The 58540-nt window shown below is 41.3% G+C and overlaps 2 protein-coding genes across 2 annotated transcripts; one reads left to right on the forward strand and one right to left on the reverse strand.

Moving 5' to 3' along the window:
- Positions 1-1997: 1997 nt before the first annotated feature.
- XPA (XPA, DNA damage recognition and repair factor) lies at positions 1998-14614 on the forward strand. The gene is made up of 7 exons (XM_063128494.1): positions 1998-2070; positions 4573-4733; positions 5973-6086; positions 8660-8765; positions 9801-9966; positions 11933-12050; positions 14264-14614. Exons 2-7 carry the CDS (start codon positions 4595-4597, stop codon positions 14410-14412), a joined length of 792 nt encoding a protein of 263 aa, XP_062984564.1. The 5' UTR covers positions 1998-2070; positions 4573-4594; the 3' UTR covers positions 14413-14614.
- A 3460-nt stretch (positions 14615-18074) lies between these two features.
- Positions 18075-54514, reverse strand: NCBP1 (nuclear cap binding protein subunit 1). Its single transcript, XM_063129059.1, has 23 exons — positions 54415-54514; positions 49305-49393; positions 47371-47471; positions 43725-43881; positions 42965-43072; positions 40585-40706; positions 38926-38995; positions 37935-38150; positions 37212-37309; positions 35861-35924; positions 35061-35171; positions 34268-34332; positions 33010-33072; positions 32499-32573; positions 30007-30110; positions 28948-29070; positions 27277-27379; positions 26132-26225; positions 23197-23300; positions 22317-22431; positions 21313-21444; positions 20270-20383; positions 18075-18742 (listed from the first exon to the last, which is right to left on the reverse strand). Exons 1-23 carry the CDS (start codon positions 54446-54448, stop codon positions 18629-18631), a joined length of 2376 nt encoding a protein of 791 aa, XP_062985129.1. The 5' UTR covers positions 54449-54514; the 3' UTR covers positions 18075-18628.
- Between the last annotated feature and the right edge of the window lie 4026 nt (positions 54515-58540).

Below are 58540 nucleotides of genomic sequence, written 5' to 3' on the forward strand. Positions count from 1 at the left end.
ACATACTTGTAAATTGGAAGACATTAATCCACAATGCTTTTAGCGCACTCTGCTGTCTGTTGTCAAGAGAACCACACATTGACTTTACTTTCCCAGTAGGTTTTAGTATCATGAAATGCTTGTCTATAATAACAAAGGAAGATTGTCTGTCTGTCTGTCTGTCTGCTCCATAGCTGTAGGACTGTGAAACCATGACACCTGAAATTTGGCATGCATACTAAGGGGAACTCAGGCCTATATGCACCTTGGTATTGTTTGTTTGTTTGACATCACATTAATTAATTTTAATGAGTCATAGAATCATAGAACAGCAGAGTTGGAAGGGACCTGAAACACCACCTGCGGTCACTAGATAGCAGGCTTCCCTAATCTGCACATAGCTCTGCAGTATAGTTTGAAGCCAGGTGAGGTATCCAGAGGGACAGAGTTATATGGGGTGCTCTGTGGCAAGGGCCATGCCTAGGGGCGACTCAGCGACCACAAGATGTCCAAGTCTGACAGGTGCATAACTTTGCTTGATGGCTTCGCTGTAGCATTTGAAAGGCTATTTCAACTCGTGTGAAGCTGGATATGTTTGCAAGTAAGAAAAGAAGGAAGGTTTGAGGCTATTAAGAAAAACATTCCAGTGCAGAAGATTTCAGATGGTGTCCTGGAGAATCTGGGATTCCTCAGACAGATATTGAAGTTCCACAATGTGAAGATCAGTGAGGGCGGATAACATGCCCACCACTACCTGTCTTCCCTTATGTGGTGCAGCCACAAGAGAGTGTTGTGCTGATGCACTCTCATGTCATGCAGTGACAATGAGGCCCAACACATCTTGCTTGAAAATGGAGGCTGGTGGCTCCGATGTCAGTGGGGCGGTGAATCTGCTCCAGGTTTCAGTCAGAACCCTAAAGGAGCATATGTGAACAAGAGCATAAACTCCATTGAATTAAATGGGATTATTTAGTTTAATTATTATTATTATTAATTTTAGAATGTTTTTAGGATGTTTTAATCATGTATACTATGTTTTTAATCAGTTTTTATGTGTTTTATATTCACTGTTATTCCCTGCCTCGATTCAAGTGGAGAGGCAAGTAAGAAACAAATTATTATTATTATTATTATTATTATTATTATTATTATTATTAATCATCCCATCTGAAAGAACCATGCTTAGGATCACACAGCAGAGATGTGATCCTTAGCAAATGTGCTTGGATGTAAATCCGATTGGAACCAATAGAATTTTACAGTTTACAGGTTATAAATATTACATTTCTGCATTAGAAGAGCCAAGTCTAACGTATCTATGATTAGCATTGCAAGGCATTTTGAAGAGTTAGCGAGTCTTGAAAAATATTTGATGGGAGTCTAAGCAACTCTTACATGGCCATAAGAACAGAAGAAGAGCCATGTTGGATCAGACCAAGGGTCCAGCAACAAGAGTGACCATTTGAAAAGGAGGACAGGGTACCTGTATCTTTAACAGTTGTATTGAAAAGGGAATTTCAGCAGGTGTCATTTGTATATATGGAGAACTTGGTGAAATTTCCTCTTCATCACAACAGTTAAAGCTGCAGGAGCCCTGCTCTCTTTTAAATCTGGTCACTCTAGTATAGCTCCTGCAGCTTTAACTGTGGTGATGAAGAGGAAATTTCACCACGTTCTCCATATATACAAATGACACCTGCTGAAATTCCCTTTTCTATGCAACTGTTAAAGGATTCCTGCATTGAGCCGGGGGTTGGACTCGATGGCCTTATAAGCCCCTTCCAACTCTACTACGTATTCTATGATTAAACAAAATGTTTACGCGAGCTGGAAAGATTAGGAACTCCTCCGTTCGCCGCAGCTTTCACTTCCGTGGCCGAGTCCATTGAAAAATGGATTCTTAGTGGGAATGTGGCAGGTCGGGAGCTTGTCCTCTCTATGTCGTCATAGCTCTACGGTCATGAGCGTCCTCGAGCGCCTCCATAGGGCGGGCCCGCCCCGCTAGGCGCATGCGTGTACAGCTTAAAGGAGCCGAGTCTCTATCGTCGTGGTCTGGAGGGGCCTCGTTGTGAGCTCCTCTCTCTTTCACAGGTGGGACGTTGTGGGAGGACGGGCTGTGGCGGGCGGAGGGGTCGGGAGGGAGCGGAGGTTGGGGGAGCCTAAGCCGTGGGGCGAGGTAATGCGTGGGCCCAGGAGGAGGCTGTGAGTTTTCGCTGTGGGGCTCAGCAGTTTCTGCCCTGACTTGTCCCTGTCAGGCTGGATTCAATCTAGATGTTCTCGTTTGGCAAGCAGAATTCCAGGATGTTTTAATTTAAATTTGTTGTTATTATTTACTACTACTACTATTGATTATTGCTTTGCACATTGGAGTAGCAGCGTTAATCTTTTGTAGTAAAAACATGATAGAGGTGTACAAAATTATGCGTGGTATGGAGAATGTGGATAGGGAGACATTTTCCTCCCTCTCCCAAAATACTAGAACCCAGGGTCATCCCATGAAGCTGATGGATGGGAGATCCAGGAGAAATAAAAGGAAGTACTTCTTCACACAGCGCATAGTTAAATTATGGAACTCACTGCCACAAGATGTAGTGATGGGCCACCAATCTGGATGGCTTTAAAAGGGGGTTGGATAAATTCCTGGAGGCGAAGGCTATCCATGGCTACTAGCCCTGATGGTTGTGTGCTATCTCCAGTATTCGAGGCAATAAGCCTGTGTGCCCCAGTTGCTGGGGAACATGGGTGGGAGGGTGCTGTTGCACCACGTCCTGCTTGTTCATCCCTGGCCAATGGCTGGTTGGCCACTGGGTGAACAGAGTGCTGGATTAGATGGACCCTTGGTCTGATTCAGCATCAGGGCTCTTCTTGCGTTCTTTTGTAAGAGCCCTGTGGCACTTTTAAAGATTATGCCACAAGCTTTCTTGCAATCTATATTTCTTATTTATTTGCCACAAAACAACCAAAACAAGGACAAAAAACAGATACATAAGGAAAGGGGGGAACCCACAATATACACTATATGATTTACAACACAACACAGACATCTACTAAAATAAACACAGTTGCATAAGGCTATAAATCATTTGAAGCGATCATCAAGCTGGACAGCAGACATCGATTATCTCCAATTTACCAGAAATGAATTTCTTCACCACAAGCTAGTATATATATCATAGGCAAAATTACAAATTATATATAAAACCCACAAACAAATAAATCATCCTTTTGCAGCTCTTGTATGTATTCAATAAAAGGTTTCCAGTCCATTACATATGAGTCTATTGTTCTTTCATTTACTTATGCTGTTAATTTCGCCATCTCTGCCAATTCCAACACCTTGAGTAGCCATTCTTCCATTGTTGGTACTTGCATTTTCTTCCAGTATTGGGCATATAGTAGTCTTGCAGCTGTCACCATGTGTTGAACTAACAATCCTTTTACTTTTAATTGATCATCCATAAGTCCAAGCAAAAACATTTCTGGTTTCATTTCTATATTTGTCTTTAATTTTTTTTGCATTAATGCATGTATTTTAACCCAGTATGCTTTTGCTCTTTTACAAGACCACCACATGTGATAAAACGTACCTTGTTCTTATTATGCCACAAGCTTTCATGGACTAGAGTCCCCTCTCCCCTTGGGTGACCCTATGGAAAGGAGGACAGGGCTCCTATATCTTTAACAGATGTATAGAAAAAGATTTCAGCAGGTGTCATTTGTATGCATGCAGCACCTGGTGAAATTCCCTCTTCATCACAACAGTTAAAGCTGCAGGAGCCCTGCCCTGTTTTGTATCTGGCCACGACAGCTGTGCCCATCTGATAGCAGTGCCATCTCATAACATTCTCCATTTAAACACATTTAAAACAATAGATCAACCTATTGATCTTTTTGAAGTCAGCAATGCTGTGAATTTGAAGCATTTGGGAACACATATCCTGCTAAACAAGGCTTCTGAAGCTATTGTATAGGACAGCCTTCCACAATGCCCAAATGTTTTGAATTCCAACTCCTAGCATACCTGACCATTGGAAAAACCCAGGAGCAGGGCCTTTAATGGGGTGGCTCCCATCCTATGGAATGCCCTTCCAACTGAGATCAGGCGTTCATCAACATGAGTTGACAGCATTTGCTAAAGACTTTTCTTTTCAGACAAGCCTTTCCTGAGTGACGAATAAATTGCAGCCACTGTTTTACGGCTCTATTTGCTTTTATTGTAACTCTTTGTAAAAAAAATTTTAAAATATTGTACACCACTGAGATATATCTTTATGTGGAATGGCTTATAAATTGTGTAAGAAATAAGCATAGACTACTGGGAGGGGTGGAGTGTTTTGTTATTTTGCATTGATTTACACGCTCCCCTCCCTCGTCCACATGCAGTATGCTTTTGCCTGCCCACAGTTAATTTGTTGGTTTTCCGGGAATCCTTGTTGCGTTTGCTGCATGAGACTAACAACAGCTACCCATCTGAAAGATGCCACCCCCACCTCCCTGCACTTCCTGTTTCTGCTACCTGTGGGCCTGGTTTTTAGGTCGCAACCCTTTTGGCTGTCGCTGATCTCCTTCTTCCCCCACCCCTTACATTTCTAGATTTCTGCTTCCGAACCTGATCATGGAAACGACTCCTTCTGAGGGGGAGAAAGCTGCACTCTCTGTAGCGATGCGGGCGAAGATTGAACGGAATCGCCAGCGGGCCCTGATGCTGAGGCAGGCTAGGCTGGCTACAAGGCCCTACCCTTCTCCTGGCGAAGGTTTGCTTTGCAGGATAGGTCGTGGGGCTGCATGACAGACTGAGGTCCAGGTAGTTTGTGCAATTTATCCCACTGCTGGTGTGTAAGGGAAGTGTACGAAGATAGACAAGGAGGTCCTGACATCATGGCCAAGGGGAGAAATTCTCAACTTTCTGTGCTGGGCCTATGTATGATTTATTTATTTATTATTGCTTTTATAGCCCACCTTTTTTCCTCCAGGGAACCCAAGGCAGGCAGCATACATAATCCTCCTCTCCTTTTTATCCTCACAACAACAACCCTATGAGGTAGGTTGGGCTGAGAGTCTGTGACTGGCCCAAAGTCACCCAGTGGGTTTCCATGGCTGAGTGGAGATTAGAACCCGGATCTCCCGGCTCCCAGTCTGACGCTAGCCACTACACCACATGATGCCTCCATAGTTAGAGTCATTTGGGCATATGCTTACGGAATGCATTTTGGGAAGTAAAAGACACAACATGCTAGAAGAGTTGCAGGCTCCCTTTAAGGCAATGTAATGCTAGGGTCGATGAGCACATGATGGGGCTAACACAACTTACCTTAAAATCATAGGTCTTCCAGATTGACATGGAATTCACTCACACACCTAGAGCAACTACTTGACTTAGACCTGGCTTCCCAGAGGGTGTGCCATTCTTTTCAGATCAGAGGGAATAGCTCTCACTCTCTTTTGCTACAGAACAGAAATCTTTGGTTGGTTGCCTTCAGGTTGGCATCCTAGAAAAGAAATACTTGAGTAGATCCTCAACGTAGAAAACCCAGTCTACTTTAAAGAACGTATTCTCAGGCTTTTGACCCTATTTTCCCAGTTGGTTTTAGCAATTAAGCATGCTGCCGCCTTAGAAGTGAAGGGACTGAGACGTTTAAATGTATGTATTTCTAAATTGGAAGTTCTAATTTTGAAGTTGATGCCTCTCTGTTTTTAGAAAAGGTGTCACGACACTTTTTTTTTTTACTTTTACTTTTAAATTGTTCTTGAGTGGTTTTATTGCTGGTTTTAATGTTTTTTATTGTTTTGAGCTGTCAGTCACCACTTTGGTAGTTTTTTATGGAAAGGCAGGCTAAAAATTCTTAAAATAAGAATTGTTAAGTAGCATTTGAGCAAGGTCAAACATGAATGTCTACTTTTTAAAATAGATTTTATTAAATCATTTAAGGCACTAACAGCCAAGTGCCTTTTGCCTATATAGATGGTATTGAAACCATTCTTTGTCTTTTCAGGCAGTTCTAAAGTTAAAGCACCTCCAAAGATAATAGATACAGGGGGAGGATTCTTTCTGGAAGAAGAGGAAGATGAAGAGGAACGCATTGCTGAGAACATCGTGCATCTCCCTGGTAAATGGTGATGAATTCTGAAATAATGACTATGAGTGGTTACTTTTGAGTTAGTAAGGGTGCAATCCTATGCTTGGTTAGACATAAAAAGGTCTATAACTCCCAGCGTGGCTGGCTAGGGAATGCTGGGAGTTACATGATTTTTTTCTGTCTAAGCATGCATAGGATTGTGCCTTAAAGGGAACTGAGCAAAACCAGCAATTATTTTATATCTCTGCAAGAAGGACATCTGAAATATTGATACAAAACAACTATATATTCTTATACTGTAAGGGAGGAAAACTGATCATGTGTCTGTCCATAATGATCCAACAGTATTTAAGTTTAATTTAGTAGGGCTTAGGAAGAGAAAGAATGCTATAGATATTGGGCCCATTCAGAAGACATCTTAAACCATGGCTTTAACCATGGTGGTTAATCCAGAAAGCCAGGCCGTGTTCAGAAGACACCTTGAACCACAGCGAATAAGGCTTTTTGCTTTATTCACCGTGGTTTAAGGTGTCTTCTGAACACAGCCCAGCTTTCTGGCGTAATCACCGTGGTTAAAGCCATGGTTTAAGGTGTCTTCTGAAAAGGGCTATACTGGCCCTAATCTACAGCGTGCGTAATTCTGGATTTTTCACTCTACATGTTTGGTTCTGTGAACTTTGACAGTGCTTGGTCACCTTTTATGGGGAAGGGGTACCTGACAGCCTTCCCAAATCCAAACAGCTGCTTGGCATTGTTTGAACTGACAGTGCCGGCCATCTGTTGAGTGATGCCCACACGCACACAGCCAGAAGTTGTGTGGGAAAGACACCCAGCATATTTTGGCATGAGCAAGATGGCTTCCAGAAAGGGAGTTTGTATGGAGATATCTGTTGGCATGCACTGATTGTTCTCGCCTGATCAAGCTGCCTGTTGTCTACTGTGAACTATGGTCTTCATAGCTTACACTGCTTTTTTTTTAATGCCGTTTGTTAGAAAATCATTTCCATTCAAATGCATAGACTTGACAGGTGTAAGATGTTGTTAGGCTAGGAATTAAAATTAGCTGCATTGCACAGTTAATATCCCTTCTTGTGAGCCACAGAGAAAGGCCCTGACTCTAGAAGGATGGATGGATGGAGGCATCTGGAACTGGCAAAAAGTAGGGTGATGCTGAGTCACCTGACAGAAGGTAGACAAAACTAGAGAGAGAACTAAGGAAATGAGCATCAGGAAAGAAGTAAGGATCTTGAATTTCTTAGGTCTTAAACCCTTTTAAAATGACTTGTCCTGTCCAAGGGAGGGGTAAAGGAGAGGGTGTGGGGGATTAAGACTGATGGTATTGTCTGCCTTTGCTCCCTGGTCATCCTGTAATTATCCCATTTTTATAGTTTTTTACAGAAGGAACTGTTTCATGGCTTCTGTGGTTCCTATACTATCACTGTCCATGATTTCGCCCGAAATTCTTTAAAAAGAGGGGGAATTAAATTGTGCAACAAACACAGATTGTTTACTTGCTGATTCCTCGCAGGTCTTTTACCACTGGCTCTCCTTACACTGCAGCTGAACTGTGTGTTTGGCACCAAATCTATCTATCTATCTATCTATCTATCTATCTATCATTTATTTATTACATTTCTATACCGCCCAATAGCCGGAGCTTTCTGTGCAGTTCACAAAAATTAAAAACATTCAAAGTATAAAAACAACAGTATAAAACCATAATATAAAATTATTTATTAATTACATTATTTATTAATTACATCGGTGAATAAACATGTAAACAAATGGATAACTTTGTTAGTATCCTGATCAAATTGTGTTAAGCTTTATCATGAGATTGATCGTTAGTTTAGTTGGGTATTAGAAGATTGGTTACCGGGAAAGCAAAATTTGATCCCTAGATAAATTTTTCCAGACAATTCTCTTGGGCAAGCCTCATTGAAATGAACTGAAGCTCTTCAAGAGCACTGCTTAGTAGTTCCCATTTGCAGGACAATGCGCTACTGAATTTTATCCCTAGAGACTACTAAGTTACAGACTGGGCTCAGACGAACCCATGATGTGTTGCAGCACCTGTGGACTCCATATTATGTAACCAACCCTCACCCAGGGGTTGCCATGTCATGTGAACCTGTTAAGTATGGGTTATGCAAGGCATAATCAGCCCTCACATAACCCATGGTGTGTTTTAAGGTTATGCAAGGGTTGTTTAACCTCACATAGCCCACACTCGCCAGGTTCACACGAAACATGACACAGCAACCCTTGAGCAGGGGTGCATATTCAAAATGGCGGCTGCACATGCCCCTCATCAAACTAACTCATGGTGGGCTGTCATTTCATGCAAAAACCCCAGTATGTAGTAGTTTAAAGGTAAATATTTTTGCTAGATTAAGTTCAAAACAAAGAATGAAATAAGCATTGTCATTGTCATCAGTGCTGGTAGACGATAAAACAATGTAAAATGAAGATTCCTGTATTGTAAAGCTTCAGATTCCATCTGTCCCACTTGCATTTCCACTCCTTGGTACTGATACTTGCTTACCTTGAGCATATTTAACAGTTTAAATTGTTTTGTTGTGGTTTTATATTTATTTTTATAGGGCCTGTATTAGAATTCGATTACCTTATTTGTGAAGAATGTGGTAAAGAATTCATGGACTCCTACCTTATGAACCACTTTGATCTAGCAACATGTGATAATTGCAGGTATAGCAAATAAAGAAGGAAAATAAGTGTTAAATATATTCAGTATTTACCTGTTTTGTTATTTTATTTTAGTGTTATAAAAATTCTCAGCTTGATGTAAAAATAACTGTTCATTTTAACAAAGTACGATGAAAGTGGCTTAAGAGGGCGGTGGAAACACAAGTATCACGTTTTCACTGAGCAAAAAAGGGATCTAAATTTTCATTTTCGCATCTGTTGTACATTGTAGATGCACGTTATATAACGCTAACCCAAATTATATTTAATGAAATATGTTCTTGAACATCCCACCCAATCCCAAGAAATCTGAAAGTGTTAGAATATAATTAAGTTTAAAAAATAAAAATAAATATATCTCAACTATAAACATAAAGAGCTGAGGCTGCAGTCCTATACTTACTTAACCTTGGAGTAAGCCCCATTGAACTCACTGAGATTTATTTCCGAGCGGACATGTAGAGGATTGCATTGTAAAGCTGCAATCCTAATCGCAGTTACTAGGGAGTTTTCTGTATATTCTGCAGTTCTTGCCAAATATATTGCAGATACACCCAGGTAACATACATCTCCAGCAGCACAGCACAGAGCATGGCCCAGGAAAATGTTAAAAGCATTTGTAAGAAGATCATTGATTTGGGTGGAAGAGCTTTAAGTACATGCTCAGGATTTGCACTGAATTAAACGGGACTTTAACAGCACAATCCTGTGTATTCTTCTCACTTGGAAGGTACATCCACTGTCTTCATTGTGGCCTACTCCCTATTAAATATGTTTAGATTGCGTCCAGTTACTGAATGTTGGCTGGATCACACCCACCCATGTTTCTGCTTCGGTTCTGAGTATGAAAAACTACAGCAAGAAGTTCTGTGGATGGCTTAAGTTACTTGGTGTGTGCACACTTACTTACTTGACAGGAAGCTTCACTGAGCGTAGTAGAATATATTTCTGGGTAATATAGGTGCATAGGATTGGGCTGGTGATGGAATACCCGTAATCTGGATATAGATTAATTCATATACAATATACTTGTTTCAGGGATGTTGGAGACAAGCATAAACTCATAACAAGAACTGAAGCAAAGCAAGAGTATCTTCTGAAAGACTGCGATTTAGACAAGAGAGAGCCCGTGCTGAGATTTATCTTGAAGAAAAACCCGCACAATTCACAGTGGGGTGACATGAAGCTTTACTTAAGGCTACAGGTATTGAAGTTTGTTCAACGTTGTTTTTTCCCCCCAAATGCGTCACCATGGTACTTCCACTATATTTATAGCTTCCTTGTAATTTACAAGTAATGTCTGAATTATATCCAGTGCTGTCCCACTGCTGATGGAAGGTGCTTTCATCCAGCAGTTTTCTGTCTGTGGAATGGGTGTGTGTGTGATTTTCACAGATTCTTTCTCCTGCTTAAACCCCCCCTCCCCATCTGCTCCAGAGGATTGGGGGTCCCTTCAGAACAGCATGGGAGGTGGTTTCAGTAGAGGGACATACTGGATGCAACCCTCTAACTACAAGCATAGTTCAGTAGGTACCCAAAAAGAGATGGACTGAATGTTTGCTTAAAATTTCTCACGTGCATGAAAAGTTCAGCATATGTGGAATTTTTCTCATTATCAAAAACAGGGGGAGAAAAGCACCCAAATCAGGTGAAAAGAAGGGAGAAACAAATTCTCAGGATGCTGAACTTTTTATTTGTAGGTTGAAAAGCCTGCCATATCTTTTCAAGGCCTTCTTCAGGGGTTTTTAGGAAGATGTTTGCAAAGATCTTACCAACAGAATGTCTTTCTCAAATTGTTAATGGCATGAGTTAATGATTTGAGAAAGACGTTCTGTTGATAAGATATTTGCATCACCTTTCTACAACCCTCTGAAGAAGGCCTTGAAAAGATACAGGCCGAAACGCGTCGGTCTTTTCAACCTACAAAAAAAAAAAGTTCAGCATCCTGAGAATTTGTTTCTCGCTTCATTTCACCATCACTTTTCTCATTGCCAGGTCCGTAGAATTTCTGAACTTGCTGAATGATAATTGAGCTTTAATGCAGCAGTGTTAATTTTTAAGGCACTGTTTTGGAAAGGCTAAGGCTTAGAGTGCTTCTTCTTAATGCAGATGATTTATTTTTCAATGAAAGCAAGATTGACTGTATTTACATCTTTTTTTCCCACATTCAGACTGACACCTGACAGGGGGTGGGGGTGGGGTATCCAACAAGGATAGCAAAGTGTTTTAAAGGATTCCCTCATTTGCTTTTGCGAAAACAAAAGAAAAGACGTAAGGCAGGGATCAAACTGACTCATCCTACTCCTGAAAGAAATCCCAAACCCTGGGGTCTGGTAACATGGTGCCATGCCAAGGCAGCGTGCGGGAGCCTGATCCAGCAACAACCTCAGGGGGAAAAAAGTTTGGAAGGGGCCTTGGCGATCATCTAGCCAGCCCCCTGATCAATGTAGGCTCTGCCCTGCTGAGTGCAGCTACAGCATCCCTGAGAGGGCTGTCCAGTCTCTAATATCTCCGGTGAAGGGCCACGCACCACTTCCTGAGACAATCTGTTCTGCTGCTGAACAGCTCTCCCTGTTGAGAAGCTTCTCCTAAAATTTAGCCGAAATCTGCTTCCCTGCAATTTTCACCCACTGGTTCTAGTCCTGCCCTCGGGAGCGACAGACACCAAATCTGCTCCCCTTTTTCTGCATGGCAGACTTCCAGATATTTGACGCCCCCTATTATGTCTCCCCTGGTGCTTAACGTTGAAGTTAACATTGAAATATAACAGTGGTATATATATTCTACTGTAGAGCGTGTGTGCTAATACCGTTTGTTACTCTATTACTTAATTACATTCAGAGGGGTTGCAATGTAGAGTTGGAAGTATCCACTCAGAGCATTGTGCAGGCATCCTGCGGGCAAAAGTGCAATTCATATTGGAATCTACCAGAGTATTTGGTGCCCTATTTATTAAAACAGTTTTTAAAAAATAAGAGTTGAAGAAGCTAGAAGGTTGCCCAGTCCCCTCAGTGGGTCTATTCGGACATGAACCCAACACAGATCAATGCTTTCCATCTAGACCACACTTCACTAAAAGACCCACATGCACAATGGCAGATGTGTTTGTGTAACCAATTCAAAGACCAGTTGTGGGTTTATAGTTTATACAGAGTTGTCATTTTCGACAGGTAATCAAGCGTTCTCTTGAAATCTGGGGTAGTGAAGAAGGGTTGGAAGAAGCTAAGGAAAGCCGCCAAGACAACAGAGAGAAGATGAAACAGAAAAAGTTTGACAAAAAAGTTAAAGGTGAGTGTGTAGCTGGGCACTCCTTCTACAGCCCTCCATCTACCAGTGAAACAACTTGTTCGCACCTTATCCCAATGCCTCATTTTTAAGCCCAGTGAGCTGCTTTATTGGTTCTTGTGCCCATGTTTAAGCTGGAGGAAGTGGGTCCCATCTGTGACATGGATGGAAAAATTTAAAAATACCCAAACGTTGGTAATTAAGTAATATAATTTTGGAACCTATGATGTCTTTTTTCAAACTGTTTCAGCTGATAGCCATCTCCTAAACTTTGGGTTTCTCATATTAATTTTTATTAATGGAGGTTACTGATAAATAGCTGGCTAGCAATCCTGGCCATTTTACTCACACATAACATCTGTAGTGAGTGGAAAGTACATATACAGAAAATGTCTTTCCTCTTATAAGCTGCTAGGAATTAGTGACGCCACTTTAAATGGATTGACAACAGGTGTAGGATAAAGAACAGGAAATATTTTGTTATGCAACTTAACACGATTGCTCCAGAACTATAAGGATTAGACAGGCTAATCCTTTTAACTGAAATCCTATCTGATGCCTCTATAAAAGATGCGGCATAGCTGGAATTGGTTGGGGTGGATGAAACTGTATAGTTGGTGCAATCTTGGACTTTGTGAAATGGCCTGAAGAAAGCACTTTAGGAATGTGTAAATTTTATTTTTTTAAAAGAATGTATTTATATCTTGCCTTTCTGCTGGTTTAGCCAAACATTGAAGTAAGGAATCTGCTGAAATAATCCTGTATTTTGTTACTTTTTGTGCTGATTTTGATTGCTGTTTCTCTAAAATAAAATAAAAACCCCATGCCAAATCTATTTGAACGCTGGTTAGAGCTTTTATGGGGCTTATTCTGTGGCAGTGAAGGTGGCAAAGGATTCATAGTGGTATCCAGTCAGGCTTTCCAGGGCAGTAAGGGACCTGGTGCAGAGACATTCGGTTGTAGCTTCGGTGGCACGCTGTGATAAGTTTGAGTGGTTCACGCTATGAAGGTAAGTTCTGACAGATACTAACAATTTTAAGTCTCCGGAGTTTGTGCAACTCCAGTAGTGGTGTCCAGAACACCACTACTAGAGGAATTTAAGCTGTTGAGGCCTCAGGCTGTGCTTTCGCACTTACCCTTGTGAAATGACCTGTGCTGAGAGAAAGACGAGGGTGGGGGAACTGTGCGTGTCCTCTTGGACCACGTAGTGGCCTTTGCTACATTTGACTGGTATCTTCCTGGATAGGCTATTGGAGTTGAGATGTTGGAGCACTCTGTAGGGCAAGGCTTGGATGGCTGATTCCAGAAGGTGGTGTTGGTGAGGAGTGGTCTGCTCTGCAGCAGTTGTGCTACGAGGCTCCTCAGGGTGCTATTTTATCCCCCATGCTTTTCACCTTCGACATGAACCTACTGACAGAGATTATCTGGAGATGAGGCCTGAAGTATCACCAATATGCAGATGATATCTAGCTGTATCTATCTATTTATTTATTACATTTATATCCCGCCTTTTTTCCTCCAAGGAAACCAAGGTGGCGTACATAATCCTCCTCCTCTCCATGTTATCCTCACAACAACCCTGTGAGGTAGGTTGGGCTGAGAGTCTGTGACTGGCCCAAAGTCACCCAGTGAGCTTCCAGGGCCTAGTGGGGACTAGAACCCGGATCTCCCGACTCCCAGTCCAACACTTTAGCCACTACACCACACTGGCTATCTTTCCTTTTCATCTAACATGGGTGAGTTAGTTAATATTCTGAATCTGTGCTTGGGCAAGGCAATGGACTGGATGAGGGCAATACACCGAGACTCAATCCAGAGAAGATGGAGATACTGTTTGTGGGTGGTTCGTCTGCCTTGTTAAGTGGCATTCTTGCTGGTCTGTAGCAAGAATGGTCAGGTTGGGGCTGCTCCTGGATCTGACTTCGTCACCAGCACAACTGCCCTCAAGTCCTTTTATCAGCTTAGGGCTATGCTGATATGCCAGCTATAACCACACCTGGACAGAGATAGCCTTGGGTCAGCTATTCATGCTCTTGGTAACATCCCATTTGGATTACTGTAATATTCTATGTGGTTTGCCTTTGAGAACAAAAGAGAAACATCAGTTAGTCCAACCCAGGGTGGTTAAAATTGTTACCAGCCAAAAGTAGAATGATTTGGGGGCTGCTTGGCTGCCTTTTGAGTTGTTTTTTTCCCCACTTTCTATTTTATGTTAGAATTGCGGCGAGCTGTAAGGAGCAGTGTTTGGAAAAAAGACACAAGTATCCATCAACATGATTATGGAGCTGAAGAAATGCTAGACGATGACCTCTACAAAAAGACTTGCACCACCTGTGGCCATGAACTGACCTATGAAAAAATGTAGTATGTCCTTGGTTTTACATTAAATACACCTTTTGTAATGTTAAATGTTTGTATTCAATAAAATGAAGCGCATTACTTGCTCCATGATTTTTCGCACACGCCATAACCTTTGGCCACAAATTATATGCTATGCTGAAAATCTGATTTTATGACTAATAACAGATTTTTTTTTAATAAAAATTGCAAGTCTTGAATAATTAAAATACTTAATTTTGCAGTTGTATGTGTCCTTAATGGAGCCTTTCCTGAAGTGACTGTTTTTAGGTACCTGCCTTACAGACAGGTTTTAACGGGGATGTTTGTTGAATGACGGAAGGACAAACACAGTCTTGCACTCAGTTCTGCAACCTGGTGCACAAGTTTCCTTTATTTACCTCGGCTTCCACATTTACTTCAGTAGCATTAGCCAATTGGTGCCTGCAGAATAGTTTATTGAAGTTAATAGATCCCTTATGTTTTAGAGATTATCCTTAAGGACATGTAAAGTTGGGGAAACACCACTCCTACATTATTCTACATGGTACTATCATGAAGTCTAATGCACAGATCATTGTTGGATGCCTTCTCACAACGAACTGAAAAATTTGGCAGGAGAGGGGAATGTGGGCCTTGCAGAGGCTTATGAATATAATAAGGATCGTTGGGTTTTATTTAAGTTCAAATGAACATAGAGAACATATTTACCTATGAAGTCATGCTCGTTATTATGAAAGAAGGGAGACAGATACTCTTTTGATTGGCTGTGGGGGTGGCTGACTTCTATGATTGGGTTTCTTTCCTGAGACAGGATTGGACAGTGGAGCTCTAAGGCAGTTGAATGGAGGATGGAAAGGCTTAACAAAGCCTTTGATGGTTAAATTCACTAAGATGGGGATGGCTCCAGGGAGAGGTTTCATCTCTTTGACTAATGTAATGTGCCAAGGGTTAAAAGATGGCTTCTCTGCCAAAGGGTGGCTACATGCCAGATTTGCATTCCTTAATGGTGGACATCATGTGCTAGCAGACAAAGGGAAAAACTTTCGACCAATAGAGCATCGAATGTAACCTATGACTCATTGAGATTGTGCACCTTAACTTGAAGATTGGATGTAACTTAACATGCTAATCCGGAACTGACCAATAGAAAGGTTAGAAAGAGACTAACACCCTCTTGTAGTCAGGGCTTATATATACTGTGAGATTTCGTTTATTCTGGGTGCCTCCATCTTGTGGAACCGGAGAGCGCCCCCATACTGCAGTATGGGAAGTAAATGGATTAAGTGTATTCTCTAGCCTCGTGTGTTTGATTGGCTATTAACGCGCCGGGGAAGCAGGCCTTTAAATCCCCGGGTTAAGGGACAACAATTACACATTGTTTTAACTGTTTTAATTGTTTTTACTGCTTTTAAATTATATATTGTTTTAACTTGGTTCATGGTTTAATTTGTTTTTAGCTATGTATATTTATTGTTTTATACTGTATGCTTTTATCTGTACGCCGCCCTGAGATATAGGGCGGGATACAAATGTTTCAAATAAATAATAAGGGGGAATTAGGGCAGTTGGAAGCCACAGATGTAAAAATGGAGGTGAGTTAAAGATACTGTTGTATATCCACTGTGACTTGGACAAAGCCAATTCCCACATAGTTAGGGCTAATATGTCCAACCAGTATTACGTGGCCTGTGGGTCCAAGTCTTTACCGCTCCAGCTCTTCTGATTTAAAAACATACCCCTATTTGGAGATTAGGCAGTCACAGAAGCAATTACAAAAGAATTCACAAGACACATGATCACCATGGGTTAAACAAGCCATAGTGACTTCTTTAAACTGCAGTGGATACTGTTTGTCTAATCCTCTAATAACTCAACAACAGCTCATCGGTTTTTAAGGGTTGTTTCCCCCTCCAATAAGCCATGCTGCTCGGGTTCAGATGTCATGACAAGCTGTGCCCAGGCGGTGATTAAAGTAAAGACTTCTCATTAAGTTCGCACTTAATGAGAAGCCACCATGGGGGAATTTCTCTGTGGGTTGTATTTAGGGTGACCGTATGAAAAGGAGGACAGGGCTCCTGTATCTTTAACCGTTGTATTGAAAAGGAAATTTCAGCAGGTGTTATTTGTATCTATGGGGAACCTGGTGAAATTCCCTCTTCATCACACCAGTTAAAGCTGCAGGTGCCCTGCCCTCTTTTAAATCTCGTCACTCTAGTATAGCTCCTGCAGCTTTAACTGCTGTGGTGAAGACAGAATTTCATCAGGTTCTCCATATATAAATGACACCTGCTGAAATTCCCTTTTCTATGCAACTGTTAAAGATACAGGAGCCCTGCCCTCCTTTTCATATGGTCACCCTAGTTGTATTGCCACAGCAGCAGCCATTTTTAATATTCAAGCTGTGGTGGGGTGCATGGTAGTTTATAGTTACATGCGAACCTGGCAAGGATTGATTTTCTGGGATGGTTGACAAGCTACCTGCAACCATAAAACACAGCCCATGGGTTCTGGGTGGCTTGTCAAGCATCCCAACAACCTCCCCTTGCCAGGTTCGCATGTAATGACAAGGTATGGCATGCCTCTGCTGCTGCTGCTTGAATACTTAAAATGGCGGCTGTGGCAGCGACGAGAAGTGCCATGGGAAATTCCTTGCTATGTGCAAACCCACCCAAGTAATTTGCTCACTTGTTCAGAGAATTCTGCCTCTGAACATGTGAGCAGATTATGTCTTTACAACATTTTACAAGGTTGCTGCTGAGACTAGGTAGTACTCGTCTTCCTTTAACACCACCTATGCAAAGATTCATCTTTTCAACTACAACTTTTCATATCTGTGCTGAACTACTTTTTCCTATCTCACTCAGCAAGTCAAACCTCCCCTCCCCACCTTTTCCCCTCAACTGAGTGGGGGGGGACTTAGATCCATCACTTCCCTGAAAAATTACTAAAATGCTCTTTTCAATTAAGAATGAGGGACTGCCTTCCCCAGTGTTTGCCCTTACACCCGTTATGCCTAGCTTTTGAAGCTCTTCATGGCAAGGCTAGAGATTGTGAAATAGGGACCTTATCAGTGAATTATACGTTTAATATAGCCCCAAAACTACCAAGTTAAAAGTTCCACTTCATACACCACACCCTGGAGCCCTTGGGCACAAAAAAGGAACGGCTCTGTTACTCCCCAAAGCAAGAGGGAGCTCCTAATGTATTTGCAAAGCCAGATTTAAACCAGTACCTCATCCTGCCCAAGTTCCTGAGCAGGAGTGAATATTTAGGTGGAAGCAAAACAGTTCCAATTGTCTTCTTTGGCTGGCCTGCTGAAAAGAAAGGACACAGCAGTCCAGGACACTTTCTTTTCTTGTTAAGGTGTGAAGATCTGGAGCTAAAAGGTGATAAGGAGCCCAGCTCGTGGCCAGCCTAGTAGCTGGAGTACAGCACTCCCCAGTAGAGCTGGGCCATGAACCTCTGACAATTCCAGTTCAATTGTTACCTCAGCCATGATGTCACAGATGACCTTATGCAAACTGCTATCACTCAGCAACCCTCCCCCAGATTTGCACCAATAATATATGTGAAGCCCCCGAACTCTCAGGAAGCTCTAAGTAATTGCTATGAATGATCTCTTACAGCATGTTTGAATCAAAGATATTTTCCCTACTCAGTGTGATCCAAAATAAGCACAGAGGCAGATTTAAAAAACATATTTTGATTGTATTTCAACCATGTTTCATACAACCATGAAAATTAATTTTGATAACAAACATATACTCTAGGCTACTCTGTAGGCTTGACCATTTAGCATTTCATATGTCCTATACTTCTGTTCCTTGAGGAGTTGGAAGTTACCCACTGGAAAGCTGCTCTTCAGTAAGATTCACAAGTCTTGAGACTTGCTTCACATTATTATAATGGGGGGAAATCCATTCATATGGAAGAGTCAAAGGTAACGAATTATTATTCCCTATTTTTATACAAACAATAGGAGGGGACAAAACAAATGCTACGACAAAGCCAACATTCAAACCATTTCAAAATTAGAAATCCACACATTATTCCATCCCAATCACCTAGCAGTCATAACTAGCATAAGGCCTCTACTGCCCCCCCCCAAAATTGCCCCATTTTATCTAGGACAGCACAGTACGCTCGTTTTCAAATTAAAAGATTCTTTCCCCTTCCTTGTCAATTTCCCCCAATTTTTTTAAAAAAGATGAAGTCAATTCAGTCCTGTACAAAAAAGTCACTCAGGCTTGCAGTGCACAGAACTGCTGGAATACAGCCAATATGTGATGATCCAATTCTGCTGTGAACAGAAGGTTCTCCAAGGTCACCATGTACTGATGGATGATCTGATGGTGCTGTAGACAGAAAGAAGCATCTCAGTTACTCTTGGGATTGATCTTGGCATGGCGTATGAAAACAAAGCACGTTTCGCTTTGGGTTGGCAATTTCCCCCTTTTAATTCGTCCTCTGCAGCTGAAGCATAGGTGAATTCTATCTAGAATTTTAGTTTGGCTCACTTAAAAAAGTAGAACTAACGGGGAAATAAACAGGGCTGGGCAGACTTAGTTATGAAGGTCTTTGACATGATCAGGCAGTAGATTTAGACAAGCAAGTTGTACTTCTGTACAGAATGAATAAGTGAAACACAATTCTCTACCACAAGATGGTATTCATGACGGCCTCTAATATAAATAAATGGCCTCAGGATAGGATTCGTTCATTCAGTACATACATGGGCTACCTTTTCAGTGTAAGACTTTCCAGGATAAAAAGAGCAATCAAAACACCACATAACGTCAGTACAAATCACAGAAGCAGCATTCAAGAACCAGTAACATTAGCAAATCCTTTAAGAAAAAAACCCACCCACCCCCCACTGACCAGCTATGAAGCAAGTCAGAATGCCTGGGCAAATAAAACAGTATTTGCCTAGCGCCAAAAGACACCAAAGCTGATACCAGGCAAACTCTCCTGGGAAGGGCATTCCATATAAGGGGCACCACAACAGGGGAAGCCCTTTCTTCAGCTACTAAACACCTAACTTTAGATGATGAGGGGGACCCAGAGGAGGGTCCCCCTCAAGGGTTTGGGCAGGCTCATGTAGTAGAAGGTGGTCCTTCCGACAGCCAACTCCCAAGCCATTTAGAGTTGCATTGGTAAAAACCAGTGCTTTGATTTGTGCTCAGAAATGGAACAGCAGCCACTGTAGCTGTTTCAGCACGGGCAAAATATATTCCCTATAGATGCTCCGAGTCAGCAGCTGTACTTTGTACTAATTGAAGTTTCTGAGAAGTCTTAAAAGGCAGCCCTTCATATAAAACATTACAGCAGTTTAGTCTAGAGCAGCGGTTCTCAACCTGTGGGTCGGGACCCCTTTGGGGGTCGAATGACCCTTTCACAGGGGTCGCCTAAGACCATCGGAAAACACATATTTCCGATGGTTTAGGAAACTGTATTGACTGAACTATGTCATGTATCATCTTTTGTATTATTAAAGCTATTGTTATGTATTATTTTCATTAGCAAACCATCCCATGTGTAGAGAAGAACGAAAATAATTTTATGGTTGGGGGTCACCACAACATGAGGAACTGTATTAAAGGGTCGCGGCATTAGGAAGGTTGAGAACCACTGGTCTAGAGTTTACCAGAACACGGATAACTGTGGTCAAACTATCTCTGTCCAAGACAGGTTGCAAATAGGATAGTACTACAAAGCTGGGACAGAACTTTATATGGACTTACAGTTGCTTCTCTGCCATTTAACTCAAGCTTATACTTGTTAAGTGCAAATTGTCTACGGATGATGAAAAGGATCCATTTAGGTTAATCTCAGCTTATTTTCTAGTGACCCCCATGACTTTTGATAGCTATGAGACCCACCTGTAAGAAGATTTGCTGCAGCCTCTCTATACAGTTCTTGTACCAAGGTGTAATGACGTCAATCCCTCCTGTTTCACATCGGACCAGGTGCTCGGTGAGGATCATAATGAAACGCTGGAAAGAAAGGACAAGTTGAACACTGATGGCTTAGCAACATCTTTCACATACTTCAACTCCCACAGACAAGATAATGACTACATTAAAAAGAAATAAGAGCATAAGGACACCTGAGAAACGGCATCTCCAAACTTAGCATTGCCAAGATTCATTTTTTTTAACATTTTGTATACTTTTTAATGTTTACTGTTTTTTAACTTTTGTGAACCGCCCAGAGAACTTCGGCTGTGGGGCACTATATAAATGTAATAAATAAATATAAATAAATATAAATAAATAAATAATACAGAACAGCAACGTTATCGAAGACAGAACCTTTAAAGTCTTTACAGAATTTGCTTACCACCACCACCCCGTGGTTTTGTGAGCAATTTTAATAAAAATTACATACTTTACATGCAAAGCATGTTCTTGACCACTCAACTACAGCCTCTCTCCTAATAGATAGAAACTAACGGAAAGACATTTGAAATTATAAGTATTGTCTAGCTATTTATAGGCATGATTTTAGAGTTGTGTGAAAATGTTCTTGGGTTTCCTTGGAAGAAAACATGGCAGTTAAACCATTTTCAATTTAGAGTACAACCTCAATCCTATCTTCCACAGCTTTTATTAAGAAAGATGCCTCCAGTAGATGAGACTTGAATCACCATGGCCTTGATATAAAGAACTTGCTCTAATTTGTAATTCCTGCTGATCATTATTTATTTAATTGGAGGAGGAGGAGAAGGAGAAGACAGAAGTCAATGCTCTTTTCTGGAGATCTCGTTCCCAAATGCATAGACTTCCTACTTTACTTATTTATAACTTAAAGGATGAAACACATATTCTAGAGTTTTGCTAAGCAGAGGTTCATTCCTGACTCATAGTTACCAACCATCCTTCTATTACCACATTTTCTATTGGTCAATGAACATGTCCTTTACCTGGAATATTACAAGGAAGAGGTTTTTTTGTTCACTCTGAGCGGATTCAACCTTTTCTTGCAGGCGCTCTATCTGCTCCTCCAGAGGCCCGTCTTTCCTGTCACTGCTTCGATCATCATCATCGCTATCTCGCTGGAGTGAAAAGGTCAAAATTTAATCGGGTGAGTCCAAAAAGACCAGAGCACACACCCCCTTCACTTTTAATGTCTTGGGTGGAACCAGGTTCTGGCTGTTACAGCATTTCTGTGGGGTACAGGCAAATCATGTTTTTCCTGAGAGGATTCATGAGCTCTTTCTTCCTCGTTTTGGGAGTCGAGACCTAACTCACCCAAGTGCTAACGCTTATTACAGCAGCTTGACGAAATTACAGGCATGATTTTAGCACATATTTTCAGCATTTACTTAAAAATAGCAAAAGTAAACCAGAAAACAAAACAAAAAAATGTATTGCTGCACATATTTCCAAGAGAATGTTCTGAAGGCACGTAAGAGAGCAGGCCTCCTAGGAACCATTTGTAAGCTGCTCTGAGCATCTTGGATGAAGAGTGGAGAATGTGTGATTGAGAGAGAACTAAAAATTGCACACTGCAAAACTCAGTTACTGTAAATGTTTTTGGCCTCTAGGTTTATTAGACATATGCCATAATTTACTTATGGACTTCACTACCGCGAGATGTAGTGATGGCTTTTAAAATAAGGAATGCCTAATTCATGGAAGCTTGATACCATAGCTAATAACCACTGATAAACCTTAAATGGAAATCACATGTTCAGAGTCAATTTAGCGTTTCTAAATCCCAAACACTACAGGACAAACAGAAGATGGCTATCACTATCTTTATTTTCTGGCTGTTAGTGTACAGAGACCTTCTGGCTGGCCATTGCTGAAAACAAAATACTGGATCTTTGCCTAAACCAGCAGATTAATTCTTAATTTCTTATTGCTAGTGAAATGCAGCTTTAAGCAAATTTTCTTTCTACAGTCATGGAAAAAAGTTACCTACCCGTTTGTGTTGCTTGGCTAATCTTGCTTTGGCCTCTTCTAGCTCCTTTTGGATCATCACCACGTGCTTGTTCATCTTACGAATTGTTGAGTGTAAGATTTCCCAGATATAAAACCTAGCAGAGAAAGAAACAATGGATAGATAGCCTCTGGTTTGTACAAAATACTTTCATTTGTGTCATCACTGGAGCTCTCTTACAAGTCGCTTTAAGGGGATCTTCACAAATGATGTTTTTAGATGTTTACCTAGGTGTATAGCCAACAGTATGAAGCACGAACATCTGTTACAGTATATTGTGTGAAATGGCCCTAATGCACAAGGGCAGCTCGTGGGCACCAATGCACTCTCAGGTCACCTTTCTTGGTGACCAACAAGGTGCTTTACCCCTTCCACTTTCATTTATGAAGACATTCTCTTACGAGCAGCTGGGATTGCTGTGAAATAGGTTTCTGTTGCTGCTAAAAACTGTGCGTTTAAAGGAGTTGTTTAGCGTGTTCAGATTCAGACCTCTGCCTTGTACTCAGACTTTGGGGTAGGTTATTTGCCTATTGCCACAATTCCCATGGCCATTTTGTGGTGGTGCCCAGGACAGTATAACAAATTCTCAAATGTGCCCACAGTCCAAAAAGGTTGTCTGCTCTTGTACTATGGCTTTGCACCTCTTATTCCCTCACATAAATAGGAGCTGTTGAATAAAAAAAAAGTCCTTCACAGTACAAAGTTCCTTCATGCAAATTTCAAAAAAACTGGTTGAAAGGCTGCTTACTCAACGTAAACAGTTATTTTGAGGAAGTAACACAGGATCCCCTGCCAACATCATTCAAAGATATGTTTCAAAGCAAAACTGAAAGGTTTCTTTAAAAAATAAAACTTACATTACCTTGTAAAATCATGAGCCAGTTCTGAGGAGAAAATCCAGTTTGCTACTGCAGCACAATCCACAATTTGTGTGCGGATCATCTTATCCACCAGCACAACGATCATCTGCATTATGAGAGAAAGCAGACCCCTTGAACAGTTGTTGCTGCAGTCAAGAGCAAGTGAGGCAACACAAAACAAAGTACCTCGACCAACACAAGGCAAGGCACCATCGAGTGGCCCCTTTGCCCCCCCCCCCCCCCAAAACTGCCATATAGGGCTGACAATTCAGGAGGCACCATCTAATGCAACTTCTCCTAAACATCTGATCACTACAACGCTTTTGATTCTGAAACAAAATCAGAGGCACATTCTATTCTTGCATCCTAGAATCTTTTATCTATGAAGCATGTAAGAGTTAAGAACCACCTGCCCTGAGAGGAGCCTACCCTCTGTGTTTATGCGAGTCACTCGCTGCTCAGGACATGGCCCCTCTGAGGACAGGAATCTGCTGTGTCTCTGCACCGGGGATGCCTCCATGCTCCAAACATATCTGATATAGGCATGTGGCTGATTAAAGGAAAAAAGCGAGGCCACAGCAGTGGATTATTTCAGATTTCCAGAGATAGCCCCTCTGCGGGTGGGCAGTTTGGGCGCAGGGAGGCAGAAAGCAACCTGGCCCTCAGGAACTCAGCAAACAGGGCCCCATCCCGCAGCTAGCAATATCTACTTGCACAATGGATCTCCCATTTGGTTATTTCACTTATCCTTGTGGCACAGCCAGCTTCTGAGGCCTCCACAGGAATCATCTCAGGGGAGAATTAAAAACCTGAGCAGGCCCTGAGAGTCCATTCTCATAGTACACTTTTGAAAATACCAACAAGTGCAGCAATGACTAGTAAAAAAGGAAAAGAAAGGTCGAATATGCAAAGCTGCAACTTCTTAATAACTTCACATATAGATATATATCCATATTGATACTTGGGGGGGGGGGGAAACAAGTGCATGAGTGACTCTCACATCTGAAAAATCTTTCCTTCATTTGTATATAGCTTCCGTGCACATGGATTTTACGTATGCACCTCTACATACGCACCGGCACTCAATTAAAAATGTATCTAAGTAAGTCTCGGACTCTGGATATGGTATATGACACAGAGATTCCTGAACTGTGTGCCAGAGAAGAAGAGCGTGCCATGAGGGCAGTGAAGTAGGCATTGAAAAATTAAGCTACCATAGTGGATACATCCATCACTCTAAGAACCCTCGGATGAGCAGGCCCTGTACAGTATTAACTCCAAAGCAGATGGTGGTGGGGTTTAATGAAAACCAGAAGTCCTATAACCTGACCCCTCTCAAATTTAGCCAAATGGTAGTTCCCTTGTAGCATAGGAGGAGGAGATAAGAGGACCAGCTCTTGCCCTGCAGTGCCCCCAGAACATTGCTGCCTTTGAATATATGGGTAGCAACATCATTCCTAGGAAAGGAATAAGGTCACAACAGAATTCCCTGATGCAGCTCCCTCTACTGTTGACAGGCACCGGGGGTTTCAGAAACATCATTGTTGTCCAGAAAATAGTTCCATCGCTGATTGGGCAAAGGAAGGGCAGGGCACTAGAAAGTAGGGGTGTGCACGGACCCCCCGCTCCGCCCCGCGGGCCGATCCGAAAATTTCGGGTCGGCCCGCTCCGCGCCGCTCCACCCATACTCCACTCCTCTACGCCGCAGAGCTCCGGCTCCGAATCGGAGCTCCGCAGTGGAGGGGAGTGGAGCCAGGTAAGGCCGGGAGAGGAGGGCAGGGGGGTTACCGGGCCCTGCCGCTGCCCATGCAGCGACGGTGGCAGAGCCCGGTAAGGGACCAAGGGAGAGGGGGGCCTTACCTGCCTCCGTCCGCGGTGTCTTCAATTGAGCCCACGGTTCAATTGAGCTGGTTGAACCGCGGGCTCAATTGAAGACGCCGACGGACTGCGGACGGAGGGAGATAAGGGCAGGGGGGTTACCGGGCCCTGCCGCTGCCCATGCAGCGACGGTGGCAGAGCCTGGTAAGGGACCAAGGGAGAGGGGGGCCTTACCTGCCTCCGTCCGCGGTGTCTTCAATTGAGCCCACGGTTCAATTAAGCTGGTTGAACCGCGGGCTCAATTGAAGACGCTGACGGACCGCGGACGGAGGCAGGTAAGGGAGAGGAGGGCGGGGGGGGGGGGGGGTTACCGGGCCCTGCCGCTGTCGCCGCATGGGCGACAGCGGCAGGGCCCGGTAAACCCCACTTACCTTTCCGGCGGAGCTCCGGATCGAGGCGAAGGATCCGCCTTCACCTCGATCCTCTTCGCCACGCTCCGCCAGCCCCCCAATCCTCCTTAAGGGCAGGCGAAGCCCCACACTCCGCTTCTAATTTGCCGGTCCGATTAGAAGCGGAGCACATCCCTACTAGAAAGGTTATATTAACTGTTGTCTTCCAGCTGCCTGCACACTGGTTTGATGCAAGAAAATGCATCTTTGTGGGTAAAAGACTGAAATATTTCTCAAATTTTAATTTAGGGAAGAAAACTATGCCCTAGGTATCAAAGCTGTACTTTAGATCGTACACACGCATGCAGGTTTATTCCAATTTAATGGTACAGTGTCTGGTGTCCAAGGCACTTTATATCATTGTTAGAAGTTGCTATGCACGGATGGTAATAATAACGCCTTTATCTTACAGGTTTATTATAAAGATTACAGAGACAGCTCAAAGAAATGCTACATGATATTTAGGCTTCCTTTCCAATCATATTTTGTGTATCATATATTTAATCTCAAACACATAACAGACTATGGCTCACGGCTTATGTGCAATCAGTGCAGAGCTGGCCGTGAAAAGATCAGGAGAGGAAAGCGTTTCTCTTCTATATTGAAAAGGGCAAGATGGCAAGCTCTTTTGGAGGGAGGGAGGGAAGGAAGGGACCCTATTCAATCTCACCTGTGGATGATTCTTCCACACTTCATACATCACTCTGAGGACATGGAGCTTCCCTTCATCACTCTCTGCCAGGGTTTTGAAGACTTCTCGAAATCTGTTTGGAACAGAAACACCGTGACCAGCAGATGTAAAAAGATAAAGCATATCGCCCTTTCTTTCCTCGGCCTCACCAAGACATTCAGCAGCTGCTTGCCTAAACAGTGTTGCAGCACATCTTAGATCTACACTGTTGAGTGACAAGTTCTAGAGGAATAGAGGAGAAAGGAGAACTAGACTGGTCTCCCAAGATCATTCTCACTAGAGGAGAGCCCCACTTGGAATAGGAGGCGGCAAAAGCTCTGTGCTTTGCCAGTCTCCACTAGAGAATCAACATGCATTTTTTGCTGACAACCAGCAAGGTGATCTGCAGACATTTTCCTCATCAGCTCAAGCATCTCCTCCGCAGCCCACCTGTTGACCACAGGTAAACTGAAATGTACAGCAGTGCCATCAAGCCTATGACCAGGAGTTCTGCATTAAGGTGCCCACAGGTTCAGCTGATGGATAGTAAGGAGAGAAGTGCATCCCAGCTCTGCCCCACGAGTCCATCAAAATGTCACACGCTTTTACTTCTAAATAGACATTACTGTACAATCCGGTCAACAATTGTTTCTTTCACACAGGACCATATTTTAAATGGTGCATGAGCTGGAGTGTCAGCAACATTGGCTCCAACCACTCTTGCACAAGGCTTTCCCTTGTGTACCCTTAGCTGCTCATTCTTGTTTGTCTCTGTCTTGGAGCTCATGCACAGGAATGACAGGTATGGAATAAAAACTTCTGCGACACTGGGGTGGGAAGGAGATGAAGCCCCCTTTCCCAGTGTCTGAGCTTAGGTGGAAGCTGCTAGGGTACAAGGGTGTGAAGCAGTACCTCGGGATCAGGGCCCATTAAAAAAGCCCCCTGGACCACCAGTTGCCTGCCCCTGTTGTAGACTGCATGTTGGAGAAACAAGCAATATGCCCAATATTTTTTAAAAAACAGGATTTTCTATAACTGTCCTATGGGTTCTGCCTACTACTTTGTATATTTACAAAACAATTAAAATTGGTTATATGAAACAGCAGCAATGGTTTATATACAAGCACCTTAATGAACATACTTACTTTCCCAAAGCACTGAAGGAGTGACTGAATGACTTTGCAGCTAAATGCAGTAGTGTCTGGACAAATACTTCTATTTTTAAAGGATTGAAGGAGAAGCCTTCATCTGGGGGGGGAAAACCCATACATTTACATTTCAGTCAGTATTTGCAATACAGGCTTCAATTCAAGTCTCTTCTTAAAAAACAAACAAACTTAAGTCTATGCCTACTATAACTAAAAGCAAATATGATCCAAAGGGCCGATGGGTTTCATGATGGAGTTTTCTTAAGACTTCGGTTTTAAGTTCAAGTAAGAGTAATTTATCTTCGGTATAAACAAATTTATGCTAACTATTTTAGCTACTAATGTTAAAGGTCCACTGCCTGAAGATTTGCCGATGGATCGACGCAACCATCAAGTCAGTATATTCCAGTGTGCCTTCCGATAAGACAAAGAAGCCCTCCATCTAACCTATGACCTGCTGGCAAGAGCCAGGCCAGGTGAGAGAATGGAGGCAATTGGCCTCTGTTCCTCCATTTAAAAATGAAACACACATACACACACACAGGTAGATGGGCCTCTGAGCCTCTTCCCTTTTGGTGGGGGAGGGAAGGGACTGGAGAGGATACAAGATATTGTGCAATCCAGCTTCTCTTCTTCCTGCCTACCAGCATGGATTGTGTAAGATATTGTGCAACACACACCCTCTCTGACTTCTCTTACTAGATCACCTTTGTGACCTCATAAGAGAAGCTTTCTGGAGTTGCTGGCTCTAATCCCCGATTAGATTTCCTCCTTCATGCTCCTAGGGGCACGGAGAAGACCTGCAGCATTCCTATGGCGCCTTAGACACGGTCTAGAGGCCATAGCTATAAGACCGAAGAAATATTAACTACTACAATTTATTTATTTATTTATTACATTTTTATACCGCCCAATAGCCGAAGCTCTCTGGGCGGTTCACAAAACTAGAACACTCAAGCAGGCCTAGCTTATTTTGGGATTTTGCATATAATGAAGAGTATGGCAAAGATCTAAAGAACCACAAAGCTGTTGCCCACACACACTCTCATCCCAACTGAAATGTACACACATTCTTTCCCTGTTAACCACACTTCTGTTTTCCTCCCTTTCCTTTGTTCCTCCTCTTGTGACATTCTTCGCCAAGCATCATGTATATAGATGGTGCTACAAAAATAAACAGTCACCACAGTCTCCAAACGGGTCGCGATGGCTTGTTGTGTTGTATGAACTTACCCAGCAAGGGTTGCTTGAGGGTTAAAGAACTTTCACACAACCCACGGTTTGTTTTAGGGTTATGCAATAGTTTGTTTAATCCTCAAACAGCCCCCGCAAGCCGGGTGTGCATGTCGCAACAAGCCATGGCAACCTCCATTCAGGGGTTGCATATTCATAATGGTGGCTGGCATGCACCATGGCTCCTTAAAGGTAAAATAACCCACAGGATGTTGCATTGTGCAAACCAGGTTAGTGTGTGTGTGTGTGTATAGGTGTGAGATGATGGTGTTAGACAAACACTGGGCTAGCACGAACTCTGTGTGTAAGCCAAAGAAGCTGGGCCACATATTCATATAAGATAACACTGCAATTATCAACGGTATAGAAAAGTAAAGTAACCTTAAGTACATAAGAAATTAGAACTCCACTATGGTAACTATCAAAAGCCCTTACCATCGTCATCATCCTGATTAGGATTGGGCACATCCTTCAGAATAGTCAAGATTTCATCATTGCCTGCTTTATTTTTAATGGCAATGTTTAAACACAGTGCAACATTGTATCCCGGAAGAGACTCTACACAAAGAGAAAAGCAAGAAGTCATGCTCTTGGAAAGTTAGGCACTATACTGTCATAAAAGCTTAGAAAGTAACTTTCTAAGGAAAGGGACTTAACGGTACTTTCACTGTTTAAATTTTAGATAGTGGAATTACCATTAAGGGTGCAATCCTATGCATGTTTAGACAAGAAAAAAGCCCTAAACCCTCAGCATTCCCCAACCAGATATTGCACAGTCCTGCAGACCTCTACAAGGTATTAGTAGAACGTCCACCCTCCCGTTCTCCCACCAATCTAAACTTTAGTTTTAAAAGTATTAAGACTGTACAAAATGTAAACTACCCACCACTGGGTTAGATCAGGTTTTTGTCCAGCAGTTTGCCAGCCTCCCGAAACTCTTTTGAACTCCTCAGAGTTTAAGAACTGCTCCAGACCTACTATGCAGGAAACTGACATACGTACACAAACTGTTTTAAAGGCACCATGTGCTATACTGCTTTTGAAGCAAAGCAGCTGTGGTCCTGGATCATTTAGGAGTTGCTCTGGGCTTTTTAAAGGAAAAGCAGGCTATAAGCATAATAAAACAAAACTGTCTCAAGGCACTTCACAGATTCTCTTGTACTCCTAACAACAGCCCTACATCATTATTCCCATATTGCAGACATGAGGCTGAGAGAGCATAGCTTGCCTAAGGCCACTTAGTAAATTTATGTCAAAGGAAAAACCTCAAACCAGGACTACATAGTTCATTCTCTCATCCACCTAGACTACACCAGCTCTTGACAGATATTTTCAACAAAACCCCGCTTCAGGGAGGTTATCTAGTTTTTTTCTTCTGGCGCTAATATAGAAACATCTCAAATTTATAACAACTTCTCTCAAAAAAACTAATCCAAATATTATTATTTTTTTAAAAAAAGAATAAGATTCCACAAGCATCACCAAAATACATACTGTTAGTTTCGTCTCCATATTTATAAACACATGCTGGATTTGCAGGAGTTAGGACTGAAAACGTAGCAGGAACAATATCAACTATTTGCTGATGGTAGGAAAGCCTAGAAAAAAAAGAAAGGTTTTGCAGAAGGTGGACACATGATAATCCCAGGATACCATACTACGGGCCTAATTAAATCAAGCATTGACAAACTCCATTACTCAACTCTGGGTGAGTGAAGGTTAGCGAAGTTGAAGCCTGTGTTTCACACTCAGCAAAAGGTCATTAAATGAACCAGGGGTGGGCATATGCCATAATTCTACATGAGTGAAGAATGTGCCCTTAGGGAAGAGATACGACTTCCCGAGAATTTCAGTGCCTTTTTTAAAAACAACAACCTGAGACTAATTATCAGTAGTTAAGGACATGGGGTTTCAGTGACCTATATGGCTATGTGCCACTTCCCACGACTAGCAAGAGAATAAATTATTGAAAATACTATACGTTAGAGGTGTGAGCAAAATATGAGAGACGGGCACATTTCCATGATTTACACAGGAGTCATCTTTCTTTGCCTCATAATTTGTACTGTCCGAGTGCACAGCTTTATGAGCAGACAGTACACAAAACCTTGCTACACGTACAAATACACACAAATAAACCGGTGGATTAATAGTCCTGGAAGCCTATTAATCCACCTCAAATTCATGGTGTCATCTGAAAAGAATAATTTCCCTGCCTTAAGAGTTAGCCAGGCTGCAAAGCAGTTTTCAATTTTTTCTTACTGTAGTCTTGAGTCCCAGACACCATTCAGAAATTAAAGGTAATAACTAAAAATAACATCCTAAATAAGGGGAGATCTAAACATCTGAAGGCAGACACTAAAAATTGAACAGAATTATTTTCATTAACTGAGTTTTTTTCTCACTGAATATTCCCACCCACTCCCAACACTGTTGCCCTTGGGTAATCTTATTCAATCTCATGGCCTCCAATATCACCTGTATGCCGATGATACACAATTATATTTTTCATCTCCGGATCTTTCTCCTGATGTTCACGATCGTATCTCGGCATGTCTTTCAGATATCTCAGCTTGGTTGCTTCATCGTCATTTGAAACTTAATATGGCAAAGACTGAATTGCTTGCTTTTCCTCCTAAACCTTCTCCTCATCTCTCATTCTCTCTTACTGTTAATAATGTTACACTTACTCCAGTCAAGGAAGCTCATAGTCTTGGCTTTATATTTGATTCCTCGCTCTCCTTTATTCCTCATATTGAGGCAGTAGCTAAATCCTGTCGTTTTTTCCTGTATAATATTGCCAGGATTCGATCATTTTTGTCTGTCTCTTCCGCCAAGACGCTTGTTCATGCACTGGTTATTTCTCGGTTGGACTACTGCAACCTTCTTCTCACTGGCCTTCCTTCTTCTCACATCAGTTCGTTGGTTTCTGTTCACCACTCTGCTGCTAAGATCATCTTCTTGGCTCGCCGCTCTGACCATGTAACTCCACTTCTGAAATCTCTTCATTGGCTTCCAATTCACTTCAGAATCCAATATAAACTTCTCCTGTTGACCTACAAAGCTTTTCACTGTCTAGCTCCTTCCTATCTTTCCTCTCTCATCTCACACTATTGCCCCGCTCATGCTCTTCGCTCCTCTGATGCCATGTTTCTCACCTGCCCAAGGGCCTCTACTTCCCTTGCTCGGCTTCGTCCATTTTCTTCTGCTGCCCCTTACGCCTGGAACGCTCTTCCAGAACATCTGAGATCCACAAGTTCAACCACAGCTTTTAAAGCTCAGCTAAAAACTTTTCTTTTTCCTAAAGCTTTTAAAATTTGATTTTGTTCTGACTTTATACTGTTAGTTTTACCCTACCCAGTGCCTGTTTGGTGCATTCTCTTCCCCTCCTTATTGTTTTATTATGATTTTATTAGAATGTAAGCCTATGCGGCAGGGTTTTGCTATTTTATTGTTTTACTCTGTACAGCACCATGTACACTGATGGTGCTATATAAATAATAATAATAATAATAATAATAATAATAATAATATTGTTATTTATTTATTTATATAGCACCAATAATAATAATAATAATGTCCTTCCTAGTATTTATTTATTTATTACATTTATATACTGCCCCATAGCCGAAGCTTTCTGGGCGGTTTACGAAAGTTAAAAACAGTAAACAGTAAAAAAAGTATAACATAAAAACAAGATGGTATTGGGACAAATACCATCTTGTTCATGTTTAATGCTAGAACAGTCAAAGGTTTTACTTTTCACTCAAATATAGCACTTCCTCCTACAGATAAACACCCTATTCCTTGACTTTCTTAAAAAGTCTAAGAAAATGCGACTGATTCAAAGTGTGAATTGTGATTCTATATAAAATGTCCCTTTACATTTCTTATACGCTTTATCAAATGAATCCAGTTGGAATGAACTGGTTATATTTTTCTTGAATGTTATCCCTCATCCCTTGCAACGCTGATAACTTGCTCACCTCATGCATTTTCCCAGCACTTCTCTTACAAATTTAGGTCTGGGCTTGTCAAGGTCCTCAGAAAGGCAGTCTGACCTATTGGTGAACAGCAAAACTTATGTTACTCAGGAACACATACATACGCTATTTTTCCAATACGCACTGTTTAGGTACCCTTAATCTCTGCTGCAATGATTCTCTTACACTGTGCAGCATCAGAACTACTAGGATAGCAAATGAATGCAGGACTAGGGTTTAAAATTCGTGACATTATAATCCACCTGAGCTGCTTTTAAAAAGAGATTTTAACTAAAGATATGTGTAGGCTATTTCACAGAAATGAGCAAAAATATAACTTATGCAATGAAACTAATTTGCAAGATTTAACACCACTGGGGTTATGCACTTCAAAAGGAGTGAAGAACGAACGATATTGTTAGGAAGAGAATATAACTAGGCTCATTTTTATAATCAGCTTGAAGTGGATGTATATATGGAATCAATTAAGGAAGGACAAGAAAAATAAACATACCAATCTTCCCAGCGCCAACGGAATTGAAAATTACTCAGGTGGTGGGAAAACCAATTAATAAACCTTCATTAAAAAAAAAAATCAAGTTTCAGTAACTCCTAGATATCAGAACCATAGTAATTTACGGTAGCCTTTTTCATACCATATCCTAGGCCAGGGGTGGACAGCATGCCACACCGAAAAAATGTTTAATTTCTTTACCACCACCACCCCGCCATCAAAAAGGTGTCCCGAACACAACAGAGCCTCCAAAAGGTTAAATCTAGCATATCTGCTCCAGATGCCATTTTTTCCCCTGCTAAAAACTATATATATACACATACATACATATATAAATTGGGTCAACTGTGGCCACAGACCTCAGTTAACGGTTTAATTTTTGTGAACCGTTAATTTTTGTGAACCGCCCAGAGAGTTTCGGCTATTGGGCGGTATAAAAATGTAATAAATAAAATATAATAAATAAACTTGCTCACCCCTGTCCTAGCCATTACATGTAACACCAAAAACCTAAAGGCTGAAATAGGTCCATGGAAATATTGGTTGTGAAGTTTAAGGGAATATAGAACTCTTAATAAATTTTAAAAAGTGCAGAACGACCAAACATGTCCAGATGACTGAACCTTTTGAAGAGGCATCTAGTACTGATCAGGTATGTCATTTCCAGATTTCAATTGATATAGAGATTGTACTTTTAAAACAGGTTATCTCTTTCTAACTACCTTTAAAGCACATTCCAATAAGCTAATTATATATTTCAGATAAGGAAGCTTCAGAAATAATGTGTAATAAACTCAAAGACTTTATACTGTTAGTTTTACCCTACCCTGTGCCTGCTTACCCTACCCTGTACCTGTTTGCATTCTCTTCCCCTCCTTATTGTTTTACTAGGATTTTATTAGATTGTAAGCCTATGCGGCAGAGTCTTGCTATTTACTGTTTTACTCTGTACAGCACCATGTACATTGATGGTGCTATATAAATAAATAAATAAATAAATAATAATAATAATAATAATAATAATAATAATTTTAAGCTACTTCTGCTCCTATTCCAAGCCAAACCTGGTCTTCAATTTCTACTTATTACTAAAAAAAGTAAAAGCTGCTCTTTGATAGTCGTTGTGGCCTTAAAATGAGAAGCGTCTGCAAAAGTAATTTGCACAGCTGCACATACATTCAGTGATTCAGTTCAAATGAAGCAACGAGGTCGGTTTCACAAACTACTCAAAAATCAAGTTGCGGATATAGTTACTCACCTGTCTATACACGTAGTATTCATTGTATCCAAGCGCATGTATAACATTTCTGTGGCTTGTGCAAGCTGTAAATTTATATTTAAGGTTTAACATGTATTAAATCTTCCAGATTTTACCTTTCCTTTTTTCTTATGAAAGAACATATGCTAAAGTCTAATTTCTAAGCTACTGAATCTAGCTCAAATCTTGTATCTTGGGCTGAGGTAAACAGGCAAGGCAGTTATCTTATTTGGGTTGCCTTTGCTGTACGCAATTAATCTTCCAAGGTGTTTTCTTATTTTTGCTGGATGGATAAAGCCCTAGTAATGCATTCAAGGAAGTACTTTCCTTAACACTTGAGTAGGGCTATGCAGTGTAGACCTGTCCCCCCTCCTGAGGTCCACATATGCAGCACAAACATCTATAGGTTTCACATGCACAGTTGTACACACAGAGGTCTCTACGCAAGTCAAAATCCTATCTGTGCGTACAGCTGTACATCCAAATATCAGGGGGGTGCTACTCAATGCAGCCTTGCTCCTGTGTTCATAGTATTATTATTATTAGTAGTAGTAGTAGCCGCCTTTTGCCTAATACTGGGATAAATGCTTTACCAAATGCTTGAAGATGGCTTAGGATTGATTACAAACACAAAAATGTGTAGCTATAGCTTTCACTTCAGAGATTATTAGGAATATCTGCATTTTCAATCAACTGTCTTCTAATACAGCTGGAAACAGTAAATGCATTAGCATTTCCCCCCCTACAAAATTGCACTTACTGGCACAAGAGTCTTTAAATAAAAAAAGGATACAACTTGGGGTAAAGAGCCAGGCTGAAGTTTACAAAGTTCAATAAGAAGTGTCATGTACATGACTTCAGTGTGTGGCGGAACAGGAAGCTGGAACAGCTCAGAAAAGATAACCTGAGGAAAAGGTATGACAGAGATATGGTGAAATGTATGCCCACCGTATCTGAAGACTATTGATATCAGCAGGTATTGTCAATAAATCTGACAACTCAAGAGTGCAGTGGTGATTACAATAATTTTAAGTAAAACCCTACTGGCCACTCCCTTTTGAGAAGACTCCTCATATAATATACAAACTTGCATATCTGTGGAAATATGACACACAGCAGTTAAACAACCATAGATAGCTCATCAGTATTAAGCAGGTTTATTATATGCGGTCTTAGCTGATACACAGCTTTTACAAGGAGAGATCACCAGGTTTGTATATGTCACTAAGCACCCACCCACACAAACACACACAACCATTCTACTAGACATCTTCTTGCACAATAAGTGGCAAAATGCAGGATAACAGAGAAAGCTAATCTCAGAAGATGTTTGGTGATGTATATCGGCTCACTTTGTCTTCAGGAAACACATATATAACACACACATATGTATAAGGTACACAGGCAGAAGCTTAGTATCACTTCTGATCCTATCCCAAGAGTTCAGGACGAGGCACAATGTCATGCCTTAGGACAACATCAGGGAAGTTGCTGTTACTGGATAGAAAGATTGCATATACTGGAGTTTATTATATAAGAAGGTAATGCAAATTTGTAAGTGGAAAAGGTAACTATGGTAAGTAAAATACCTACCTCAACTATGTGGTAATTCAGAGGGATTTTGTAATTCTGTTGGTAGCTCAGTAACTGGGCAGCACTAGAAAAAAAGACAGACTCGGTCACTCAGGTATATGACTTAGAATGCAAATACATAAAAGGGTCAGCTGGGAAACAAAGCAGGAACTTTGCCACAGAACGCACTTTAGTTATGTACAGTGACACCTGCACTTTCAAGGGGTCTTCTCTTCCTGCTTGGCTGGAAGGGGACTGCCCCATCTCACCTGGCTAGGAAAGGCATGGGAGGAGCCTAGCAGAGCCACCATAGGCCACGGGTTCCCCACTCCTGCTTTCGACAGATTGGAGTCAGAAGCAGAGATGCCAGAGATCGGGGCGCCATTAAGAATCAGGGAAGGAGATTCCTCAAGATAGCAATTATTTAACATATCTGACATGGTACTGAATCAGAGAAACAAGTAAAAGGCTGGTATTTTTTGAGTATTTTCAAAACACTTGTTCAAGAACATTTCCAAATGCAGAAATTGTCTAGGATGCAAACAGTTCTCCTTCGCAGCTACCCAAGTCTTACATTTTGCTGCAACTTGCTATTTAAGTCTACCTACTCTATTTTTCAGTTATGAGTTCTTTAACTGAAAGAAGTTAACTGAAGTCACAATTAGTAGCACTGATCTCTTTCCACAGCTGGACTTTTGTGGGATGGATGCTGTGACAGGTATTGCTCAAAAGGAACCCCTACACACCCAGAAGAGGACTGGACCCAGATGCTGGGAGGTGGCCTCTGTCTACTCCGTTTTCAACCACCTCCTTGGCTTACTGGACTTTCTACTTCAATAGATATTTTATCCCCAATCTTTTTTTGTTATGAAGAATTCCCTTCATTTTAAAGTTTGTTTTAAGGCATTCACTTTTTTGTAGACTGTTTCTCTCTCTCTCTCCCAGATACGCAAGTTACCTTTATCAACACAGTTTTATAAGAACTTGCAACTGCAAGAGAGTTCCCAGGCTGTCGCAAAAAGCCGCCACACATTAAGTGGGTTGTGTGGAGAAACTTGAGCACTAAGAAATCTAGTTTTATACCTATCCTGAATCTTTAATACTTACAGGATTCAATCTAAAGCACCTAGACACAGATGCAGCTGAAGAGTTCCTGTGATGTTTTCATTGTAGCAGATGGCTGAAGAGACAAGCTGCTTTTTTAAAAAAATGAACAGTGGCTTGCCTCTGGCTATTAGAAGTATTCTTACCTCATGTGCCCTCTTCAGATCATGGATAAACTCCATAAGAAATCATAGAGACCAAGTAGATAAAAAATAGAGACCTTTTGACTTTCTAATGTATGCACTGTATGAAGGCAAAGACCTCTTACCATGTCTTTCTCTCCTTCCAGTGTGATTTGATGATGCAGTGAAGGTTTTCTTCTATCACAAATCTCTCAGCGGAATGACTTCCAGGCATAACAGGACCCTAGTGAAGGAATCAAGAGACTCAAGACAACAGTAGCACACCTAAAAGTACATTTTAATACATGGAACTCAATGGCGGTTTGGTCAAGTGACTGGCATCTCAGCTTTGTCAACAGTTCTAATACAACACAATGTATTGTTCAGGGGCGTTAATATTTATGACAAGCAAGTGCAACATGCTGGAAAATGTTTGCCCCACAGTGAATTTTACTGCTGTTAAAAACAGGCCAGGATCCAAAGAAGTATGGAAGTTATTTCATGAGCACAAGGAGACTTTAAGGTGTTTTTCCCCCTTTGAGAAGCAACCTCCAATGTCATATGAAAAATGGTTATTGAAGCAAAAAGGACAGGAGTCTCATAAAGCAGTTTTTATGCACAGGTGTGTGCGTGCGTGTGTGTGTGTGTGTGTGTGTGTGTGTGTGAGAGAGAGAGAGAGAGAGAGATTTCAAATAAAAAAGTCACTGAATCTAAGCGGCTCTTTGGATTTCAGCCCATTCTAAATCAAATAACACCCACAAAATTCAGGTTTCAGACAAGCGAGAAGGCAATATTTGGAATCCACCAAACACTGGTATTTTTTCTCTTATTTAAAGTGAAAGCACACTTCACCCTTACACATCACTTACCTCCGGATCATCAGTGTAGTCAAACATTCTGAAGATCACTCTTGGCATTGGGTAACTTGAATCTTCCGTGTGAGGTGGTGGAGTGAAGGGAGGCAGGTTGTGCTGCAATGCTTCACAGAGCACATTGTCAAACGCAAGGTACGGCCTTGGGATGTGCCTTTCTTGCCAGCAATCTTTTTTCAGCTTTTGAACCTGAGCCCAAAGGCAATCTAAGTACTGGAAAAGAAAATGCCCAGTGGTCATTTCCAACGTTTACATGCAGAAGACCTCTCCCAGCAACCAGACTGGCATGTTCCATTGGAAGGTCACCCATCCATTCCACTATCTGACTTGGAAGTTAACTCTCCCAAACGCCAAAACACTCCTTTGCCCATGTAAATGCTTCACACAACTCATTTGTGGTCTGGGTTTCACAAATACAGCTGCCAATGCTACTCGGCCAGTCATTTCTGAAACCAAGACAACTTTCAAAAGGGGATTATGAAGCGGCACATATCCCCCACCCCAACTAGAAACCCACCGGTCATACCCAGACCCTCAGACAAGCTAATGCAGCACTTTGGATCCTGGCCATAGTTAACAGTATAGTGACCATCAAACAGGCATCTGAAACCACGATTTGGAAGCCACTGTACTACCTAAACAGAACATGCAGTTAAATATGCTTAGAAACTAAGGGAGGTGGGAGGAAGCAAAGAATTTAAGAGATATTAACTTGGTTATTGAAACTGCTCAGAGAACACTGTTATTGGGTCGATTAGAAATTTTCTAAATAAATAAATACTGAAGAATTTTAGTGAACCCTTATCTTTATATTCAGAGGAGGAGAGTAACTGGCAAGCCCTTTCTCATTAGAAGAACAGTGGCAACTCTGTGGGGTCAGAATCAATAATTTCTTCAATATCTCCCATAGCAACAAATATTAGGCATTAGTACAATATTGCCCAGATGTATGTGGTGACATGGATTCAGAAACCCAAACTTGATTTACCTCTTCTTGCGGATGTGGTTTATCAGCAGACCAAACCTGCAACATTGGCACATGAATCTTCTGACGACGTCTGAAATAAGAAAAACAAATACCCTGAGTACTACTGATATTTGACCAGGACTTCAGCTCTGAAATACCATGAGGGGAAATACTAAAGTGATTCAAACAAGCAAGTAATTCTCAAAACAGCGGGGTATGTCTCCCTAAGAAAAGATGTGGCTTGCTTCTGGAATAGGCATGCACGTTCTGTGACCTAATTCCCAACTCAAGTATTTTGCATGGATTAATGGCGGTCTGCAAGTAGCCTTTGCTGCCACACAGGAGACCTTTCTCTTTTTAGAAAAGCACGTTGTCAAAAACTGAGACTCCCCGAACACACTATTTTTAATTAAATGTCAAGCATCAAGTCCTTGGCCCAACTCAAAACCAAATATAATGAAGTTCTCTGGAGTAATCCAGTAGGATGTTCTTCTGCCCAAGCCCTTTTGAAATGAATTGGACCTGTGCAAGACTACACTGGCAGGATGTAGCTCCCATTTCAACCAGATTTCACAGGAGAAATTTCTGCAGGACTGTGACCCTAGCTTTCCTGAACTGCAATCACAGAAAAGGTGTAGTGCACCAGCATTACCATGCTTGTGAGCAGTGGCTGTTTGGAATACCTTCCATGGGCTTCCTTTGAATATTTGGACTCATACCATATATTGTGGGGAGTGACATCTGATTTTGTTTAATTTTCGGAACTTTTAAGTCAGCCCCGGGAGAAAATAGCCTACGGTACGAATCAGCTTGGCAAACTGGCTATTGAGGAAGGCCAAGGGTCGAAACGCATATGGCCAAATGGATCAAGTTTACTGAGCATTGTGATTGTCTTGTTGTATTATTGTATTTGTGAAATGCTCTGTGTATGTTATTTTTAACATTATATTTTAGTATATAAAATTGCATTTTTACGTGTTTCTTTTACACTGTTTTCATTTCATTTTCATTGTTTTTCATTTATACTGTGTTAGGTTAAAGTTATTACTTCTTTGTTGCAGTAGTTTGCAAAACAGCCTGCACCAGCCCATACTATAGTCTTAACACCAACCACTTTCTTGCGAACCATCGTTTGCAAAACAGAAATCCGTCCTGGGGATGCAACTACCTTCCTTCCTTCTCAGTTAGCCTTAATGACAGTTGTGTATTATTACGTGCACTTATGAGGGGATCCTGGTTAGTATTAGCAAGTGCTGGTGCAGAATTTATTTATTTATTTATTTATTTATTTATTACATTTTTATACCGCCCAATAGCCGAAGCTCTCTGGGCGGTTCACAAAAATTCACAGAAGCGGTTCACAGAAGCATCACAACACCATAGTTAAAGCAAAGGAGAATAGAGGGGATTTGACCACAAAGGGGCGGGGAAGGAGGAGAATGCGTCTCCAAGGCCACCTGGAGGGTTGTGGAATCAAATGTTTCTGCTAGTAACAAGAAGCAATGCTAACTCAGCTTATAGCTAACACAGCTCATAGAGGGGTCTATTTCATCTCTGTGTTTAACAATGATAGAACAATAGCTTCTACAGCTTTAGATTGCCAGAAAACAGAGTCCCCACCACCGCCACCACTCTACTAACACCTAATGAAGCAAAGCGGACTTTCACTTTTTCTCTTACTTCAGATAGTTTTCAACACTGGACAAGATGCGGTCCATCTCAGCATCCTTCTTCTCGTACAGCTCTTTCCCCACCCAAGGTAAGGACGACAGAAACGCATACACATACCAATCACAACGCACCTGTGGGGGGGGGGGAATGATGGCACAGTTGCATAAAAGAAAGCAAGAGGAAAGGTTTCAGATTTCTTACAAGACAATATAAGAAAAGTCATGGGAAGTAGTTTGAATCCGATTTGAAGATCTACATATGATCTGAAGACGTCTAACAGTACTTTGATACAACAGTTCAACTTTCATTTGTGGAAGGGGCAAAGCTCTAGCATGGGCTGCAATTACACAATAGGGGAGGAGGCAATTTTTGCAATGCCCCTTCCCCCTGCAGTACCCTATTCAAGGGTTCCCCAGGCCTCTGAGGTGCAGCTTTTCAAAGGGCAGAGGGAAAGGATGACTCGGGGGGGGAAACTGACTTCTCGTCCTTCCTCCAGCAGGAGTGTCCCATGAACAGAGCTCTGCTCATGAGATTTCTAGATCCAAGCCAACAGGTAGAAAATCAGCCAGAGAAGGGAAAGGCATAGCTCACAGTATCGCACGAATTTTGCATGCAGGAGGTTGCAGGTTCAACCCCTGACATCTCTAGATAGGCCTGGGAAAGATTCCTGTCTGAAACTCTGGAGACCTGCTGCCAGTCATTGTAAATTCTGTAGGTCAGGGATGGGGAACCTTTCTCGGTCCAGAGGCTGGACTGCCCCAAGGGTTTCCTTTAAGTGCTGGGTGCCTCAGGCGCCTCCTTCACGTGCCGCACCAATCAGTTCAGACTCAGCTGGCACTTCAAGGAGCTGGTCATCAAATCACTGGCCAAATCCCTTCTCTGCATGCCCTACCCACCACCCCAATCGGGGCTGCATGCAAAAGACCGCCTGACGCAGTCAGCATTTGGAAAAGCCGCTCCTTCAAGCACTTCAAAGTAGGGCTCCTCTTTTAAGTGCCACCCCAAATGGGGCTGAGCTTAGCAGGATTTGGCCAGTACTTGGGCGGCCGCAGAGTGGTCCATCTCCACGTTGCACAGTTTGCCATCCTGACTGTAGTGGCGTGCAAAGGGAAGGGACTCAGCCAGTGCTTGAAGGAACCGCAAGCACAATCTGAGTCCGTTTCTCGGTGCTGAGAGAGAGCCACAGAGAAATGTAACACTCAGTGCAGAGGTCTAGGAGAGGAGCAGGACTGGCAAAGATTCCTCGAGCCAGACTGGGAACCTCCACAGGCCAAACTGAGTTTGTGGGTTGGAGGTTCCCCACCGCCACTGCAGACAACACCAAACTAGATGAACTAATGGCCTGACCTATTTTCTTAAATCAAACTGTCTCAGAGGTTACATGTACAACTAATGCAAGATTTTTGGGGTAATGCATTCAGAGGTTTGATGTTTATTAGTTTTGTTACCTGTGAGTAAAAACTGATAAAAACCTCATTCCCACTTCTGCACAAAGCAGACTACTAGATATACTTTTCTGTAAGGTTCTCAGTAACAGGTCTTTTATAATTTCAAGCTTATTATCAAACTAATTATTTCTCCAGTTTAGCACCATGTAGAAGCAGAAGTTCCACTTTTCCTTAGAAGACTTTAGTTTCGGCCATTAATTGCTTTCCTTCCTGACATAGAGAGAAAAATCACCAGTGGGAAGGATTCTATGAAGGGCCATGGAGTTATAAGACCAAATAAGCAGGCTGATTTTATAGGGTCATTCCTAAAAGATTTAGGATGTACAAAATGACAGTTACTATTAATTCCTGCTTTGCCAAGCTCTGTACACTCACCATAGCAGAGTCAGAATAAATCCAATTATATTTTTTTCTTGAGCTTTCACAGAATTTCTCAAGAGACTTTGCAACTTAACTTAGCCACATATCACAGTGCTGCATGGATACCGGCAGGTTGTGGCAAATCCATCTAGTCTAGCAATCAGCAACTACTGGTGCCTTAGCCAAATCCAGCACCTTCATGCCCTTTGCCTCCTAACTACTGTCTCCAGAGGTAAAGAAAGATATTGAAGAGCAGCTTCTCTGGTGTTGGTACTAGCAGAATATTTTAGCTATAGGGCATGGGTTCTAAGCCCAACATAAATGTTCCTAAGTGTCCTATCTTTCTAAAATTTAGAATGTAAATATAATAGGATTGTCTGGGTGTCTGACATGCCAGGCAAGCTCAATTCGAGAGTTTGCCTAATTTGAGGAGCTTTAAATCCCATAACATAGGTGAGTCAGTCCCAAGGTAAGAGCTCTATGTTCTTCTTGAATTCTGATGACGCTGGGTACTCCCTCTTGGGGGGATAGGTATCTTAATAGGAAGACATTACTGAAGGAAAAAAAATCCCTTTGCTTACCTGAGGTACATCTTCCTCCTGAGTGACAGCGACGAAATTCTCAAACATGGCTACCATTGAAGGTGCAGCTATTACATGACAATTCACAAGATCAGACAGGAAACGGACCTGGGAGAAAGAGGGGGGGAATTACAGGGTTTAAGGGGAAAAAATCTTGCTGGCTTGAATTCTGCTTGGGGCTGAGATTGTTTGGAGTCATGCGCTTCCGTTCATGTGCTCCTTTCTGCACGGCATAGATAAACAGCAGTAGGATCTTTCACAAAATCAGAGACCTACTGGGTTCAAATAATCACAGGCCGTCCCAGGTTCAGTACCTTCTACCTCTGATGATGGAGCAAGAGAGGAAGCACACAAGCCCAATCTTACTAAGCTGAAATCCCAGGATCCAAGACACAACTGAAAATGTAAACTTATATGGCATAAAGACAGCAGAACACGCACTGCTCTCCATGCAAATAATTAAAGATGTGCAGTGAATGAAAAAAATATCTGCAGGAGACTTGACTTTCCATTAGAATACTTAAGCTGTGGTCCTTCACAAGCACTAAATAAGAAAGCACGGCATACCACTGGTGTTGTAGGGTGCTACAGTACAATCACATGAAATAGGCCAGCACAAAAAGTTTGGATGGGTGCATAAAAGGATCATATGAAATTTAGTTTTCCATAATACAACTTGCAAGATGAAACGTGAGTCTTTCAAACTCATTGGAAAGCAAAGCAAACTAAGTAAGGATTATAAGATGTGAAAGAAACTTACTAAGTACACAGCTTCATTATACATGTTGACTTTCAAGCATTCTTTGAGCTGACGTATCATGTCTTCCACAAACTCTCCACCAAAATTGTAGTTTCTGGCATTCAGCAAGCCAACTAGCGTTGTGTAAACTGTCAGCTTTTCTGGTAACAGACGTGCACTGGTTTGTTTCATAAAGGAGAGAGAAACTAGTATCAGATGTTAACTCAGATCACAACCCCTGTGTCACCATCCTTATACATGGCAAAATCAAGCCATGGGGTGGGACACACATGTATTAAAACTCAAACATATGTATAATATACAATGTATAGTGCGAATCAGCTCTGTATGCATCCAACTATTAGTTTTGAAATTTTAATTAAAAAAATCAGTCCCTCTTTCCCCATTTCTGATCACTATTCTTAAGTACTTTTACTGAAAAGGACTTGTCAATGATTCTAGCACAACGTATTTCCAAGTAAACTTGCTGTTCAAAGTGAATGACGTATTCATTCTACAGTTTGCTAAATTTCTTTCCCAATTTCAATGTCTAAGAAAGAAAATTCCTTAAATACAAAGGACACATACACATAAAAAGCGAAAGATTTATATGATCTGAAGACAAACCAGAGTATAACCAGAGAAATTGTAACAGGAGCTACAAAACGTTAAATGTGAACTAAATAACATTTTCTCTCAGCTAGCGGAATTTGCCCTAACCTGTTTGAGACAGGTATACTGGTAAAATGGGGAACGTCCTGGTAAAATTTTGGCACATCATCTTAAACACCCCAAACATCGAAATGTTATCTCTGCTATTAAAGATGCAAATATGGGATTCATACTTCTCTTACCGATATAAATTTACAATTCTTAAGATTTTATACGGAGTTGTATAGTAAGGGTAGTGAGATATCAGAGCAGGATATGAATACTTTCTTTGCTCGGATTAAGCTCCTCTGCTTAGATTCTTCGCAAAGGCAGTATCTTATGGCTCCCATAAGTCTCAAAGAGATAATAAAAGCAATTATGAGTATGAAAAATGGAAAATCTCCAACTCCAGACAGGTTCGCAATTGAGTGGTATAAAACCTTTTCTACTTTTCTAGTTCCAAAACGTTACCAACTTTACAAATATATATTTGAAACAGGTTCACTTTCTTCATCATTATCATGCTTATATTACAGTCATCCCTAAGCCTGGCAAGGACCACACTAACTGTGCTAATTATCGACCAATTTCACTAATAAACGTTGATAAAATATCAGCAGCAATTTTAGCTGATAGATTTACAACAAGTCATTACAATGTTGGTTCGTCCAGACCAAGTGGGGTTTATTAAAAGCAGGCAGGGGGCTGATAATTTGAGATTAGTTGTGGATTTGATAGCTTTAAACAAAGAAACAACGGACCAGGCGGGCACTGTCTCTTCGGATGCTGAGAAGGCCTTCAACAAAATTCATTGCAATTTTATGCTTGTCACCATTGCATAATTTTGGTTTTCCAATGGAATTTTTGAAGTGGGTTAACATTTTATATTCGACTCCAAGAGCAAGGGTTATGACCAATGGTTGGTTGTCAGCTTTTTTCATACATGGGCAAGGTACTAGACAAGGATGTCTGCTTTCCCCATTGATATTTGATCTATGTTTGGAACCTCTGCCTTGTGTAATTAAGACAGAATAGTAGTATTCACGGGTTTGTACATGCTGACTTAGAATTTAAAATTATTCTTTGTGCTGATGATGTTTTATTGTTTATTTCTCAATTTCAGGCATCTATTCCAGCTTTGATGGAATTGATTAATACCCTTGGTGATCTTTCCGGTTACTCAGTCAATTGGTTAAAGTCCGAATTGATGTCGATTGGAGATAGTATATTTCCTAGTGTGTTGGCTAATGGCCAATTTCGGTGGTGCCCTGATTTTATTACCTATCTGGGTATACTCATTCCAAGAGATATATCTCAATTGATCAAAATAGACTTAAATAAACTGATTAATGAGATTACATGAGATATAGACAGATGGGCACCGTGGAAGTTGAGTTTGTGGCATAATGTGAACATACTTAAGATGAACTTTATACCTCGAATTCTTCATGTTATATGTGGGATTTCTTTACTTATATCTGGCAAATATTTTCAACAACTTAATGCTTTGTTTTGTAAATTTTTCTGGGGTTCTTCCCAACCTCAAATATCTTCGAAACAGATGCAGCTCCCAATTAAAGAAGGTGGGTTACCTATTGGCTTGTACTAAGTTTTGGTCTTCTGCTCCCTCAGAACTGCCATCATGGCCAGTTCTGGAAACCTTATGGTTAGAACCTCTTCCCAAATAGAGAGCACTCGGCTCTCATCATATCAGAATAAGTAATCCCCCCTCTTACAATTTTGGCAGCTAGAGAGATATGGTGTATAATATCACATCAATTACAGTTTGATCCATTCTCTCATGCAAAATTGACTCTATGGGGAAAACCCAGATTTAAGAATTGGAAGGAAAGCATTTTTGTGGAAGACATGGACGGATAAGATTATTTTTACTTTGGATCAATTAATAGGCCCAGACAACGAGTTTTTTTGTCTTTTTCAGACTTGCGTGTTATATATAAACTGCCTGCTACGGCTAAATGGCAATACTTGCAACTGCAAGACTTGCTGGAATCTAGATTTGGTCCAGCTTGTTTTACAGCTTCAGAGCCTCCAGCACTGTTAGAAACACTTATAACAGCTGAACTGACTCGTCAATCCACGACCCATATATAGAACTATTGAGCAGCAGTAAATAAATATGATAATTTAAGAAAGGATTGGAATAATGAATTAGAATGTCCTATTTTGCCTAATCAATGGACTGTTGTTCTAGCATCCATATCTGAAGTTTCTATGGACCTTAGGCTACGTCTTATTCAGCCAAAAAAAAAATGTTTAGAGTTTATTAGACTCCACGCCTTTTCAATAAGGGTCTGTCTAAATAGCACAATTGTTGGAGATGTAATACATCTAATGCTTCCTTAACTCATACGCTTTGGCAATATCCCACAGTCGACGCTTTTGGGGAGGAGGTTATAATAAGGATAAACTTTGTACTGAAACAATTTATAATATGGAACAATGTCCATGTCCTCTTAAATTACTAGCTGGCTTCTTGGAAATTAACACATGGTCAGGGCAAATGGATCTGCAGGGCTCTCATGACATCCAAAAAAACTTATATTATCACATTAGAAGGACAAATGCTCACCTCCCATAATGCAATGGACTGAAGACCTAATAACACTATCAACTTTTGAACGGGGGTTACATAGGCGCAACTTGCGAGTGGACAAATACACAGATATCTGGTCTGCTTTTCTTGAAATAATCATAATCATAATTATAAAATTATTTCTTGCCCGCCTCTCCACCCCGATCTATGTATCTCTCTCTCCCCCTCTTTTTTTTTGAATGAATGATGAAAAATGATGATATTCCTATATATGTAATGTGTGTTTTTTTCTTTACACAATGTATTTTCTCTTTTGTTGATACGCACAATAAAAGGGGGGAAACAAAAACAAAAAAAAATACCTAAAATGTAGCCTTTCAAAAAACTTATGAAAGTTTAAAAGCATTTAGTATAGTTTACACATTATCACCTGGATCCATACATCTTTTGCATACATACACTGTATAAAGGATTCTTAGTATCTTGCTTTTGTAGTTTGGTAGATCTGCTTCTAGGACCCCAGCCAGGCCTTCCAAGTTACTCTCCAAAGACGAAGTACTCTTGAGGGGATAAAAAATTAGAAATTCATAATCTTGTCATGAGATACTATCGAGATGTGTCTTCATAGAATCCTAAATACGGTGGATTATTAGTGGATGAGAAGAAAACTGGATTACAGGTCGAAGGATTGATTCAGACTGAGGGCTCCTAGTTCTACCAGTTAAAAGAGATTGCACAGCTATTCCATCCTTTCATCTTTAGCAGATTTTCTGTGGTAAGAAAAAGACAGAAGCAGCAGTGGGAAAACATGGGAAGGTTACAAATAGAAGATGTTATCCTCTGGACCACCAAAAGTCCATGAACTGCATTATAAAAGCCTCATCTGCAAGCAACTCAATCAGTTTGGAATCTTGTTTTAAAAGACGTTCTAAATTTCAGTTTCCAATAGCTGAAGGAAGTATGTGAACAATAAAATGTAGGTGCAAGCATGCAGTAAGTTCCACATTTAACCCCAATACCTAAAACACAGCTTGTCTGCATTTCCTTCTTAGGCTCAATGCAGAATGAAACACGGTTAAGAAATCAGCAGCCTGCTGAGATTAAGAGCAGGTCATAGGATTATGTATTCCCTCCCCTTTCTTGCACAAATTCCACCCAACCCCCATGGCCCTTAATCATTTTTAAATACTACATGGTAGCAATATTGACTATGATTAATGCTAACCAGGGTATCCTCTTAAGCAGGATTTGGAAACAAGGTGAGATGTTAGTTAGCAAATACTGGTGAAGAACATATTGTTGTTACCAATAACCATAGATAATGTTAATGCTAATGGAACACTTAATTTTGGCTAAGATTTACAGGGTTAAAGGACTAGTGCTGGAATTCTTGGACAAGGGAATTCTTGATGTTTGCACTTGTATTTACTCAACCTAATGTCTAGGCACACTAGGATAAGAACATTTTCAAAGCCACAAAATGGTAACAATTCCCCAAATTAAGGGAAAAGCAAGCCAATTAATATGACATAACACAGATGAGTGCAAACAAGTCAACTGAAATGTAGTGCAACTAAATGATCTAATATTCACTTAATGGTAACACTACCAATCAATGTTGTATACCGCTGAAGCCTCTCAAGTTCTTGCATGCAGAAATATATATATATTAGTGGATAAAGACATAGCTTTGTAACAAAAAAGACTTTGTACTTCTATTTTATTTTGTGTATACCACACATCATCAAAAGAGATCTCAGGGCAGTTTACAATAAATAAAGAAATCAGTAAACACATGAAATACAATTAGTGCAAAAAAGAAGACACACTCATTAAAACAGGAGTGGGATTGTAGTAGTTATTCCAATACTGTTTGTCTCTCTTGTGTTCTTTTTTCATAATAGAGAGAGACACACCTTTACTTTTAGTTTTATCTATAAATTTTCTTCTCTGTTCAAGCACAACTGTCAGTTGCTAATAAGATATCTGTAATTCCCCAAAGACCTTACAAGAGGAATCAGCCAATCATTCTTAAAATGTGAAAACAATATTAACAAAAGTGGTGGGGTATTTTCTTACTTGCCAAAATCTCACATGCCCATCTTGGCACACACCACGATCAACAATCCATCAATTCTCCATATACCCCAAGAACAAACCCTGGCTTCAGATTCTGTTATGTTAGCAGCAGAGCAACAAACCTGCTTTGGATGCAATGCTAAACAAACCATGAACAAACCAAGCAGGGGCAATTGGGTAGTATGCACCAGCATGTTTGCTCATTCCTGATGAGCTGTAATTCTGAAGAATTTTAGCGTATTGTTATGTGCAAACCAGTCCTAAACACATATATAAATTAAAATTCTGAGTAGGAAGCTGTGAGTTCCTCATACCTTTTCTCCCACTCTGCATATTAAGGATTCCAGCCGCTCTTCAATTTCAGATGGCTCTGATGTTCTCCTTCTCTTGTGTGGCTGCCCTCCTATTTCAATGAGGCAAAATAGAAATAACTCAGCCCCACACCGTTTTCTGTGCTCCAAGATAAAAAAAAAACCACAACAAGGGTTCAAGATGCTGTTTAAGACACAATGACAAGGCACTGCTAAAGTGTTGCACTTGTATATTTGCATATCATTTCAGCAACTCATCCAAGTTTTATGATATTATGATGTTTTATGATATTGCATTGAAACAGTGAGTCCTATGATTTGGTTAGTAGTACCTATATTTTAGATCGTAAGCTGGAGGGCAGGACTCTCCTGCTTGTAAACTACACTATTGCGCAAAGTTGCTTTAAATCCATAAAAGACACAAAGTAATCCATTACCTATTAATCTTTTGGGAAGAACCCAATGGCAGAAGGTAGGAAGGAGAATTTTATTGATCCCCATCCTCCTGTAGTACCCTCCCCATTGTTTTAGAGAATGCGCCAACCTTCTGAAATAGATTCAGGGTGAGGGGCGAGGGCTGCAAGGGAAAAAGGGAATTGGAAAAAGGTGTGTCTTTCTGGAGTGCTATCGCTGATCATTCACATATACTTCACACACCTTTCCACTGGTGGGAGTGTCCTGTGTCCTGCTGGTGGAAGGGAATTAAGGATTCAAGCCATTGTTAATAAAGCACCTGAAGTTTTCTAGGCATGCACAAATATTAAGACGCAATCCAAAAGAAAAAGGGATGGAGAGAGAATAAAACAGGCAAATTCAGGCATAGATTCTTCACAAATTTACATAAATAATTATCATGTGGATGAATTCTGAGAGCAGGAGCCAAATGGCAGGTTCAGCCACACTGAAGGAATGAGCTATGAGGAAAGTGAAAAATAAAGGCTCAGTTCAGACAACAGTATGCAGTGGGAAAACTCCACTCAACAATTGAGTTTGTAGGGCGTACTCACCACACATGTTCTAACTCTACTGTTGTGTGACTGTGGGCTACCATGGAGTTGAGTAAAAGGCAATGCAATGTTTGATTGACAGTTCCTATGCCCAGTCTCCTCCCCCTCCTCCTGATGGTATCCCATCAGCCATTGCTGCAAAAAAACAATCCCAGCGGCTGTCACTACTTTCGCCACTCTTGTCAGGGAACTCTGTAGCCAATGGAAAAAGTCCACTCAATGCAACGGGAAACTCCATGGAGCCCTCCACACGACACAATGGTTGTGCAGGAACTTTCCTCTGCACAGCGTGGATATTCAACGTGGAGTGTTCTGAAAAAACTCCACCGTGGGGGTAGAGTTTTCCCTCCATAAAACATATTTCTCAACAGTAGTGTAAAACTCCACTGTGGAGTTCTAAAACCACTGTTGAGAAATGTGTTGTCTGAACTAAGCCAAAATCTACTTGGCTCACTTTAAAGATCTCACTGTATGTGAAAGTACTTGGGGAAAGAGTGTAATCAATGACCCATCACTAACGAAGTCCAGATAGCAAAAGAAGGCATGCAAAACCAACCACTGTGCATTAAAAATGGAATTTCTACCTGTCAAAATACTGTTAAACTATTCAAAACCGCATAGAGATCTTATGATATCAAGCAGTATCCACCAGTGAGGGAGGAAGCAGCAGCCAGACACCTCTCCATCGTGCCTGAGTCCAGCTCCAGCTGAGAGCCCCCTTTCCTTCTGCTACCAACTGTCTCTGCAGAGGCCACCAGTGAGGGAGGAAGCAGCAGCCAGGCACTTCTCCATCATGCCTGGGTCCAGCTCCAGCTGAGAGCCCCCTCCCTCCTCCTACCAACTGTTACTGCTGAACTTTGCAACTAAGATTGTAGTGCCTGATTTTGCTTTCCTTCCCCACCCCACCCCCGTCCACCTCCCTCCCAATCCCCTTTCCTTTTGTGTCATGTCTTTTAGGTTGTAAGCCTGTGGGCAGAGACTGTCAAGAAATACTTTTATAAACCGCCATGAGAGCTTTTTTGGCTGAATGGCGGCATAAAAATGTTTAAATAAATAAATAAATAAATACTGTAAGTAGTTTAAATAAAAGTCATAGCAATGTCAAAACGACTATGATCTGCTATGAAAACCCAGGCATGTCACATAGGTTCTACACAGACCTAAAGGCGCTTATTTAGTGCCTAACACTGCAAATGCCATTAACCAAATTTATTGATATAAAATTAACAGTAACAAAATGTCTCTTTAATATCAAAGGGGAACTGATAGGTAGGTTAGAGAAATACAGTATCTTTATATCAACCGTTGCTTACAAATTCTGAATCTGAAAAAAGTAAATAGTGACCACCGCAGGAATTGCCTTTTAGTTTAAGAAGTCCTCTACTGCAGTATAGCCCAAATTACCCTCTAGAAATAACTTCTACATTGTTATATGTACAAGGATTCCATGGAGATCAAAGGATTCTGGGGCACCTTTTAGGGTAAAGTCTGTTTGTGCTGGGCACTGGGTGAGGCCTGTGTTAGGGTGAGCCTATCACTGCCTCCACACAAACTGAGTGGGCCCATCACTGCCAGCACTACAGGGGGAGATAAGCAGTGATGAAGAATCTGTCTGTTGGACAGCTTCTTGTAAAATAAACTGTGAAAAGCTGCGTCCATGAAACATTTTGAAAACCACTCTTCCAGATTCTAGGCTTTCAGAGATAACACATAGGGCTGTAAGAGAACAGCTTTCACTTGCTGCACATAAAGCACACAGGACGGGATGCTGAAACAACCACACTGATGTAAGCTGACAACCTACTGCATGTCACTCGCATCATGTCAAACTGTTCTGGGATAGTGTACTAGCCCTATGCTAAAAACTGCAAAACTGCTATGGTGCCACAGGAATTGGCCAGACTGGGATTGTAGACTGCTTATTACATTTGTTGCACTCTGTTCTTCCAAGCACTGATTTTATCCCTGCTAAATTGGTCAGTAAAGAGAAAGCTTTACAGCAGTTCAAGAATAACTTCAACAGAACCTTTCTTTTAGTAAACCGGCCTTTATCCAAAAAAAGCAACCATAGACAGCTGGTATAGAGATCTCTTTTACTTGGTATTGGTCACATCAGACTGTCACCTGATAGCAACAAGGAATGAATCTCTCTGAGAAAAGACTGATTTTGGGGGATGTAGGAGAGTCAAATAAGGGTATTACATGGTTCATTTAGTAACTGCCCAGAGACTAAACCATGCTTTAGCATTGAGGATGAGCTGAAGTAAGCTGCACCCTCCCCATCCTGTGGCATGACTGTAAGGAAGAGATCAGAAGCTTCCAGATTCCTTTAAGAATTATCATAGTTTAGTGTTACATCTAAAGTCTAAACTCCTTAAATATGGTTAGGAAAAAAGCCACTTTCATAAACTATTATTGGAAATTGGTTTGTTTCCACTAAACTATTAATCTAAAATAGAAGGGAATACTTCTGAACTCCTTGCAGAGAAGGGGTGGAAAGTACATGAACCTGAAGCTCATCTAAGTTATTTTCATAATGCTAAACTATAGTTTAGGGTTACAACGGAGAGTTGTCTATTTCATTGGGACATATATTCGGTGAAATCTAACGTAAGTCCTTCTTATAGTAGACCCACTGATATGAATGGGACTTAAGTTTGAAATGACTAACTTGTCACATTTATTTTGATGGGCTTACTCTAAGTAGGACTTATGTTGGGTTCTACCCATTGTGTACTAGAAGCTCCCTCCCTCCTTTTGTGTAGAGAGAATATAGTAGTTTGCTGTAAACATGCTTGTTCATGCTATATACATTGATAAATAGTAATATAACCAGTCAACTATAGCAACACAAATACCCAATGGTGCATTTCCAGCCTTCTCAGACTGTGGAGAAAAAGTTGCAAAAAATGTACAGAAAATAGACTTGTAATTCTACCATTTTCAAAGTCTGCGAAATTAACCTATTTGGCAGCTATACCTGAGATGCTAAAATCCAACAGTTCTGTTCATGAACAGAACAGCTTCTAACAGTGAAACAGATCCCCCACCCACACAGCTCTCCAATCTACTCCGGAGGCTAGGTGACTGTCTGAGCAGATTTCGGGGAGGGGACAGTGTGGGATGCCACAGGAGAGAAGAGATCACCCAAGAAATTTGTTCATCTGAGACATACAGTGAGGCTGGGGACCATACCTAAGTGCTTTGCATGCAGAAGATTGCTGGTTCATTCATCTCACAGGCATTTCCAGTTAGATCTGCCAGTCTGAGGGTTAATACTTCATGCCTCCGATTAAGTGGCCAATGTCTGCAAAAGCTTATGCCAGAATAAAAGTGTTCCTCTTCAAGGTGCCACAAGACCCTTTGTAGTTTTTACTTCAACCGACTAATACAGCGACTTCTCCCTCACCTCAGGGAGGCAAAACTGAGGCCCTTTCCCCTCAGACATCGCCAAAACGCCGCCAATCAGAATATTTATTTATTTATTAAATTTATATACCGCCCCATAGCCGAAGCTCTCCAGGCGGTTTACAAAAGTTAAAAACAGCAAACATTAAAAAAAAGTATACAAAATTTAAAACCATCAATATATATATATATATAAACAACAGTATAAAACAACAGTATCCATTTTAAACAACAACAGTTCTGGGGTTCATTAAAAAACAAACTAACTCAGCATGTGTTGTTCAATGCCTGGGAGAAGAGAAAGGTCTTGACCCGGCGCTGAAAAAGACAGCAATGCTGGCGCCAGGCGAGCCTCATGGTGAGATCATTCCACAATTGGGGGGCCACTACTGAAAAGGCAATACTGGGCTTAATGGTTTGACTCGGTCTAAGGCAGCTTCCTGTATCTGTTCGTATTGTACAGCAAGGCACGCGACGGGGCTGCCCCCCTCATTCACGTATACAGGCACCAATATGTGGGGTGCGTGGAGGGTGCCCCGTTGTTCTCCGCGTGAGCCACGGGCAGCCTCCACCCAGACGGTTATGGAATAGGGGGGGAGGGTGGCGGCGGCGGCCTGTCTCCTCCTCCTCCTCCTCCTCCTCCTCCCTCATCCCGACCTGAGACCCTCCCGCTCAGCCTTGCCCCGGCTCCCGCTCACCATCATTCTCGTCGCTGTGCCGCCTGCGCGACATGGCGGGGCTCCCGCTCAACGGACGGCCTCAGGGCACTGCCGGGGCGCAGGGGGGGTGAGGGGGGTGTCGTCGACGGGAAAGAGGCGCGCGGGAAGGGTCGGCCGTCTGGAGCTGAAGGCGGTCTCTCCCGCGGGAGCACCAACCGACACTCGCACTCTCACCGGAGGCCTCGGGCCGCTGCAGCCGTCCAAGAAGCCAAGCCAGCAGCGCGCAGGCGCACAAGCGCGCGCGTCTCCCTCCCTTCCGGTCTACTTGCCGCTCCTTCCGGTGGCCCCTTACCGTGGGCGAAATCCGAGCTCTATGGTTAGGCTGGGATGCAAATAGAAGCTCTTCCGGGACCAAAAAAAAAACCCGAGATTAAGAGAGCGTCTACAAATGACTAACCTTCTTTGGAAACGAACAAACCTCCCATCTATTCCTATCTTCGGGAAGTTGTGCTAGTTACAGGGATGGCGATCTTATATCCAGAAGGCTAAAAGGGGACTCCAGCATGAAAACCGCCTTTGTGGTCTTTTTTCCCTTAAAAAGAAAAGTACAGTTGCCCTGTGATGTGCCCTTGTTTTACAGAAGGGAAATTGGGTTGGGAACATTTATAGGAGAGAAGCACAGATCCAGTGTGGGGGAGTTCCAACACTTAGCAATTGATTCCTGCATGAGATGAGGAGGATTAAAACAATATAACCAACCACGTGTTTTGTTGATATGACTGTAGAATATATTATATAGATAATATTGTAATTTTCACATAAATGCATAACGTGCTGAGTTTGTTTTAGAAAAAAAGCGGGTCACTTTTAAGAAAAAAATCTGTGAACGTTATTCTGACAAAGTGAAGTACTTTTAAGGCTGCAATCTTATGCACGCTTATTTAGGAGTAAGTCCTATTTAACTCAGACTTATTTGCGAGTAAAAATGCTTAGGATCAGTCTGGAAGAGTTGCAAGAAATCTTACACATGCATATCCGGAAGTAAGCTCACTGGATTTACTTCCTAAGAAGTGTGTTTATGATTGCACTGTAAACATATATGTAAAAGCTTGTCTATTGAAATTAATGGGATTAAAAAGCCCCATTTAGTTTAAGGGGGCAACCTTATATATACCTATTCAGAAGTAAACACCATTTTTATTCATATTTGTGTTGCTTTTGCCTTTGTTATATTTGTTTAAACAAGCTATATTTCCACTTTCTTGTCAGAGACATTGTCACCTGCACTAGCAAAAGATTACCATATGCAGACTTGTGATTTTTTTAAAAAATTATTATTTTGGAGTATCCCACTGGTGGACAGAGCTGAAGCTTAAAGGATCTACTTCGTTTTTACCTAAACCCCCAAATCCACCAACTGGAGTCAAGATCAAATTGGGGAGGAAGGGAGATCATACATTTAGAATATAGGAACCCTTTTTGGGTTCAGTTCCAGAAATGAGATCAGTTATTTTAGGGTGCTTCCAGATTAGCCTTCTGTTGTGCAATTTCATTTATCCACAGAATTTTAGCAGATTGGGGTTGGGGAGGGTTCGGACAGTGTCATCTTTCATTTGTAACCCTCCCATGATTTCCCACCACTTCTGGATTTTTTCTTTCTTTCTGCAAAAAGTCTGTTAAGGAGGGAAAGATGGAATAGCCACAAAATGTCTTTTCATTGGTACTGCTAGAAACCATCCGCCTGGAAACACCCTCACACAAAAATCCACTCTAGCTTGGCAAAAGGCATTTTCACACTCTCGCGGGCATATTGCAATCTTTGAGGGATTTACTGACAAAATATATGTGGCCTATTAATCAATGGTGGTCCCACAATCAGCTTAAACATCTCTTAAAATCTTTGGTTGGAGCTGATGTGCCTTCTCTGAAATGCTTAATTTGGTTAATTTCTTAAAAGCATTATCCATTTTCTCCTTAAACATCAGTTTCACTGTATTCACAGTTTTTATACTGTTTGTTTTATACTTTGAATGGTTTTAGTTTTTGTGAACTGCCCAGGGAGCTTCAGCTGGTATAAAAATGCAATTAATAATAATAATAATAATAATAATAATAATAATAATAATAATAGATATTTAATAGAAAGAAGGCCACCTGAGTTGGATTCTGTAAACCTAGTTCAGATTACAGAATGAGGACACACCATACAGTGAACAGACTCTTAGGGTGCAATCCTGTGCATGTTTAGACAGAAAAAAGGCCTACGACTTCTAGCCATGCTGGGAGTTGTAGGACTTTTTTCTGTCTGAAGAGGCACAGGATTGTGCTTTTAATTCAGTAAATACTTTCAGTTTCAATCCTGGACATAAACTAAGGTGGCAATCATATACATGCTTAGATGGGAGTAAGTCGCCTTGAACTTAACAGGTCATACATCTGAGTAGACATGCAGAGGACTACAGCAAAAAGTTTTACTGTGTATTCATTGGTCCCATTTTGTGATGGTAAAACTAAATTATTCCAATAGTTTTGCTTTTTAGAATGATACAGACTATTCTTACGTAAGATAATTTGTATTACACAAGATAATCTTACACAAGATATTCTTACAGCAAGATAATTTGTGGTTTTTGAAAGATGCCATACAAAAAAATTGGCTTCCTAGTTGTCACAGAGTTGAATTTTAAGTTGTTTACTCGGTTCATTGTTACATTTCGAGGCCCTAAGTAAGATATATGTGTCTTGAAATCAGTATGATGCCATAGTTGCTAAGCAACTACTGTTATGGGCTTGGAAGTCCCGCTCTCTACCTGACACTGATGACAGCTTAGCAGAGTAAATGACAAATATAAACACAGGTGGGGACACTTGTCGTCCTCCCACATTGCTGGATTACAACATCCATAAACCGCCCAGAGAGCTTTGGCTGTGGGGCAGTATATAAATGTAATTAAATAAATAAATAATCCCTGACCATTAGCCATGCTGGGTGGAGCTGATAGGGTTTGGAGTCAAACAATGTCACAAATTCCCCACCTTTGCCTTACAAAAATGTAATGACATATGGGATATCTTTTTGAAGTGCTTTGTCTAAAATATGTAGCATTGCTTCAAATCAGCAACTACTGTGACTTGATAATCTGACTCACTGGACAGCTGAAACACAAAAATTTATTCCCTCACCCCATCCCATCCTACCTCTTGCTTCCTTCTCATCTTCTTGAAATGAGAAGGAAACACTGAATTTTCAATAATTCTGCAAAGGGCCAACACTTTAACATCGGGGACATAGTTTAATTCTTAGAAACCTCTTTTGCTTCCAATAGTTTTATATCATGTAGATACCTGGTTTTCAAAATTTTGTTGTGGTTTTCTAATTTTAGTTATAGTTCCTGTTTATTTATTTTATTACACTTATATATCGCCCCATAGCTGAAGCTCTCTGGGCGGTTTACAAAGATTAAAAGGACTGAACATTAAAAATCAATATACAAAATATAAAAACAGCTAACATTTAAAACAATTTTTAAGCACTCAGCCAAGCCAAAGCTAGTTCTGGAGACAGTTAAACTCAACATATGCTGTTTAATTGAGCATCTGCTATTCTATGATTCTATGAAATGTCTGGGAGAAAAGAAAAGTCTTGCCCTGGCACCAAAAAAATAACAATGTTGGCACCATGCAGACCTCATCAGGGAGATTGTTCCATAATCGGGGGGGGGGGGGGCACCACAGAAAAGGCCCTCTCCCTTTCTCTTATTCTTATTCTTATTCTTAGATAATGAAAAATCTTGATAAACCACTGATTGCAAAATGTTTCAATATAGCATGGCCAAAATCCAAATGCAAGATCCAAATTCCTCTGGGTGCTTGCTGACTTAAAGCCCTAAAAGGCTTGGGACCTCGATACTTGAGGGAGCGCCTCTCCTTATATATGCCTGCCCGAGACTTGAGATCTGTTGGAGGAGCCCTTCTCCGCATCCCACCAACACAACACATACGCTATGGTGAGACAAGGGAGAGGGCTTTCTCTGTGGTGGCCCCCCGACTGCGGAATGCCCTCCCCTTGGAGGCCCGACTGGCGCCAACGCTGACTCTATTCCGGCGCCAAGTAAAAACATGGCTTTTTAATAAAGCCTTTATTGGTTAAATTCACTTGCACATT

The sequence above is a fragment of the Elgaria multicarinata genome, chromosome 6, assembly GCF_023053635.1.
Source record: "Elgaria multicarinata webbii isolate HBS135686 ecotype San Diego chromosome 6, rElgMul1.1.pri, whole genome shotgun sequence".
In the NCBI taxonomy this organism is placed as follows: domain Eukaryota; kingdom Metazoa; phylum Chordata; class Lepidosauria; order Squamata; family Anguidae; genus Elgaria; species Elgaria multicarinata.

What these genes read in the sequence shown, in the direction of transcription:
- XPA (XM_063128494.1), top strand. Translation starts at nt 4,595, where the DNA reads ATGGAAACGACTCCTTCTGAGGGGGAGAAAGCTGCACTCTCTGTAGCG. An exon ending in CTACCCTTCTCCTGGCGAAG is followed by an intron (nt 4,734 to 5,972) that starts GTTTGCTTTGCA and finishes TTGTCTTTTCAG; the next exon opens with GCAGTTCTAAAGTTAAAGCA. An exon ending in GCAACATGTGATAATTGCAG is followed by an intron (nt 8,766 to 9,800) that starts GTATAGCAAATA and finishes TACTTGTTTCAG; the next exon opens with GGATGTTGGAGACAAGCATA.
- NCBP1 (XM_063129059.1), bottom strand. Translation starts at nt 54,448, where the DNA reads ATGTCGCGCAGGCGGCACAGCGACGAGAATGATG. An exon ending in TGAATTACCACATAGTTGAG is followed by an intron (nt 35,172 to 35,860) that starts GTAGGTATTTTA and finishes CCTTTTCCTCAG; the next exon opens with GTTATCTTTTCTGAGCTGTT. An exon ending in TGTGGAAGAATCATCCACAG is followed by an intron (nt 23,301 to 26,131) that starts GTGAGATTGAAT and finishes CTCATAATGCAG; the next exon opens with ATGATCGTTGTGCTGGTGGA.